The sequence below is a fragment of the Dryobates pubescens genome, chromosome 16, assembly GCF_014839835.1.
Source record: "Dryobates pubescens isolate bDryPub1 chromosome 16, bDryPub1.pri, whole genome shotgun sequence".
Classification (NCBI taxonomy): domain Eukaryota; kingdom Metazoa; phylum Chordata; class Aves; order Piciformes; family Picidae; genus Dryobates; species Dryobates pubescens.
Genome location: NC_071627.1, coordinates 4,764,407 through 4,828,655, shown reverse-complemented (window position 1 = coordinate 4,828,655; position 64,249 = coordinate 4,764,407). Strand labels below are relative to the sequence as shown.

At 51.4% G+C, this 64,249-nt stretch overlaps 8 protein-coding genes across 8 annotated transcripts; all 8 read right to left on the bottom strand.

The window, feature by feature from the left end:
• Nucleotides 1-3,809: 3,809 nt before the first annotated feature.
• LOC128897964 (protocadherin beta-15-like) lies at nt 3,810-6,332 on the bottom strand. Its single transcript, XM_054168641.1, has one exon. The coding sequence runs from the start codon at nt 6,303-6,305 to the stop codon at nt 3,810-3,812; it is 2,496 nt and encodes an 831-aa protein (XP_054024616.1). The 5' UTR covers nt 6,306-6,332.
• A 5,361-nt stretch (nt 6,333-11,693) lies between these two features.
• On the bottom strand, nt 11,694-14,150 carry LOC128897963 (protocadherin beta-15-like). The gene has a single exon (XM_054168640.1). The coding sequence runs from the start codon at nt 14,133-14,135 to the stop codon at nt 11,694-11,696; it is 2,442 nt and encodes an 813-aa protein (XP_054024615.1). The 5' UTR covers nt 14,136-14,150.
• Nucleotides 14,151-18,057: 3,907 nt separating this feature from the next.
• Nucleotides 18,058-21,599, bottom strand: LOC128897923 (protocadherin beta-15-like). Its single transcript, XM_054168415.1, has 2 exons — nt 19,137-21,599; nt 18,058-18,173 (listed from the first exon to the last, which is right to left on the bottom strand). The coding sequence occupies exons 1-2, from the start codon at nt 21,586-21,588 to the stop codon at nt 18,064-18,066; spliced, it is 2,562 nt and encodes an 853-aa protein (XP_054024390.1). The 5' UTR covers nt 21,589-21,599; the 3' UTR covers nt 18,058-18,063.
• Nucleotides 21,600-27,738: 6,139 nt separating this feature from the next.
• On the bottom strand, nt 27,739-32,045 carry LOC104306577 (protocadherin beta-15). The gene is given in 3 exon segments (XM_054168639.1): nt 27,739-27,911; nt 29,697-29,795; nt 29,798-32,045. Coding segments are annotated over 3 exon segments (2,451 nt in total). The 5' UTR covers nt 31,977-32,045.
• Nucleotides 32,046-32,152: 107 nt separating this feature from the next.
• Nucleotides 32,153-40,098, bottom strand: LOC104304275 (protocadherin beta-15-like). The gene is made up of 2 exons (XM_054168638.1): nt 37,647-40,098; nt 32,153-32,297 (listed from the first exon to the last, which is right to left on the bottom strand). Exons 1-2 carry the CDS (start codon nt 40,064-40,066, stop codon nt 32,153-32,155), a joined length of 2,565 nt encoding a protein of 854 aa, XP_054024613.1. The 5' UTR covers nt 40,067-40,098.
• A 6,109-nt stretch (nt 40,099-46,207) lies between these two features.
• Nucleotides 46,208-49,529, bottom strand: LOC104304277 (protocadherin beta-15-like). The gene is made up of 2 exons (XM_054168637.1): nt 47,133-49,529; nt 46,208-46,384 (listed from the first exon to the last, which is right to left on the bottom strand). The coding sequence occupies exons 1-2, from the start codon at nt 49,527-49,529 to the stop codon at nt 46,265-46,267; spliced, it is 2,517 nt and encodes an 838-aa protein (XP_054024612.1). The 3' UTR covers nt 46,208-46,264.
• Nucleotides 49,530-52,786: 3,257 nt separating this feature from the next.
• Nucleotides 52,787-55,398, bottom strand: LOC104306575 (protocadherin beta-15-like). Its single transcript, XM_009907549.2, has one exon. The coding sequence runs from the start codon at nt 55,388-55,390 to the stop codon at nt 52,787-52,789; it is 2,604 nt and encodes an 867-aa protein (XP_009905851.2). The 5' UTR covers nt 55,391-55,398.
• A 25-nt stretch (nt 55,399-55,423) lies between these two features.
• LOC104304278 (protocadherin beta-15) lies at nt 55,424-63,068 on the bottom strand. Its single transcript, XM_054168636.1, has 3 exons — nt 60,503-63,068; nt 59,889-60,004; nt 55,424-55,526 (listed from the first exon to the last, which is right to left on the bottom strand). Exons 1-3 carry the CDS (start codon nt 62,897-62,899, stop codon nt 55,424-55,426), a joined length of 2,616 nt encoding a protein of 871 aa, XP_054024611.1. The 5' UTR covers nt 62,900-63,068.
• Between the last annotated feature and the right edge of the window lie 1,181 nt (nt 63,069-64,249).

The following is a 64,249-nucleotide window of genomic DNA, read 5'->3' as shown; positions in this document are numbered from 1 at the left end:
GTGCACAAGAAATACATCATGCTTTGGAGAGATTATAAAAAAGACAAAAAACTCTGTTGGTGGCACAGTCTGTTTGGGTGGTCAGCAGCAGCCATGGGAATCCTTAATGCTCAATCCTGTGACAGTCTTCTTGTGCTGGATAACACTGTCACTCATAATAGATAATATATGTGAGACTGCTGGCTAGGAGTAGGAATGTTGAGACAATGAGGGGACTCCAGCTACAATGTTATCAGGTATGCTGATTAAATAAAGGGAGGACTGTTTGGGATGAAAAATTATTCACTTGTAGAACAGTAGAATGAATGGTATTTGCTTAAAATTAGGTTGAAAAGAAATTTGTTTTGCTTAGCTCAGCATGAGTGACTGTGCCTAGCTGTGAGAGTGGGGAGCTGAGGCCTCAGTTTCCAAACCTTAACTTGAATGTTGTCAAAATGGAGAAGTACTGGGAATCTTGAGCTACACTACTATAAACTGGACCAAACCTCTTATTCAAGGAAAAGACCCTGAAAGAGAGAGAGAAACTGTTCCATCTGAAGTCATCAGAAGACAGACAAGACCCAGTTGCCTCCTAGGTAAGGCTTGAGGAGGATGAAACTTCATGAGTAAAGAAAACTCAAAAGATGTTACTGTAGTCATTGAGATGAAGAATAGCTACTAAACAAGCTGGTTGTATACGAAGTCCAGGCATGTTACATGGACAGGCAGGTGAATACCTTGTGAAAGAGATTGTGAGGCCTTAAAGGCAAAGGGAAACATTCAGGGGGTCCTTCCTAGAAGGGGAAAAGGCAAAGCTGAAAGAAAATGACTCTGTGCCAGAACTTTGATTCTAAACTCTCCTTTACAATCAGGGGAGTCAACTGGATCCAGTCACATGTACACTCCCCTCTGAAAAGGGGGTTAGAAAGCACAAGACTCCAGTGTGAACCTCGCTACTTGGTGGGAGCATTTTCCCAAACACTTCTATAACAACTTTAACATTGCCATGTGGAAGGGGAACTATTGGGAGGCTTGGAAAGGTCACTCCCCTCACCTCGCTACTTTGCACAGGCCTTTGCACACCTAGGGTCCCAGTTCTTGTTGGGGCAACTTTCCCATGAGCTGAGTAGAACTGGGCGCTGTCACAGGCAAAAGCTCAGTGCTTGGAAGACCTACAGAGGCCTGCCAGGAATTCCCTGCTCCAAACAATTGTCCTCAATGCACTATAGGCCTCATCTCCAACCGGAAGGAATGGACCTGCTCACCCTTACCTCAGCCATGGAATAACAGGAGAAAAAACCTCCCAGCTTTTTGAGCATGTTCACAGAGCTTTCCCAGAAACAACATCTCTACACAGACCCCTGTCTCCACACAAGGCCTTCAGCTGTTCTCTTTATTTCACTTTCACAAACAAGAGGATCTCTCTTTCCAATGTTACACTTTGGAACTGCAGCAAAACACAGCAGGAGCATTTCCCAATATTCCATGCCACACACCTGCATTCAAACGATCCATAATTATACCTGGAGTGCCAGTCCTTCTGAAGAGGAACAGGTAAGATAAGGCTCAAACACAGTTCACAGAGCAGGAGAGAGGACAAAATGGAGAAGGCAAGTCCTCTGATACAAACCCAGAAAATTATATCAAGACAAGTTTCCACTTCCATCAAGAACCCTCTGAAGTTGGAAAAAGCATAGATGAGAACAAACTCAACGGCACCACCCCAAGTTGTTTTGATTCAGGCAAAATCCTTTGAAGGAACTTGTGGATTTCCCCTGCCACCCACCCAAAGACGATGACCATGTTTTCACACTTCTGCAGAGTTCTAGTCTATTACCAGGCAATTCCACTGTGTCAAGCAAATGGGACAGAAGCTCAGCTTGGCTGAACATGAAACAACTTGTGGAGCTCAAGAAGAAACTGTGGAATTCTGTGATCTCTGGAAACGAGGTCAGATGAAGATTTTAGGCTGTTTAGCTGAACAAGTTGTGCATAGTTATGGGTGTCCAGCATCCAGAGTGAGCTGGTCCATAAAGCACAGCACTGATCATGGGTTTCTGAAACAGACGAAGATTGTTGCTCTAATTCACAATCTCTCTGGCTGGGAGCAGTCCACTTTGTTCCAGCTTCTGAGAGTGGCCTATTTCCAGGTTGCTCTGTTTTTCCCTCAGTAAAATCCACTCCCAAGGCTTGGATTTCTTCCCAAAATCCTGCTCTTGAGAAGGCGATTTTCTCAAGCATGTCTGTGACAAGTGATATTCCAGACAGCACACTCAGCTGAGGGAGATCCAAGTAGATTTTATTGTTTTCTATCATCAGACATTTGACACTTAAAGGTGTGTAGTGACAGCAAATATCACAGGACTTTATATATCATTACCGGTTAATGAAAGCAAAACAGAAAGCCTCCTGATGCCTTATAGTCTACAGTGCCTTAAGATCATAGAAAATATTTTACACAATTTTACTGCAAAACCACAGAGGAAGCTTTTAATTCTCCACCATCATACTAAAAAACCCCAAACCACCAAAACCAAACCAAACCACCCCCAACCAACCCTCCCTTCAAAAAGCCCAAACAAAGAAAAAAACTTGAATGTACATTTCAACTTCATAGTATGAAGTTGAAGCATATATTGTTCCAAGCCCACTCTTTAGAGTAAGGAGAACGTGTGAGGACCTGCTCAAACAGGAGAAGTGTGCCAATGTCAGCTGTTTCTGGTGTAATCAGCTACTGCCTGTTATTAAGAAATCCCATTGCAAACACCACTGAGTTCTGCTGAAGATCTGTTTGCCTGGGATTGACCAGACTGCAGGTAATTAAGACATTGTTACAGAGCCCTCTCCTTAGGACTGAATACACCAAAAAGGGTAATGTTGGGAAAACTTGGGCCCAGAAGCAGCAGCACTCTCACAATCATACACAAAATATCAATGTAATCAACATGCAACACAGTCCACATCCTCCATCCCTGTCACAGTTACAAATATCTACATGAATACATAACTGCATAAAAAGAGAGGGGTTTTGCTCTCTCTCTCAGAGAAGACTTCTATCTCTCGGGTGCTTTATTGGTGGATGTTTAGCCTCTTTCCTCTCTTTTCCCTGTGAGAATCTAAGCTGATAAAGACAGACAAGCTTGTCTTTCTCCTCACTGATGGGTGAGCCAAGGGTTTTGATCAGAACTGATGTTTAGATCCACCCTACTGTTTGCAGCACACACCACTTCTGCAGGTCTGGGACCTCTGTCTTCAGAGAGAGGAGCTCCACCCTACAAAGAAGAGAAGAGTTATAATTTGGATATGGAAGGCAAGCAGACATCAACAAGAAGCTTAGGGGCATAACCAACCCCACTGCATCTGTGACACTATGCTTCTTTACCTAGAGCCAAAGAGGACATTGGAGCAGGTGCTGGCTCTCTGACCTGAAACAGAATAACTAAAGCAAGAAACTACCCTCCACTGCAGATATCATAAAAAGACTGCTGCAAACATTTGTTATGTCTGATGGTATAAGTTAAGATGGTAAGAGTACAAAAACCTGCAACAATTTATTCATAAACAGTACACCTGCTACTCAGTGCATGGATAGGATGTACAGTGGTGGCTGACATATCCAAAACACTGCTTCACCACCATCTCACGGTACAGCTGACTGATTCTATGGTAACACGAACTTGATCTTAGGCAAATAGTAATGGCATGGAGGTGGCTGCACAGACCTGCGCTAAGTCAGCAATTAGGGAGAAGATGATACACCCCTGCTTCTCATGGAAAGTCATCACAGTGGCTTTCTCTAACCTCCTCGTATATCGGTGGCTCTCTAAACATCATCTCCAAAACACCAACGCCCCTAACCCCCAGGCTTCAACCCCTTTCCCAGTGCTGCCCTGTCCCGGCTCGCCCTCATCTCGGCTGCGGTTCCTCACCTGTGCAGCACAGTCGACTCCTTCCGCGACTCTGGACACCTCTTGCGAGCACAGGGAGCTCCGCTGTGGGGCACCGCCGGGGGGCATCCCGGCAGGGAAGCAGGGCAAGAGCGGACCGAGGAAGTGAAAGTCGCTGCTCAGGGTGCCGGTGGCCAAGCACACGTCGTACACAAGGCTGCGGGGCAGGGAGCCCGCATCGCTCTCGACGACAGCTGTCGGGAAGGTGGGCAAGGGCTCGTCGTGCTTCCGCCTGTCCCGCCGCAGCTTCATGAGCAGGGCGGCCAGGCCGGTGGCCAGGCAGAGCGCCGAGACGCAGGCCAGGCAGGCGATGAGGTAGAGAGTGAGCGTGTCGTCGGGCTCGGCGGGCGGCGCGTCCTGGCTGAGGCGCACATGGGCGTCGGAGAAGTCGTGGAGCAGGGCGATGGCGAGGGTGGCGCTGGCCGAGCGCGGCGGCTGGCCGCGGTCTCGCACGAGCACGACGAGCCTGTGTCGGGGCGCGTCGCGCTCGGCCACGGCCCGCGCCGTGCGCAGCTCGCCGCTGTGCAGCCCGAGGCGGAAGAGCCCCGGCTCCGTGGCCTTGGCCAGCTCGTAGGACAGCCAGGCGTTCTGCCCCGCGTCCGCGTCCACCGCCACCACCTTGGCCACCAGGTAGCCTGCCGGCGCCCAGCGCGGCACCAGCTCGCCCGCGCCCGCGCCGCTCTCGGCACCAGGGTGCAGCACCACCGGCGCGTTGTCGTTCTCGTCGCGCACCAGCACGCGCAGCAGCGCCCGCGCGCTCAGCGCCGGCCAGCCGCCGTCGGCCGCGCTCACCCACACCTCCAAGGCGCGCACCCGCTCGTAGTCCAGCGAGCGCACCACGTACACGTCGCCGCTCTCCGAGCTCACCGACACCGCCGGCTGCTCCTCGCCCTCCTCACGCACCAGCGCGTACTGCACGCGCGCGTTGCTGCCCGCGTCCGCGTCGCTGGCCTGCACGCTGCCGATGCGCACCATGGGGCTGTTGTTCTCCGTCACCCACATGCTGTAGAGCTCCTGGCTGAAGGCGGGGGCGTTGTCGTTCACGTCCGACACCTGCACCCACAGGCTCTGCCGAGAGCTCAGGCGCCGCGGGCCCCAGTCCGTCGCTCGGATGCTGATGTTATACTCTGCCGTCGTCTCCCTGTCCAGCGCCGCGTTGGTTCTCAGCTCGTAGTAATCGTCGAAAGTGGGGGTGAGAGTGAAGGGCAAGTCCCCATCGATGGTGCACTCTGTCCTGCCGTTGTCACCGGCGTCGCGGTCCCGCACGCTGAAGAGGGTCACCAGGGTGCGTGGCGGAGCGTCCTCGGGAATGGATGCAGTGTGTGAGGTCAGCTGTATCTCCGGGGCGTTGTCGTTCACATCCACCACCTCCACCTGCACTTTACAATGCACAGAGAGACCCCCGCCATCAGTGGCTTTCACCATCATCTCGTGCTTTTTCATTTCCTCGAAGTCCAGGATGCCTGCCACCCGAATCTCCCCCGTGTCAGAGTTCAGCTCGAAAAGCTGCCGGGACCCTTCAGATGACTTAGTGAAGGCGTACTGCACTTTACCGTTGGACCCTTCATCAGGATCTGTGGCTGAGACTCTCATCACCAGCTGCCCCGGGGGGCTGTTCTCGGCCAAGCGCACCTCATATATCTCCCGGCTAAACATCGGGGTGTTGTCATTGATATCCAGGACCACGATCCGGATCTGAGCAGTGCCTGACTTGGGTGGCGAGCCCCCATCAGTGGCAGTGAGGAGTAAATTCAGTTTCGACTCCTCTTCGCGGTCCAGGTGCCGATCTAAGACGAGCTCTGCATATTTTACTCCGTCATTCATTGTATTGAGAGCAAGGGAAAAATGAGAATTGGACTCGAGGCTGTAATTCTGCAAGCCGTTGCTGCCCACGTCCTTGTCACGGGCACTTTCTAAAGGGAAACGGGACCCGGGAGATGTCGTTTCCGGAATCTCTAAAATCATCTCCTTCTCCGGGAACACTGGGGAATTGTCGTTCACATCAAGAACCTCCACCTCCCCTCGAATCAGCTGCAACGGGTTGTCAAATAACACCTTAAAGAGGAGTGTACATGTCTCACTCTGAGGACAGATCTCTTCTCTGTCCAGAGACTCCTTGGCCGTCAGCACTCCGGTGCTCGGGTTGAGGCGGAAAAGCTGCTGGTTCCCCTCGGACACAACGCGCGCCTTGCGAGCTGCCAGCTGGCTCGGGGTAAGCCCCAGGTCCTGGGCAATATTGCCCACAAAGGAGTCCCTCTCCATCTCCTCCGCCAGAGAATAGCGGAGGCTTTCGGCCCCGCTTTGCCACACGCAAACACACAGAAGGAACAAAATCACTTGCCTGAGGCTGCCTCCGCTCCTTCTGCCGTTCCACGCCATTCCTCTCCCCAAAAGCCAGACAGCGTCCTCCCGGCTTCCCGACATTTGGAATCAGCTTTCCAGGCTGAACAGTGTTTGCCAGGGATGGCGGTGAAGGTCTGCGAGCCCCCGAGCAGCCCGGCTGCGTTCCCCTCTGCCGTTTGGGAGCGGCTATGTCGGCTGGTTTTGTGTGCCGGTGCTGCCGAGGCGGGGCGGTCAGAGGAAGCTGCCGGTCCGTGGTCAACACCGCCACCCAGCGTCGGCAGCGGGAATGATTCCTCTGCTTCTGGCTGGCGCTGCTGCTTTGGGCTTTGCTGCTTTCAGGTGCTCTCTTCGTGCACCAAAGCAGGGTGTCAGGGAGAAATCTCGAAAGAGAAGTCTTCCCCATCGCTCGAGGTCTCCACCACAACACAATGGCAATGTTGTTTCTAAGATACTCTCCCTAATTTTATTTTTTCCCCACGTGCTGTTTTAACCATCTCCTAGGAGATATTTTAAACCCCTTTCTGTCCTGGTTTGGGAGGAGTGTTCTCCTCTTCCACCTGCTGACCCTGGCACGCAGATCTGCTGTGATGAGTAGTAAAGCTTAGAAACACTGCTAAGTTTCATGTCCTTAGAAATCAAACCTGAACTCCTTGATCTGTGTAATGATTCACAGTCAGCAGGTGTTTGATACCAAAGTCAAGAGAACAACCAGGTGAGCTCATAAATTCACCCTCCAGGTACTCAAACGCTAAGAAGCAGCAGCTACTGGGGACAATAGCAAAGAGCAGGTATCTAATGAGATTGATCAGTGGGCCTTTGAAGGTATCTAATGATATTGAAGAAAACATTGAAGGATGTAAACCTCAAGAAGTTGAATCAGAAACTTTTAAAAGCACATTAATAGCAAGAGGAGGTCTGGAGAAAGCAATTGACTGGTCCTTTTTGAAGGTGATCTTTTGATGTACAGGGACAAAGAAGAAGTGGAGGCATGTAATGCTTTTTTTGCCTCACTAATTGTACTGATAGGTCTTGAGCTGCCTGTTCCTCTGAGCTAGAGGACCACAAGTTTCAGAACAGTGACTTTTTGTTTGTGGACACCAAAATTGTACAGCAGCAGCTGTAGGGGCTGAATGCCTACAAGTCTATCAGGCCTAATGGGATTCATCCCAAAGTACTAAATGTGCCAGCAGGTGCTATAGCAGGACCCATCTCTATCATCTACCACAGGTTTTGGGAGATCCCCACTCACTAGAATCTACCCAGCTGCTGTTGTTCAGGCCCAGCCAGCAGGCCACCTCCATGCCACCGCTCACATAGCTGCTCCTCCCTTTCCTCCACACCTCCCCCTCAGTGGGATGGGAAGGAGAATCAGGAGTGTGGGGGGAAACCAAAGCCCACTGGGTTGAGATAAAGAGAGTTGAATAGAACAACAGAAAGAGACATCTTGAGTGGACTCATTCTGCCACAGTCATAGAAAATGAGAGAAAGGAGAAACTGCCCCAGCCAGGCCTTCCTTTATAGAGCAGAGGTGACGTCAGCATGATGTCAAATACCCATTGGCTGCTTCAGCTGGTCCCAGCTTCTTCTGAAGGAAACCAAAACCAACCTTCTTCTAGCTGAACCCAAGACAGCAATGTTCTTCCAATTTACAAGAAGGCCATGAGAGAGGACCTGGGAAAATGCAGTCCTGTTAGTCTGACCTCAGTTCCTGGAGCCATGATGGAGAAGATCATCCTGGGTACAACTGAAAGGCATTTCAAGCACTGTGCCCTCATCTGGCACAGTCCAAATGGGTTCCCCAAGGGAAAGTCCTGTTTAGCTAATTTGATATCCTTCTATGATAAGGTAACCTACCCAGAGGATGATGAGAAGGTAGTGGATGAAGTTTTTCTTCATTTTCATAAGGCTATGATACTGTCCCTCACAGCATCCTTCTGGATACATTGTTCAACTATCAGATGAATGCTTTTGATGTGATCTGGGTAAGACACTGTCTGAAGGTCAGGGCTCAGAGTGTTTAGTGAGTGGGGCTACATCTGTTTAACAACCAGTCACCAGTGGTGGTCCTCAGGGGTAAGTTCCAAGGCCAGTTCCATTCAGTAAATATCTCAGGTTTTTGGATGCACCATTAGCAGCTTCACTTATGATAACAAATCAGGAGGTGCTGCTGATGCTCTTAAAGGAAGAGAGGCCTTGCAAAGGGAGCTCCATATCTTGAAGCACTGGAGAATCATCAATTGCATGAAATGTAACAAGCCCAAATGCCAGATTCTGCACCTGGGATGGAGTGATATACAAGTCTAGATGGGGAGAGAAGTGGCTGGAGAACAGCCCTGCAGAAAGGCATCCAGGGGTGCTGGTTGACAGGAGGCCCAAGATGTGTCAGCAGTGAGCCCTGGCAGGCAAGGGGGCAAACCACATCCTGCAGTGCATCAAACACAGTGGACCAGCCAGTCAATAGAGATGTTGAGCCACTGTATTCTGATTGATGAGTCCTGTGTGCAGTTCTGGGCCCCACCATTTAAGAAGGATGGGAAAGGACTGGTGCTCAACTCCTCTTCCACATCTCCATTGATTGGATACAAAGGAATGGTTCAAAGCTGCACCAGAAGACATTCAGCCTTGAAATTAGGAAGCAGCTCTTTATAGAGAACTTGGTCCAACACTGGAACAGGCTTCCTACACAGATGGTTGCTACCCAAAGCTGGCCAGTCTTTAAGAGGCATTTGGGCAATGCCTTCAAAAGTGTGCTTTAACTTGTGGTCAGCTGTGAAGTGGCCAGGCAGATGGCCTAGATCATTGTTGCAAGTCTCTTCCAACTGAAATAGTTCTATTCTATACTATTCCATTCCATTCCTATTCTATTCCATCCCATCCCTTCCTGTCCAGTTCCATCCCAACACCATTAGTGTTGCTATAGACAGTCCTAAGCCCATTCAACTCTCACATAGTAGACAAAGGAAGATCTCACACCTTTTGCTGTTCTCATGTAGAGAAGATGAGGCTGCTGAGCTGGAATTGGTGTGCTGTGCTTGCTGAATGTTAGCTTCACTGGGAAGCCTTTGTGCAGCTTATACAGAATACAATAGCTGCATGGACAGAGTGACCAGAGAGCAAAACACACAGAGCCCACACGCCTCAGAGACGTCCAGAACTCAGAGAAGAAAGAGCCCCAAGCTAGTGCCACATTGTAACACACTATTCAAACCCTCCTTGCTTTACTGAGCTACAATGACAATATCTTTTGCCTGCCCGACCTTGTCATTGCAACACAGAACAAGACAAGGGTCTTGTCTGAGAGCAAATGAGACAAGAAATTAGCTGGAGCATCTGGAACTAACCCCACTCTTGAGGCATTTCAGAAATGGCTGTAGAAGTGCTGAAATATACTATTACCTGGGGAAATGAGCCTTTAGCTTCATTTGCTTGGTTGGAGACAAGCTTTTTCTGACCTAACAATTGAATGTAACCAGCGATGCTTCTTCCAGAAGCCAATTTCTTCTGGAAGAACCATAGCCACGTGTTGCAGCCTGGCTTCCCTCCTCTCCTAAGGCACAAAGCCACTGGCTGTGAGGATACCATGCTAGTGAGAGGAAAGAGTATTGACCTGGTCCACAGAGTGTCCCTGGGATGTCTGGTGTCACATCCTCATCCATGTGTCCATCCTCCATATTAAGCTGGTCCATGAACTGTGGCAGCAACCTCCATGTATTTGCCCATACAAATTCTTAGATGGTTTCACCTAATTCAAGACCTCTTAGGCTGGGAGCTGTTGTGAAGTGGCTGGCTGCGGCATCTCAAGGACCACAGCCTGGCTTTGAGATGCTCCAAGCTCATTCCTCTAGCTTCTGAGAAAGGCATATTTTCAGGTCACTTTGATTTTGCCTCCATAAACTCCACTGCAAACACTTGGATTGTTTCCAGAATCCTGCTCTTGGGGTGGTGATTTCCTCAGTGAAGACTGTGACAAAAGATCTTTCTCACAGCACCCTCAGACAAGGGAGTTCCAAGTAGGTTTTATTTTTTATATTGTTAGGCATTTCACTTTGAGAAAATGTGAGACACAGAAAATATCACAGGAATTTACAGATAATTGCCAGTTAAAGAAAGGAAAGCAGACAGCTTCTTGATGCCCTGTACTCTACAGTGCCCTAAAGTAATTCTAAAAGGCTATTTAATGCCAAGCAAACAATGCTTTTAATTGCCTACAATCATAGAAGAAAAAAAAATTAGCCCTGAAACGCTCATTTCTATTTTATGATATGAAAAAGAAAACACATATTGCTCAAAGCCCATGCCCTAGATTCAGGAGAACCTGTAAGCTCCTGCTCAAATAGAAGCGGTGTGCCAATGTCAGCCTTTTCTAATGCCATCAGCTTCTGACTGTTCCTAAAGAATTCCTTTGTCATAAAGGAATTCCACTGATTCTGCTGAATACCTTTTTGCCTGGGACTGAGCAGACTGCAAAACATTGCTACAGAGCTTTCTGCTTGGGACAAAATGCACAGATAAAGTAATAGAGCGAAAATATAGGTCAGGAAGCAGTAGCACTAGAATAATCATGCATCAAGTCTCAGTGCAATCAACACGGAACACAGTCCTCACCCTCCATCCATGTGACAATTACAAATACCTACATGAACAAAACTCTGCTCAACAGAAGAGGAGGTTTGCTTTCTGGCAAATAAGACTTGTACTTCTCTGGTACATTTTAGTGGATGTTTGGTTTCTTTGTTCTCTTTTCCTTGCAAGGACGTTAGCCCGTGAAGACAGAGAAGGTTGTCCTCCTCCTCAATTATTGATGGGTGAGGCAAAGGTTTTGATCAGAACTGACATTTAACTCCATCCCACCGTTTGCAGAACAAGCTGCTGTGGCAGGCTGGAGACCTCTGCATTCAGAGACGTGAGGCTGCAAAGAAGAGAGATAAGAGGTTGTCACTGCCTGTGGAAGGTAAGCAGGCAATAACAAGACGATTAGAGGGCATGTCTGACACCGGTGCCTGTGTGACACCACCCTTGTTTAATCAGAGGCAAAGAGGAGGTTGCACCACACACTGGGTCTCTGACCTGAACAGGGAAGATCTAAAACCAGAAACCACCATCCATTGCAGACATCACAAAAGCACTACTGCGAGCTTTACCAGAATCACGAGGTGGAATTCAAGAAGGGAAGCACCCAAAATAAATCACATTTCTCTTAAGCAGGAAATGCTATTTAATGATGCTGCACTCAAAAAGTAAATAGAGAGCAGCTGAGCTGAGCGAGACCCTACTAATAGGCACCTGCCAGACTCTATGACACACTCTCTGCTCTCCCCTCCTCCTGCCGCACTGGATCTCTCTGCACCACCTCGTCACCCCTCCAACTGCCCCATCATCCATAATCCTTCTGTCAAGGCGGGGAAAATACTTTCCCCACGCTACTCACTCACTTCTCGCCCCTCGCCTTGGCACGCTCCAGTCTCTCACCTGCGCAGCCCAGTCGCCATCTTCCCCGGGGTTGGACGCCGCTTGCGAACACATGGAGCTCCGATGTGGGGCCACACCGGGGGTCATCCCGGCAGGGAAGCAGGGCAAGAGTGGACCGAGGAAGTGAAAGTCGCTGCTCAGGGTGCCGGTGGCCAAGCACACGTCGTAGACAAGGCTGCGGGGAAGGGAGCCTGCGTCGCTCTCGGCGACAGCCGTCGGGAAGGTGGGCAAGGGCTCGTCGTGTTTGCGCCTGTCCCGCCGCAGCTTCATGAGCAGGGCTGTCAGACCGGTGGCCAGGCAGAGCGCGGAGACGCAGGCCAGGCAGGCGATGAGGTAGAGAGTGAGCGTGTCGTCGGGCTCGGCGGGCGGCGCGTCCTGGCTGAGGCGCACATGGGCGTCGGAGAAGTCGTGGAGCAGGGCGATGGCGAGGGTGGCGCTGGCCGAGCGCGGCGGCTGGCCGCGGTCTCGCACGAGCACGACGAGCCTGTGTCGGGGCGCGTCGCGCTCGGCCACGGCCCGCGCCGTGCGCAGCTCGCCGCTGTGCAGCCCGAGGCGGAAGAGCCCCGGCTCCGTGGCCTTGGCCAGCTCGTAGGACAGCCAGGCGTTCTGCCCCGCGTCCGCGTCCACCGCCACCACCTTGGCCACCAGGTAGCCTGCCGGCGCCCAGCGCGGCACCAGCTCGCCCGCGCCCGCGCCGCTCTCGGCACCAGGGTGCAGCACCACCGGCGCGTTGTCGTTCTCGTCGCGCACCAGCACGCGCAGCAGCGCCCGCGCGCTCAGCGCCGGCCAGCCGCCGTCGGCCGCGCTCACCCACACCTCCAAGGCGCGCACCCGCTCGTAGTCCAGCGAGCGCACCACGTACACGTCGCCGCTCTCCGAGCTCACCGACACCGCCGGCTGCTCCTCGCCCTCCTCACGCACCAGCGCGTACTGCACGCGCGCGTTGCTGCCCGCGTCCGCGTCGCTGGCCTGCACGCTGCCGATGCGCACCATGGGGCTGTTGTTCTCCGTCACCCACATGCTGTAGAGCTCCTGGCTGAAGGCGGGGGCGTTGTCGTTCACGTCCGACACCTGCACCCACAGGCTCTGCCGAGAGCTCAGGCGCCGCGGGCCCCAGTCCGTCGCTCGGATGCTGATGTTATACTCTGCCGTCGCCTCCCTGTCCAGCGCCGCGTTGGTTCTCAGCTCGTAGTAATTATCGAAGGTGGGGGTGAGAGTGAAGGGCACGTCCCCTTCTATGGTGCACTCTATCCTGCCGTTGTCACCGGCGTCGCGGTCGCGCACACTGAAGAGGGCCACCAGGGTGCGTGGCGGAGCGTCCTCAGGAATGGAAGTGGTGTGCGAGGTCAGCTGTATCTCCGGGGCATTGTCATTCACGTCTACAACCTCCACAAGCACTTTGCAATGGGCAAACAAGCCCCCGCCATCAGTGGCTTTCACTACCATGTCGTGTTTTTTAGTTTCTTCGAAGTCCAGGTTTCCTGCCACCCGAATCTCCCCCGTGTCAGGGTTTAGATCAAAGAGCAGCTGAGACCTCTCCAGCGCCTCGGTGAAGGCATACCGCACTTTACCGTTGGATCTTTCGTCAGCATCTGTGGCCACAACTCTTGCTACCAGCTGCCCCTTGGGACTGTTCTCAGCCAGATGCACTTCGTAGACCTCCCGATCACAAACTGGGATGTTGTCATTGACATCCAGCACCACAATCCGTATCTGAGCCGTTCCCGACCTGGGTGGTGAGCCTCCGTCTGTAGCAGTAAGGAGTAACGTAATTTCTTGTTTCTCTTCCCGATCGAGATGTCGAGCTAAGACAAGCTCTCCGTATTTTACTCCATTTTTCCCTGTTCCGAGAGCAAGCGAGAACTGTGAACTCGGCTCGAGGCTGTAGTTCTGTAAACCGTTACTGCCCACGTCCATGTCTTTGGCGCTTTCTAGTGGGAAACGGGACCCGGGAGATGTGGTTTCGGGGATCTCGAAAATCAACTCCCTCTGTGGGAAAACAGGGGAATTGTCGTTCACGTCAAGAACCTCCACCTCCCCTCGGATCAGCTGCAACGGGTTGTCTAAAAAGACCGTAAAGAAGACCGTACAGGTCTCGCTCTGAGGACAGATCTCCTCTCGGTCCAGAGACTCCTTGGCCGTCAGCACTCCGGTGCTCGGGTTGAGGCGGAAAAGCTGCTGGTTCCCCTCCGACACAACGCGCGCCTTGCGAGCTGCCAGCTGGCTCGGAGCAAGCCCCAGGTCCTGGGCAATATTGCCCACAAAGGAGTCCCTCTCCATCTCCTCTGCCAGAGAATAGCGGAGGCTTTCGGCCCCGCTCTGCCACACGCAAACGCATAGAACGAGCAAGATCACTTGCCTGAGGCTGCCTCTGCTCAGTCTCCTGTTCCACGCCATTCCTTTCCACAAGAGCCAGACAGCGTCCTCCCGGATTGCCGGCATTTGCAAGCAGCGTCCCAGGGAGAGCAGTATTTGCCAGGAATGGCGGTGAAAGTCTTCTACGAGCCTCCGATCAGCCCGGCTGCCTGCCGCTCCACCCCTGCCGAGCAGCTCTGTCGGCTGGTTTTGTGTGCCGGTGCTGCCGAGGCGGGGCGGGCGGAGGAGGCTGCCGATCCGTGGTCAACACCACCACCCAGCGTCGGCAGTGGGAATGGTTCCTCTGCTTCTGGCTGTCACTGCTACCTTGGGCTTTGCTGCTTCCATCTGCGTTCTCGCCAAAGCGGAGTCAGAAGACTTGTGCCAGGGAAAAATCCCAATACCAAAGTGTTCCACATCACTCGAGCTCATCATCACAAGAGAACAGCAGTGCTGTTTCTTGCATACATCACCCTAATTAATTTTTTTCCCCCACGTAGGGTGTTCTGCATTGGCCAACAGATGCCCAATGTAAACGCTTTTCTGTTCTGAATTAATAGGGGTGTTTCCTGGTGACGCCTGCTGACCCTGGCACCCAGTATAAGCTTTGTCACTGTGTAACACCTTTGTGAAACTTGTCCGGAACTACGCACAAGTATCAATGTTACCACTTCATCTTAGAGATTCTTTCAAAGTTCCTGTTCTCAGATATCACACCTGAACTCTGTACCTGTGTAATGACACGCTGCCAGTTATTTTATGGGAAAGGTAACTAGAGGAGGTCATTAATTAAAGCATCAGATACACAAACGCTAAATAGAAGGAGTTAACTTGGACAATAGCAATAAGTAGGGCTCTAACGAGCCCTGATGGATGGGGGATTAAAGGAACTATTGAAGTGTTAACTCTAAGAGGTTCAAACAGAAATTTAGTCATGGGTAAGGGAAAAACTAATTAATCTTTAATTATCAGAATATTGGAAAATGTGAAGCGATTACAAGATGTGTAACGAGGTTCTAGGAATTGATAAGGTTTATTAAGGGTCCTAACCAGAATCTCCTACTGCGAACCAGGGTCTGTGAATGGCGAGCAGAGAAAAACCCCAGTGCCAGGCACTCATCACTGGCAGTGAGAACTGATTCAGATTGAATTCGCTTCTGCCCAATCAGTGTCAACGTCCAGGAAACGCACATGCATTCAAGAAGAGAAGTGTTCAAGACCACTCTAACTCTTGGAAAACTAAATGTGGGGGATACGACTCCTTTTAAAATATTACCAGAACTTCCGGGCAATAACAGAACGAATTTTGCAATTGCTTTAATTTAGGCTGAAAATTGTTTTGATTGACTCAGCATAGGTGACTGTGCTCAGCATGTGAGACTGCAGAGAGCAGGCCCCGGGGTGCAAACTGTAACTGAACGACACTTGAATCATTGCTTGCTTGAAATTAAGAAGTAGTGGGTGTCTTGCACAATGCTACTATAAACCAGACTGAGGTTTTTCTCATGCGAAGGTCGGGCCAAGTTCAGGTTGAAATAAACCGAGTCTGTGGCATAACCTGGGGTCTGAACTGTTCTCTACAATCAGCAGGTAAGACTGGATGCAGTCACACCCAGCTTACTCTCTGAGCAGGAGTTTAGGAAACACAAGCATCCAGTCTTAAACTTGTGATTTGTTGTGAGTGTCCTATTGGACTCTCCCACAATATCCTTACTTTTCCCTGCAGCAGCTGGAACTGTCAGGAGAGTTCCAAATCTCACTTGTTTCATCTCACTGCTTTGCAGAGACCTTTTAATAGTCAAGATCCCTCTTATGGCCAGAAGGTCAGTGCTCAGAAGTCCTGCAGAGGCCTTCCAGCAATTCCCTGCTCCCAACAATTGTCCTGATTGTCCAATATAGGCCTCATCTCCAACCTGAAGGAATGAACTTGCACACCCTTACCTCAGCCAAGGGACAACAGGAGAAAAAATCTCCCACTCCTTTGAGAACCTTCACAGAGTTTTCCCAGGAGCAACAACTCTACAAAGACCTCTGTCTCCACACAAGGTCTTCAGCTCTTTTGTTTATTTCACTTTCACACAAAAAGGGATCCTGGTTTCCAATGTTACCCTTTGGAACTGCATCACAACACAGCATGAGGGTTTCCCAATATTCTGTGCCACATGCCTGCATTCAAACAATCCATTATTAGACATGGGCTGACAGTCCTTCTGAAGAGAAACAGCTAAGTCAAGGCCAAAGTTTTTCAGATTGAATAAGAAAGAGCAAAAAGGAGAATGTAAATGCTCTAGCACAAACCCAGAAAATCATATTGAGGCAACTTTCCACTGCCATCAAGAAGCCTCTGAATACAGAAACTACCAGCAGAGCAAAATCATATGCCCTTTTCCAAACTCATTTCAGATTTAACTTCAGACAAAATCCTTTGAAGTGACTTCTGGTGTTTCCTTACAATTCCAAAAGTAAGTGAGACAAGAAATTAGCAGGGTCACCTGAAAATAGCACCACTCGTGAGACACTTCAGAAGCGGCTGTAAAAGAGCTGAAATGTCTGTAAAGGAGCTGAAACACAGCATTGCCTGAGGCAGTGAGTCTTCAGTTTCACTTGGCTGGGATTTTTTTTTTTCCTCTGTGTAGACACTCACTTAAAAATTTGAGTGTAACCACTGATGCCATTTCCAAATAAAAATGTCTTCTGGAGGAACCATTGTCACGTGCTGTACCCTGGATCCTAAGGCATGGAGCCTTTCACTGTGCTGACTTCATGCTAATTAGAGGAAAGATTATTGAACTGTTCCAGAGAGAGTGTTCCTGAGCGCTCTGGTGCTGTATCCTCATCCAGAATGTCCAGCTCCAAAGCAAGATGGTCCATGAACTGTGGCAGTGACTGCCAAGTAGTTCCTCACAGACTTCTCAGGCAATTTCACCCAATTCATGACCTCTCAGGCTGGAAGCCATCACAAAGGCATTGGTTACAACATGCCGAGAACCACAGCTCAGCTTTGAGATGCTCCAAGCACATTCCTCTGATTTTCAGATCACTCTGATTTCCCCTCCATAAAAAAAAAACCCACTCTAAAGTCTTGGATTTCTTCCCAAAATCCTGCTGTTGGGGTGGTGATTTCCTCAGTGATGACTATGACAAGTGAGCTTCCACACAGCACACTCAGCCAAGGGAGTTCCAAGCAGGCTTTATTGTTTTGTATCTTTAGGTACTGGACTTCTAGAAAATGTGAAAGACAGCAAATATCACAGGACTTTATATATCATTACTGGCTGATGAAAGGAAAACAGAAAGAGCCCGACACCCTGTACACTACAGTGCCCTAAATACTTGTAAAAGCCTAGTTACGAGAAACAACAAATGATTATTTTAATTGCCAAGAATCATGGGGGGGGGGGGGGGGGTGGAAATCTCGAATGTTCATTTCAACCTTGCAGTATGAAAAACAAGCTCATCTTGCTCAAAGCACACGCTTCAGAGTCAGGACAACTTGTAAAGCTCCTGCTCAAACAGAAACATGCCAGTGTCAGTAATTTCTAATGTAACCAGCTTCTGCCTGTTATTAAACAATTCCTTTGCAAGAACCACTGAATTCTGATGAAGATCTGTTTGCCTGATCTTTACCAGACCACAGAAAATTAAACACAATTTCAGAGCTCCCTACTTAAGACAAAATGCACAGAAAAGGCAATGCAGGGAAAATTTAGGTTAGGAAACAGTAGTACTCTTACAATCATGCATCAAGTCTCAGTGTAATCAGCATGCAACAAAGTCCTCCTCCATCCATGTCACAACTGCAAAGTATCTACACTGCTCAAGAGGAAGAGGAGGTTTTGCTCTCACACAGATTTATAGCTCTGACTCTTTTTGGTGGGTTTTTTTTTTGATTGGGGGTGGTGTTTAGTCTCTCTGTTTTCTTTCCCTGTGAGGATGTTAGCTGGTGAGGACAGGTTCACTTTCTCCTCACTTACTGATGTGTGAGCCAAGGGCTTTGATCAGAACCGGCATTTAGCTCCACGCCCCTATTTGCAGCACAAGCTGCTTCAGCTGGTCTGGGACTCATGTCTTCGGAGAGGGAAGCCTGCAAAGAACACAGAGGTGAGGCTGTGATTTGGCTGTGGAAGGTAAGCAGTCATCTGCAGAAGCATAGATGGCAAGTCTGCCACCACTGCATGTGTGACACCACTCTTCTCTACCCAGAGCCAAAGACTGGTTTGGAGCAGGTGCTGGGGCTCTGACATGAACAGGGAAAATTTAAATCCAGAAAACATCCTCTGTTGTGGACATCACAAGGACGCTGGTACAAAACCTTTATGATTCTAAGGGAGTAACTTGAGATGAAAAGAGCCCCAAATAAACTTTCAGAGAAATAGTAAAATGCCATTTAATGTTGATATATCAGGATAGGTTGTGGGGAGACTTCAAACTAGTGTTACTAGGCCTTCATATATGTTAATCTTCTGGAGTCTTGTGACGTGCTACATAGATCCCTGGAAAATGAAAGCCATGAAGCCTGCTCTGAATCCAGAGAGCTCTACACAGTGTTTCTAACCAACTCACTAACAAGCTCACACAATGAAAACACCACATCAGATTTGATCTCAGGGCTCATACAACAATGCAGAGTGTCCCTGATACAGCTGGAAAGCCCTCTACACTGGCTGTCTCTAACCTCTCTACCCACTCCACCATCACGGTGGCTCTTTATACATGAGCTGGAAAAGAACTGCAATCCTGACTCCCAGGGCTCAACCCCCACTCATTTGCTGCTCACTTCCCCTCACCTCGGCCCAATCTGGTCCATTTACCTGTGCAGTAAAGTTGCCTCCTTCCCCGGGGTTGGACACCTCTTGTGAGCACACGGAGCTCCGTTGTAGGACCGTGCCGGCAGGCATCCCGGCAAATGGCTTTCGTTAAACCCCTCCCCGTTTAAAGAGCCCCACCTCCCTAAATACCAGTTTCTCGAAACCGTAATACCGAACTCCCAGGCCTGAACTCCCGCCCCGCCGTGCGCGCTCCCGCCTCACCTCAACGAGCTCCGGTTTCTCACCTGTACAGCCCGGTCATCCCCTTCCGCGATGCTGGCCACCTCTTGTGAGCACATCGAGCTCCGCTGAAGAACCGTGCCGGCAGGCATCCCGGCAGGGAAGCACGGCAAGAGCGGACCGAGGAAGTGAAAGTCGCTGCTCAGGGTGCCGGTGGCCAAGCACACGTCGTAGACAAGGCTGCGGGGAAGGGAGCCCGCATCGCTCTCGGCGACAGCCGTCGGGAAGGTGGGCAAGGGCTCGGCCTGTCTCTGCCTGTCCCTCCGCAGCTTCAAGAGCAGGGCGGCCAGGCCTGTGGCCAGGCAGAGCGCGGAGACGCAGGCCAGGCAGGCGATGAGGTAGAGAGTGAGCGTGTCGTCGGGCTCGGCGGGCGGCGCGTCCTGGCTGAGGCGCACATGGGCGTCGGAGAAGTCGTGGAGCAGGGCGATGGCGAGGGTGGCGCTGGCCGAGCGCGGCGGCTGGCCGCGGTCTCGCACGAGCACGACGAGCCTGTGTCGGGGCGCGTCGCGCTCGGCCACGGCCCGCGCCGTGCGCAGCTCGCCGCTGTGCAGCCCGAGGCGGAAGAGCCCCGGCTCCGTGGCCTTGGCCAGCTCGTAGGACAGCCAGGCGTTCTGCCCCGCGTCCGCGTCCACCGCCACCACCTTGGCCACCAGGTAGCCTGCCGGCGCCCAGCGCGGCACCAGCTCGCCCGCGCCCGCGCCGCTCTCGGCACCAGGGTGCAGCACCACCGGCGCGTTGTCGTTCTCGTCGCGCACCAGCACGCGCAGCAGCGCCCGCGCGCTCAGCGCCGGCCAGCCGCCGTCGGCCGCGCTCACCCACACCTCCAAGGCGCGCACCCGCTCGTAGTCCAGCGAGCGCACCACGTACACGTCGCCGCTCTCCGAGCTCACCGACACCGCCGGCTGCTCCTCGCCCTCCTCACGCACCAGCGCGTACTGCACGCGCGCGTTGCTGCCCGCGTCCGCGTCGCTGGCCTGCACGCTGCCGATGCGCACCATGGGGCTGTTGTTCTCCGTCACCCACATGCTGTAGAGCTCCTGGCTGAAGGCGGGGGCGTTGTCGTTCACGTCCGACACCTGCACCCACAGGCTCTGCCGAGAGCTCAGGCGCCGCGGGCCCCAGTCCGTCGCTCGGATGCTGATGTTATACTCTGCCGTCGTCTCCCTGTCCAGCGCTGCGTTGGTTCTCAGCTCGTAGAAATTGCCGAAGGTGGGGGTGAGAGTGAAGGGCAAATCCCCATCGATGGTGCACTCTGTTCTGCCGTTTTCTCCAGAATCCCGGTCCCGCACGCTGAAGAGAGCCACAACAGTGCGTGGCGGAGCGTCCTCGGGAATGGAGGCAGTGTGAGTGGTCAGAGCTATCTCTGGGGCGTTGTCGTTCATGTCCACCACCTCCACAAGCACTTTGCAATGCGTAGAGAGACCTCCACCATCGGTGGCTTTCACCATCATCTCGTGGTTTTTAATATCCTCGAAGTCCAGTTTTCCAGCCACGTGAATTTCTCCCGTCTCAGGGTTCAGCTCGAAGAGCTCCTGAGACGCGTCCGGTGCCTGGCTGAAAGCATACTGCACTTTTCCATTAGACCCTTCATCAGGATCCGTAGCCACGACTTGGACCACCAGCTGCCCCGGGGGGCTGTTCTCAGCCATATGCACTTCGTAGACCTCTCGACTGAACATCGGGGGGTTGTCATTGGCATCCAGCACCACGATCCGGATCTGAGCCATGCCTGACTTGGGTGGTGAGCCCCCGTCGAATGCAATCAGGAGGAAATTCATGTCTCGCTGCTGTTCTCTGTCGAGCTGCTGCTCCAGAATGAGCTCTGGGTATTTTGTGCCACCTTTCCTTTTTCCGAAAGCAAGGGAGAAATGCGAACTGGACTCGAGGGTATAGTTCTGCAAGCCGTTGCTACCCACGTCCTTGTCACGGGCCCTTTCTAAAGGGAAACGAGACCCGGGAGATGTCGTTTCCGGAATCTCTAGAATCATCTCCTTTTCTGGGAACACTGGGGAATTGTCGTTCACGTCAAGAACCTCCACCTCCCCTCGGATCAGCTGCAATGGTTTATCAAGAAATAGTGTAAAGAAGAGGGTGCAGGTGTCACTCTGAGGACAGATCCCCTCTCGGTCCAGAGATTCCTTGGCCGTCAGCACTCCGGTGCTCGGGTTGAGGCGGAAAAGCTGCTGGTTCCCCTCCGACACAACGCGCGCCTTGCGAGCTGCCAGCTGGCTCGGAGCAAGCCCCAGGTCCTGGGCAATATTGCCCACAAAGGAGTCCCTCTCCATTTCTTCCGCCAGAGAATAGCGGAGGCTTTCGGCCCCGCTCAGCCACACGCGAACGCACAGAAGGAATAAGATCACTTGCCTGAGGCTGCCTCTGCTCAGTCTCCCGTTCCACGCCATTCCTCTCCCCAAAAGCCAGACAGCGTCCTCCCGGCTTGCCGGCATTTGGAAGCAGCGTCCCAGGGAGAGCTGTGTTTGTCAGAAATGTAGGGCGAAAGGCTTGTGCAAGCCCCCGAGCAGTTCGGCTGCGTTCCCTCCTCCGTTCCCGAGCAGCTTTGTCGGCTGGTTTTGTGTGCCGGTGCTGCCGAGGCGGGGCGGGCAGAGGAAGCGGCCGGTTCATGGTCAACACCGCCACCCAGCGTCGGCAGCGGGAATGGTTCCTCTGCTTCTGGCCGCGCTACTACCTTGGGCTTTGCTGCTTCCAGCCTCGTTCTCCTTGCCAAAACGGAGCCAAAAGGCTGGTGCCAGGGACAAATCGCCAAAGAGAAGTCTTCCTCCTCACCCGAGCTCATCACCACCACACTGGAATGGAAATGCTGTTTCTAGGATGCATCACCCCAATTCGACTGTTTCACATTCTGTATCACCTCGCCGTAAAGATGCTAATTTAAACCCGTTTCCTCTTACGAATTGAGACGAGTGTTCTCACCTCACCCCTGCTGACGCTGGAACTCAGTTTAAGCTGTGTCTAACGCATCCGTGAAACGTTTTCCCAGCTGCAACCTATTTGCATCTTGTGGTGGTACACAAACATTTCTCCTTTGATGTTATCAGACAGCCTTTGAAATTATTTCAACCTCCCTGTCAAACCTGGATTCCTGTACCTCTGTAGGGACACACAGCCAGCAATTATTCCCTACAAACCCACCAGTAGAGATCAGAAATTACACCCCAGGTACACAAAGGTTAAAGAGCTGGAGTTAGCAGACAACAAGGAGCAGGGATCTAAAGACATTCATGAGTGGGCCATTAAAGGGAGCTTTAAAATGTAAACTCCTAGAGGTTCAACCCGAAGCTTTCTAAACTATAACGGGAAAGGGTCCGGGGGCGGGGCGCGGGGGGGGAAGGGGGAGCGAAAGCCATAAATTGCGAGATTTTTGAGGAGTGTTCTGGGAATATGCCAAGGTTGTAATGGGATGCTTAGGGGCAGGATCAAACTCGGTCCAACAGTGATCCTTAAAGGAACAACCATAGGCAAACGGAGATGGGAGGGGAGAGTGATTCTGAGTACAGCCTGGCAGTATGAACCGGGATCCGTGCCAGAGAGCACCTAAAAACACTCATGGTCAGAGACTCGCCACTGACCCTGAGGATCTTGCAGCCCAGAAAGCCAATCATATCCTGGGCTGCATCAAGAGAAGCATAGCCAATGGGGAGAGAGATGTGTTTCTCCCCCTCTACTCCACTTTGGTGAGACTCCACCTGGAGCACTGCTTCCAATTCTGAAGCCCCTATTACAGGAAGGATCTGGACGTGCTGGAGCATGTCCAAAGAAGGGCCACGAGGATGAGCAGAGGGTTGGAGCTCCTCTGATATGAGGACAGACTGATGGAGTTAGGGCTATTCAGTCTGGAGAAGAGAAGGCTTGGAGGAGACCTAATTGTGACCTTCCAGTATCTTAAGGGGGCTCCAAGAAAGCTGGGGAGGGACTTTTAAGGGTGTCAGATAATGATAGGATTAGTGGGAATGAAAAAATACTAGAAATAGGAAGATTCAGATTGGATGTTAGGAAAGAAGTTTTCACCATGAAGGTGGTGAGACACTGGCACAGGTTGCCCAGGGAGGTGGTAGAAGCTTCATCCCTGGAGGTTTTTAAGGCCAGGCTGGCTGTGGCTGTGTGTAGCCTGATGTAGTGTGAGGTGTCCCTGCCCATGGCAGGGGGTTTGGAACTGGATGATCCTTGAGGTCCCTTCCAACCCTAACAGTTCTATGATTCTATGATCTATTGACACTGCGACTGCACCTGCGGACCCAGCCGCAAGCTCCGGGAAATGCACACAACACATTGGAGATGTAAGCAGCTACCTTCACTCAGACCAGTCTAACTTACATGATAAAAATATTAATAAACCAATGAAACAAACCAAAACACTAACCAACCAGACAAAAAAAAGCAGAACAATATTTACAGCATACTCGGCTTTGCTCAATAAAACCAAGAGGGCAGTGTTGGGGATGAAACAATTTATTTGTAAAATATTTGATGTAATTGCATAATGGCTTTATGTTAGGTCGAAGTGAAACATTTTCTCCTTAGCTCAGCCTCAGTGACTGTGTGAGCACGAGAGACTGAAGAAAGGAGGCACCAATCTGCAAACTGTAACTGAACTTCTCTTGAACCTTTGCCTTATTGAAATGGAAATGAGCTGGGAGTTTTTTAAAATGAGATCCCAGGTGCCTCTCAGAGAAGACAGGAGGAGGATGAAACTGCATGAGTAGATAACGTTTGAAAGATGTGACTCCAATCATTGTAGATTCATAGAATCATAGATTCATAGATTCATAGAATCAATAAGGTTGGAAAAGACCTCAGAGATCATCAAGTCCAACCTGTCACCCAACACCTCGTGACTACTAAACCATGGGTCCAAGTGCCGCCTCCAAGCCTTTCGTGAACACCTCCAGGGACAGTGACTCCACCAGCCCCTGGGCAGCACATTCCAATGGCCAATTCCTCTTTCTGGGTGAGATTCTTTCACAGAAACCAGGTTGTGTTTCTGAAGTCTCTCTTCCTGGAGAAGTCTTCTGACAAAAATATCATCCTCTGGATGCTCTTTCAGGACTGTCTAATAACCAAAGTGTCAGGTGATAAATGAGAAGCTCAGGCTGGTGTTACAGTTGAATTTAATTCATTTAAATGCAGCTCTGTGCAGTGCTCCAACTTATTGTAGCAGAGTGAAGCTCCTGCAATTAACATTTATTTTAAAAAAGAAAAAATAATTCTAAAGAAAGAATTTCTAGAGGAAGAGTGACTCCTAAAAAGCTGATTGGACAGAAATTCCACATTGTTTCTCAAGCTGAAATAAATCAGCCATGTGGCAAAACACTGATTTCAACCTCTTCTTGACAGTGACTCAGTAGGGAAAGCAGCACAAAGAGCCCTGGGTGGAGATAAGGAGTTTAATATAAATAATACAAAGTACCCACTTCTCATGGCTGAAATATGGGACCATAAAGCTGGGGAATGGGAGATATTCTCTTTGACAAACCTTCTGGGACAATTCCTTCACAGCTGAAGCACAAATTTGTACAGAGGAAAATAAATCTTCCTCACATTGCTGGAGTATGATAGTTGTTTCATCCACAGTTTGTCCTTGGCTATCATCTTTCAAAGCCAGGGATAAAGACTGAGTGACCACTTCTGTTTCTTCCTCTTTTCCCCATTATTATCTTGATTCATCCTTATCCTTTACCAGATGAGCTGCTTCCCTGTGTTTCTTTTTTCATGGAGGGTTGACTGATAATGTCACAGATAGGTTCTCTGGTGCAGCTGCCATGCTTGCTGTTGGGGTCTGAGTAGCTGTGGTGCCTGCTTGTCTGCCTGTAGGTCCAGAGATTTCCTCTTGCCCCTGAGCTCTCTGAACAATGATAAGAGGAGATTGATAGGCATGGGCCAGGCCCTAACACTTCACTGTGATTTCAGCAGCTCATCAGGATTTTGCACATATTCAGAAGTGAAATTCCCAAACACCAGAGGTGACCACTGGCTTAGGCCCTTGTCCATACTCTTCCACACTCCCTGCCACTCATAATTATCCAGCCCTCAGGCAGATCTCAAGGTGGTGTTCTTGGGAAAGACCTCCATCACTCTGCACTAAACCTCGCATGTCAATATCCATCACAGCAGCAGCACAGCTCTAAGCCATTTACCAGAGGTTACACACAGCACCAGAGAAAGCACATATAAGACACCAGCACACTGGCCCCAGACACCCTCAGAAAGCAAATGCATCAAAATAGCAAACACACCACAGGAAACAAGAAAAAACCACATATGAAAATCTCTTAACAAGCTTCAAGTCATAATTGAGTCTTCTGGTTACCTCATTTGTCATTATTTCAACCCTTTCATCTCCTGCCAAAATATGCTGTCTTTGTTAAGACACCTGGTTTTTGAACCCCATGTTGGGAGGCCAAGAAATGGACAGCCCACTCTCGCTCTTCCCCAACACAAATGGGAGGGAAAGCAACACAGAAAACCCCCTCAGAGCTGAGATAAGGGATTTAATGAGATAATACAATGCACAATTACCTTAGCCTGTTTGCAGAACAGTGCAGCAAAATGCAGAAGCAGCAGCAGAAGCCAGTGACACCCTTCCCCTCAATCCTCAGCCCACCCAGTGGAAAAGACCAACACCCCAAAAAAGGAAACCAGGAGCAGCAACCAGAACAGGAAGCCTCTCATATTACAATCTGAATTTCAAGCCCCATGACAGTTTGCTCCAGACAGCATTTCCATTTTGAAGCTGGCATGACGACAGCGAGGTATTGAACACAGCGGCAGAGTGAACTCAGATCCTGACACACAGCACGACCAGCCAGTTAGAAGGGAATATTATCCTGCTGTGTTTATCATTGTTGTGCCTCACCTTGAGGACTGTGTGCAGTTCTGGGTCCCACACTTTAACAAGAATGTGAAGGTACTGCAATGCATCCAGAGAAGGACAACAAATCTGGAGACAGGGTGGAAATGAATGTCCCTTGAGGAGTCACTAAGGATTTGGGTTTGTCTAGTTTGGAGAAAAGGAGGCTGAGGGGTGACCTTATTATTCCCTAGACCTTCTTGATGAGAGGAAGTAGAGGGGAAGGTGTTGATCTCTTCTCCCTTATATTCTACTCCATAACATTCTATATGGCAATACCAAGCACAGAGCCCACCTTATCCCCTTCTCAGGTCAAAGGAAGATCTCAAGAGTTTTGCTGCTCTCCCCTGCAGAACATGACACTGCTGTACCTAAAGGTGTGAAATCTCTTTCTTGACTGATGAGATAGAATTGCCAACACCAGAATGGATGAATGTGAGCAGTTCTGAACTCACTAGAAAGCCTTTGTGCAGCATCTAAAGACACACAACCACTCTCTGGAGAGACACAGGGACCAGAAGGCAAAACACACAAATCTTTCTCAGAGACATCCAAAACCCAGGGGAGAAAAAGCCTCACACTTGCACCATTGTAACACAGTACTCACAGCCTCCTGGTTTTTTGACCCGAGACAAGTGCCACGTGCAGCCCACTGGGCAAGTGATTTGTCTGCCCAACCTTGTCATTGCATCACAGCATGGAATAAGAGGTCTACAGCCTTGACTGGGCAGCAAGTGACAGATGAACTCAGCTGGACCCTCAGATCTAACCTCATTCTTGAAGCATTGCAGAAATGGCTGTAGCAAAGCTGAAGCATAATATAGCTTGAGAAAGGGCAACATTGGTGTCCCCAGCCATGGCACAGTGCTGTGTTGGCAGACTGGGCAGATGGGCTTCAGGAACTTGAACTCTCTGCTATTTGGGCCTGTTCTGAGGCTGATTTTGAGTGAGTGACATGGAGAGGAATGCAGAGAGCCAAAGCACTGGCCTTGCTATTGCCATGCCATGGTAGCAGACCATCCATCTGAGGATTGCCCATGGAAAGCAACTCTAAACAGCAGCAAAAGGATCTCCCGCCACTGTGATCTGTACTGGACTGCCAGGCAAACCTCAGACCAAAACACAGATCTCTTTGTGCGCATGAAGCTTTTAGACTGTTTAGCTGAACAAACTGTGTGTGGTTACGGGTGTCCAGCATCAGGAGTCAGATGGTCCATGAAACACATCAGGAATCATGGGTTTCTGGAACAGACCAAGATTGTTGCCCTAATTCACAGTATCTCTGTTTGGGAGCCCTCCACTTTGCTCTGACTTCTGAGATTGGCCTATTTCCAGGTTGCTCTGTTTTCCCCTCCTTAAAATCCACTCCAAATGCTTGGATTTCTTCCCCAAATCCTGCTCCTGGGAGATGATTTCCTCAATAATGACTGTGAGAAGTTGTGTTCCAAAGAGCACACTCAGCCACGGGAGTTCTAAGAAGGTTTTATTGTTTTCTGTTTTCAGGCATTTGACATTTAAGAGGAAATATTCCATGGCTTTAGAAATCATCAGTGGTTAATGACAGGTAAACAGAAAGCTTGTTCATACTCTCTATGCCTTAAGATCACTGCAAGCATTTCAGCCAATTTTGTTGCTAAACCACAAATAGTGCTTTGAGTTTTCCAAGTCCTTCTGCTGAGAAATTGGAAATGTTTATTTCAACTTCACCTTATGAAAAAAGAGCACACATTGCTCAAAGCCTACTCTTCAGAGTCTCAGGGTCAGCAGACCCTGTAAGCTCATACTCAAAGAGAAGTGTGCCTGTCTCAGCCATTTCTGGTGCAATCAGCTTGTGCCTACTATTAAGTAATTCTTTTGCCATCACCACTGAATTCTGCTGAACGTGTTTGCCTGGGGTTGACCAGACTGCAGACAATTAAGACATTTTAACAGAGCCATACAAAAAAAACCACCTCAAAACACCAAAACACAGAAAATGTGATGTAGGAGGCAGTTACCTAAAAGATCTGCTTCCAGTTTTCAGTATTTCCCTTAAGATGCAGGAGCAGTATCACAAACATACATCAAAGTCTTGGTGTAATCAGCATGCAACAACAGTCCTCATCCTCCATCCATGTCACAATTACAAAATACCTACATGAATAAAGTAGTGCTCAAGAGGGGTTTGCTTTCTGGCAAAGAGCACTTGTACCTTCTGGTACTTTTGGATGGATGTTTGGTCTATTTATTCTGTTTTCCATGTGAGGATGTTAGTCAGTGAGGACAGACAAGTTGGTCTTTCTCCTCACTTACTGATGGGTGATCCAAGGGTTTTGATCAGAACTGGCATGTTGCTCCACCCCTCTGTTTGCAGCACAAGCTTCTTCAACAGGTCTGGCACCCATGTCTTCAGAGAGGGGAGCTCTGCCCTGCAAAGGAGAGACAGAGAGGCTGTCATTGGGTATGGAAGGTAAGCAGGCATCAGCAAGAAGTTCAGAGGGCATGTCTGACACCACTGCATGTATGCTCTACCCAGAGCCAAAGAGGAGGCTGGATCTTATACCTGAAATGGGGAAATCTAAACCCAGCAACCCTCCTCCACTGTGGACATCACAAAGGCATTGCTCTGAACCATTTATGAGTCACAGAGGGTAATTTAATATACCAAGAGCCCAAAAAGAAACCTCAGTTGGACTTGATGATCTTTGAGGTCTCTTCCAACCTTGGTGTGATACTGTGATTATGGATCATGACAGATTGTGGGGTGACCATAAGAAAGTGTTTTGGGGCATTTATCCTCACATTTGGTACTTGTGAAGTGCCAAAAGGATCCCTGGAAAGTACTAAAATCAAGAGAAGAGAGGAACTGATTTAAAGACCATCTCTTTTCTCCCTAAAGCTCTTTGTGCAGCTGGAGTACAAGGAGGGTCTCAGACATGACTTTTTGTATGATACTGGCAATACTGGATAGAGAAGTGTTAGCACAGTGCAGGATCAACTGCCTGGGTCAGGGAGGGCTGGGATTATGTCAGTGTCACCAAACTGCTTATAGAAGACAGAAAATTCTAAAGCTATTTAATGGGGGACAAAATTACTTCAGTGGCTTCCAGAACCTTGTCAGACAGATTGAGTTCAGCACTGCCACAATCCCTGTGGCTGACAGCCCAACACACAATATCCTTACAGCAATGTAGGTATACCATCAGCACTGTGACACCACTTCATGTGATTGTCCACCAGGTCTTGGTTGACACTAGACAGGACAACCACATTCCCAGTGCTGTTGCCTTAAGGACGATGTATCCCATGGAGTGCTGTCATTACTGCTCGGGATAACTACAATCTCTGCTCCATGTGTTCACAGAGCCTGCTGTGCTGCCTCACAAATCCATAACCCTGTTTGTAATCTCCACATGTTAGCACCACCTCCCATTCTAGTGGAAGCAAAGAATTAAACCAAGGTGGACACTGAGGGGGATGAAGAGGGGTGTGGTTAAAACCATTTTGAGAGCAGGTGAGCACTACCTGACCCACCTGGGAGGTGCCCAACAACTGCTTTCAGACCTTCTCTACCCTCACTGCCTCCTGCCCCACAGGATCCCACCGCACCAACGTTGCACCATCCAGACTCCTTGAGCCAGGGAAGAAACACAGCCCCCTCACTGACGACTCCCTGCTCCCCAACCACCCCGGCCCTCAAGAATCCCTCACCTGTGCAGCCGAGTCGACTCCTTCCGCGATTCTGGACGACCCTTGAGAGCACAACGAGCTCCGCTGTGGGGCAGCGCCAGGGGGCATCCCGGCAGGGAAGCAAGGCAAGAGCGGACCGAGGAAGTGAAAGTCGCTGCTCAGGGTGCCGGTGGCCAAGCACACGTCGTAGACAAGGCTGCGGGGCAGGGAGCCCGCGTCGCTCTCAGCGACAGCCGTCGGGAAGGTGGGCAAGGGCTCGGCCTGTCTCTGCCTGTCCCGCCGCAGCTTCATGAGCAGGGCGGCCAGGCCGGTGGCCAGGCAGAGCGCGGAGACGCAGGCCAGGCAGGCGATGAGGTAGAGAGTGAGCGTGTCGTCGGGCTCGGCGGGCGGCGCGTCCTGGCTGAGGCGCACATGGGCGTCGGAGAAGTCGTGGAGCAGGGCGACGGCGAGGGTGGCGCTGGCCGAGCGCGGCGGCTGGCCGCGGTCTCGCACGAGCACGACGAGCCTGTGTCGGGGCGCGTCGCGCTCGGCCACGGCCCGCGCCGTGCGCAGCTCGCCGCTGTGCAGCCCGAGGCGGAAGAGCCCCGGCTCCGTGGCCTTGGCCAGCTCGTAGGACAGCCAGGCGTTCTGCCCCGCGTCCGCGTCCACCGCCACCACCTTGGCCACCAGGTAGCCTGCCGGCGCCCAGCGCGGCACCAGCTCGCCCGCGCCCGCGCCGCTCTCGGCACCAGGGTGCAGCACCACCGGCGCGTTGTCGTTCTCGTCGCGCACCAGCACGCGCAGCAGCGCCCGCGCGCTCAGCGCCGGCCAGCCGCCGTCGGCCGCGCTCACCCACACCTCCAAGGCGCGCACCCGCTCGTAGTCCAGCGAGCGCACCACGTACACGTCGCCGCTCTCCGAGCTCACCGACACCGCCGGCTGCTCCTCGCCCTCCTCACGCACCAGCGCGTACTGCACGCGCGCGTTGCTGCCCGCGTCCGCGTCGCTGGCCTGCACGCTGCCGATGCGCACCATGGGGCTGTTGTTCTCCGTCACCCACATGCTGTAGAGCTCCTGGCTGAAGGCGGGGGCGTTGTCGTTCACGTCCGACACCTGCACCCACAGGCTCTGCCGAGAGCTCAGGCGCCGCGGGCCCCAGTCCGTCGCTCGGATGCTGATGTTATACTCTGCCGTCGTCTCCCTGTCCAGCGCCGCGTTGGTTCTCAGCTCGTAGAAATTGCCGAAGGTGGGTGTGAGAGTGAAGGGCAAATCCCCATCGATGGTGCACTCTGTCTTGCCATTGTCTCCGGCGTCCCGGTCCCGCACGCTGAAGAGGGCCACCAGGGTGCGTGGCGGGGCGTCCTCGGGAACGGAGGCAGTGTGGGAGGTCAGCTGTATCTCCGGGGCGTTGTCATTCACATCCACGATCTCCACCTTCACTTTGCAATGAGCAAATAGTCCTCCACCGTCGCTGCCTTTCACCACCATCTCGTGTTTTTTCGTTTCCTCAAAGTCTAGTTTTCCCGCCACCCGAATCTCTCCTGTGTCAGGGTTCAGATCAAAGACCTGCTGCGTCCCGTCTGATGTTTGACTAAATATATACCGCACCTTCCCGTTGGACCCTTCATCAGTATCTGTGGCCGCGACTCTCACTACCACCTGCCCCGGGGGGCTGTTCTCTGCCAGGCGCACCTCGTAGACTTCCCGACTGAAAACTGGCAAGTTGTCATTGGCATCCAATACCACGATACGAATCTGAGCCGTTCCCGTCCTTGGTGGAGAGCCCCCGTCGGAGGCCATCAGAAGTAAATTCAGCTCCTGCTGCTCTTCACGGTCAAGCTGCCGTTCTAAGACAAGCTCGGCATATTTTGCTCCATCATTCTTCGTTTCTACAGCAAGGGAGAAATACGAGTTGGACTGGAGACTATAGTTCTTCAAACCATTACTGCCCACGTCCTTGTCCCGGGCACTTTCTAAAGGGAAACGAGACCTTGGAGGTGTAGTTTCCAGAATCTCTAATACCATGTCCTTCTTGGTGAACACTGGGGAATTGTCGTTCACGTCAAGAACCTCCACCTCCCCTCGGATCAGCTGCAAGGGATTATCCAAGAAAAGCGTAAAAAAGAGCATGCAGGTCTCGCTCTGAGGACAGATCTCCTCTCGGTCCAGGGACTCCTTGGCTGTCAGCTCTCCGGTGCTCGGGTTGAGGCGGAAAAGCTGCTCGTTCCCCTCCGACACAACGCGCGCCTTGCGAGCTGCCAGCTGGCTCGGAGCAAGCCCCAGGTCCTGGGCAATATTGCCCACAAAGGAGTCCCTCTCCATCTCCTCCGCCAGAGAATAGCGGAGGCTTTCGGCCCCGCTCTGCCACACGCAAACGCATAGAAGGAACAAGATCACTTGCCTAGAGCTGCCTCCGCTCCGTCTCCCGTTCCACTCCATTCCTCTCCCCAAAAGCCAGACAGAGTCCTCCCGGATTGCCGGCATTTGCAAGCAGCGTCCTAATCGGAGTAGTATTTGCCAGAGATGTCTGGGAAGGTCTTCTGCGAGCCCCTGGGCAGCCCGGTTGCCCCTCTGCCGTTGCCGAGCAGCTCTGTCAGCTGGTTTTGTGTGCCGGTGCTGCCGAGGCGGGGCGGGCAGAGGAAGCTGCCAGTCCGTGGTCAACACCGCCACCCAGCGTCAGCAGCGGGAATCGTTCTTCTGTTTCTGGTCGGTGCTGCTTTCCTTGGACTTTGTTGCTTCCAGCTGCCTTCCTTGTGTCAAAGTGGAGCTAAAAGTTCAGTGCGAGGGAAAAATCCCGATACCGAAGTGTTCTCCATCACCCGAGCTAATTTCCAGAGGAAAATGATAATGCTGTTTGTAGGACACTTCACCTTAATTGCATTTTTTTTTCGCATTCTGGATCACAGGTCCCTGAAAGGAAGCGTGATATAAATTCTCTTCTGTCCTGTTTCCAGAGGAGTGTCCTCCTCCTCTGACTGCTTACTCTGGCACCAAATTTAAACTTTGTCACTTTCTCACACATTCATGAAATGTGTCCTCAGCTGCATACAAACATTAAAACGCTGCAACCTTTTAGCACGTTCCGGAGGCACACAGACCTTTTTCCTCTTTATTAGCACCCGAGGTTGGAAACGCTTTCATGGTTCATCTACTTAGAAGTCAAACCTCAGCTCCTGTACCTGTGGAAGGACTCAGGGTCAGCAGCCGTTTGATACCAAAGGAAGAGAACAACTAGGTGAGCTCAGAAATTAACCCCCCATGCGCACAGGCGCTAATTAGTAGGACTTAACGGTGCTAATAGCAAAGAGCAGGGATTCAAGGATTCCGATGGATGGACCATTGAAGGAACAATTCAAATGTAAACTGCAAGAGGTTGAATCTGAAACTTTCTAAACAATAAGGGAAAACAGACAATCAAAATAAATTAGCAGAAACCACCTGATAGGAAGGAGCAAACTGAATTCGAGAGTTTTGAGGGAGGGTTTGGGAATATGCAGTGCCTATGATTAGATGATTAGAGGTAGGATCGAATTTGGCAGCATTGAATCGAAGAGGAGCAACCATGGGGAAGGGGAAATGGGAGGGGTGAGCAATTCTGAATAGAACCTCGCAGTGAGTCACAATCTGTGTCGAGAATCAACCTCCATGATCAGATATTAATCTCTGATCCTGAGGATCGACTGACACCATTACTGGACCATTACTGGACCATTTACTGAATAAAAGCAAGAAGGGAGTACTGGAGAGGAAAAAAAAATATTTGTAGAAAGTTCAATGGAATTGCTTAATATTAGGCTGACCTAAATTTTGTTTTGCTTAGCTCAATGGGATTGACTGTGCTGAGCACAGGAGTTGGAAATGTTCTTCCCACCTCGCTTCTTTGCAAAGGCCTTTGCATACCCATGACCCCTTTAGGGTAGGGCCCAGGTTCTACTGAACAGGATCAAACTGGGCCTGGTCACAATCTGAAGTTCAGCGTTCAGAAGACCCACTGAGGCTTGCTAGCAAGTCCCTGCTCCCCACAGTTGTCCTCAATGCACTATAAGCTTCACCTCCAACCTGAAGGAACGTGCCTGCTCACCCTTACCTCAGCCAAGGCACAAAGGGAGAAAAAGACTTCCACTCCTCTGAGAACATTCACAGAGCTTTCCCAGAAACAACATCTCTACACATACCACTGTCTCCACACAAGGCCTTCAGGTGTTCTCTTTATTTCACTTTCACACACAAAGGGATCCTGGTTTCCGATATTATACTTTGGAACTGCAGCCAAACACAGCCTGAAGGTTACCCAATATTCTGTGCCACAAGCCTGCATTCAAACAATCCATTGTTAGACACAGGCCGACAGTCCTTCTGAAGAGGAACAGGTAAGAAAAGGCTCAAGCACAGTTCAGAGAGCAGAAGGAGAAAGGGCAAAAAAGAGAATGCAAATTCTCTAGCACAAACCCAGCAAATGATATTGAGACAACTTTCCACTGTCATGAAGAAACCTCTGAATTTGGGAGTAGCATAGGTGAGTCTGAAATAAATGGACCTTTGCCATGTTCATCTTGAATCTTGCTTCTGACAACATCCTTCGAAGCAACTATTGCTTTCCCTACAGTCCTCCCAAAGACAACAAACTGTACAGTTTCAGTCTATTTTCAGGCAATTTCAATGTGTCAAGCAAATGTGGCAGAAGTTCTCTTTGCCTGAACAAGAAACAACTCATGGAGCTCAAGAGGAAAAGAAATTGTATAATCTCTGGAAGCAAGGTCAGGCTTTGCAGGAAGATGACAGAAGGTTCATATAAGGAGGGAGAAAATGGGAAAAGACAAAACCCAAACTGTAAAGAGGCCAAGTGTTGTGTTAGGCAACAGGAAAGTTTTTCTGAAGTATTTTAATAGCAAGAAGAGGTCTACTGAAAACTTTGGACTTGATGAAGACAATTACCTGACTAACCTGGATGAAGAAGTGAAGGTATTCAATGCTTTTTTTGGCCTCCTTCTTTAATAAGACTGAGCCAGAGGACTGTGAGTGTGGGAACAGTGACTTTCCATTTGTGGATACTGAAATTGTCCAGGACCAGCTCTATTGGCTCAATGTTCACAAGTCCATGGGATTTAATGGGATGAATGTGCTGTTTGATATATCATGGGCATGACCTAAAGGCTCTGCCTTAAACATGATGTTTGGCAAGGCCAGTCAGTAGTGAAAGGCACCAAGGCCTGTGCAGGTGGCATGGTGCTCCTCCTGTGGTAGCTGCCCTGTGCTGGATCAGGAAAATGGGCACAATCATGTGCCCAAGGGTCCTGCCAGTCACTGCAGCAGGGAGATTATTATGACCCCTGAGATCCACTACATCCTGAGACCCTCTTGACTCCCAGACCCATTTTGGGAACTTTCCAGAGCATGACAGCACTCATGTCTGGGAAATACCCCAAGGAGGAGGAGCCCAAGGGACGGGAAACTATAAAAGGGGCAAAATTAGCCAAGCCAAGTGGGTGCCCCCACCACCTTGGAACCCCAGAATGAAGACCACACTGCACGATGCTGGAACCTGGGGTAATGATAACTCTCTCCCCTTTTGGTTATTTTTGTCCTCCATTTTCCTTCTTTCCTCTCTTCTAATCTCCTCTAATTCCTTGACAAGTTGAAGAACTCCTCCTTTTCTGCATTGTTGTTTGCATTCAATAAAGAGTTCAACTGGCTTCAACTGTCTCTTGGTGCTGGCTTCACCTTTGTCTGAGATGAATGTCAGAACCCAGCCTGCTTCTAAGTTCAGGGTTTGAGGCTTGGGTCACATCAGGGTATTACAGCAGGACCCCTGTCCATCATCTGCTAAATGTCTTGGAAATCTGCAGAGATCCCTTCTGCCTGGAAACTAGCCAGTGTTCCTCCAGTTTGCAAGAAGGTGTCTTGGTCCAGAGAGGGAGAGAGACTTGCACTGGCCTTGCTATTGCCATGCCATGGTAGCAGATCATCCATCTGAGGATTGCCCATGGAAAGCAATTCCAAGCAGCAGCAGCAAAAGGATCTCCTGCCACTGTGATCTGTACAGGACTGCCAGTACATCCTGAGACCAAAACATAGATCTCTTTGTGCACATGAAGCTTTTAGGTTGTTTAGCTGAACAAGTTGTGCATGGTTACAGGTGTCCAGGGATTCAGCAGTGATCATGGGTTTGTGAAACAGACCAAGATTATTGTCCTAATTCACACTCTCAGACTGAGAGCCTTTCAGTTTGCTCTGCATTCTGAGAACAGCCTGTTTCCAGGTTGCTCTGTTTTCCCCTCCATAAATTCCGCTCCAAAGACTTGGGTTTGTTCCCAAAACCCTGCTCTTGGGAATGCAATATGCTTGCTGGTGACTATGATAAGTGATCTCACAGACAGCACACTCAGCCAGGGGAGTTCTAAGTAAGTTTTATTGTGTTTCAGTTTTGGGTTTTTTTCCATTATCAGGTATTTGAGACTTGAAAAGACATCTCACATGACTTTATAGATCATTGCAGGGTAAGGGCAGGAAAACAGAAAGCTTCTTGATGCCTTAAGCTTTACAGAACCTTAAGCTCACTACAAGCGTTTCAGCCGATTTTACTGCTAAACCCAGAACAGTGCTTTTAATTCTCTACCATATTATACTCCAATATCTAAAATGTTCATTTCAAATTAATGTTGTGGAAAAAAAAGAGGGGAAAAAAAATCACACATTGCTCAAAGCCCACTCTTCAGAGTCAGGCCAACCTATAGACTCCTGCTCAGACAGAAGTGTGCCAATGTCAGCCGTTTCTAATCAGCTTCTGTCTGTTATTAAGCAATTTCCGTGCAAGCACCACTGCATTCTGCTGATCATCTGTCTTCCTGGGATTGATCAGACTGCAGAAAATTAGGGAATTGTTACAGAGTCGTACAGAACCCATAACAAAACACAGAAAATGTGATGTAGGAGAATGTTACCTTAAGCATCTGCTTCCAGGTTTTCCCCTTAAAATTCAGAAGTAGGAGCAGTCTCACAAACATGCATCAAGTCTCAGTGCAATCAACATGCAACATAGTGCTCATCCTCCATCCATGTCACAATTACAAAATACCTACATGAATAAAGCACTGCTCAAGAGGAGAGGAGATTTGCATTCTGGCAAAGAAGCCTTGTACCTCTCTGTTGCTTTTTGGTGGATGTTTGTTCTCTTTTTCCCCTTTTCCGTGTCAGGGCGTTAGCTGGTGAGAACAGACAAGCTTGACTTTCTCCTCACTTACTGATGGGTGAGCCAAGGGTTTTGATCAGAACTAACGTTTAGCTCCACACCCCTGCTTGTAGCACAGGCTGCTTCGGCAGGTGTGGGATCTGTGTCTTCACAGAGGGGAGCTCTGCCCTGTGAAGGAAAGACGAAAGAGGATGCCATTAAGAATGGAAGGTAAGCATGCATCAGCAAGAAGTTTAGAGGGCATGTGTGACACCACTGCATGTGTGACACCACTGCATGTGTGACACCAGTCTGCTCTACCCAGGCATAAAGAGCAGGTTGGACCAGTTGGTAGGTTTCTGACCTGAGCAGGAAAAATTTAAATCGAGAAAACACCCTGCACTATGGATATCACAAAGGCACTGATGCAAATTTTTCATAAGTCCGAGGGTGTAAGTTAAGAGCCCTAAGATTCCTTTCTCATAAAGAGTACATGCTCTACTCAGTGCATGGATACAACCCACTGTGGTGACACACACATCCAAACCCATGCTTTGCAGCCATCTCAGGCTCCAGCTGCTCGATTTTATGGTAACACATAAAACATGATCTTAGGCAAATAGTCATGGCATAGAGGTGGCTACGGTAGCTCAGCATTCACAAAAAGATGACAATCCTCTGGTTCTCCTGGGAAGCCGTCGCAAATGGCTTTCGCTAAACCCCTCACCGTTTGAAGAGTCCTCCCTAAATACCAGTTTCTCAAAACCGTAATACCTAACTCCCAGGCCTGAACACCCGCCCCGCCGTGCGCGCTCCCGCCTCACCTCAACGAGCTCCGGTTCCTCACCTGTACAGCCCGGTCATCCCCTTCCGCGATGCTGGCCACCTCTTGTGAGCACATCGAGCTCCGCTGAAGAACCGTGCCGGCAGGCATCCCGGCAGGGAAGCAGGGCAAGAGCGGACCGAGGAAGTGAAAGTCGCTGCTCAGGGTGCCGGTGGCCAAGCACACGTCGTACACAAGGCTGCGGGGCAGGGAGCCTGCGTCGCTCTCGGCGACAGCCGTCGGGAAGGTGGGCAAGGGCTCGCCCTGTCTCTGCCTGTCCCGCCGCAGCTTCATGAGCAGGGCGGCCAGGCCGGTGGCCAGGCAGAGCGCGGAGACGCAGGCCAGGCAGGCGATGAGGTAGAGAGTGAGCGTGTCGTCGGGCTCGGCGGGCGGCGCGTCCTGGCTGAGGCGCACATGGGCGTCGGAGAAGTCGTGGAGCAGGGCGATGGCGAGGGTGGCGCTGGCCGAGCGCGGCGGCTGGCCGCGGTCTCGCACGAGCACGACGAGCCTGTGTCGGGGCGCGTCGCGCTCGGCCACGGCCCGCGCCGTGCGCAGCTCGCCGCTGTGCAGCCCGAGGCGGAAGAGCCCCGGCTCCGTGGCCTTGGCCAGCTCGTAGGACAGCCAGGCGTTCTGCCCCGCGTCCGCGTCCACCGCCACCACCTTGGCCACCAGGTAGCCTGCCGGCGCCCAGCGCGGCACCAGCTCGCCCGCGCCCGCGCCGCTCTCGGCACCAGGGTGCAGCACCACCGGCGCGTTGTCGTTCTCGTCGCGCACCAGCACGCGCAGCAGCGCCCGCGCGCTCAGCGCCGGCCAGCCGCCGTCGGCCGCGCTCACCCACACCTCCAAGGCGCGCACCCGCTCGTAGTCCAGCGAGCGCACCACGTACACGTCGCCGCTCTCCGAGCTCACCGACACCGCCGGCTGCTCCTCGCCCTCCTCACGCACCAGCGCGTACTGCACGCGCGCGTTGCTGCCCGCGTCCGCGTCGCTGGCCTGCACGCTGCCGATGCGCACCATGGGGCTGTTGTTCTCCGTCACCCACATGCTGTAGAGCTCCTGGCTGAAGGCGGGGGCGTTGTCGTTCACGTCCGACACCTGCACCCACAGGCTCTGCCGAGAGCTCAGGCGCCGCGGGCCCCAGTCCGTCGCTCGGATGCTGATGTTGTACTCTGCCGTCGCCTCCCTGTCCAGCTCCGCGTTGGTTCTCAGCTCGTAGAAATTGCCGAAGGTGGGTGTGAGAGTGAAAGGTAAGTCCTCATCGATGGTGCACTCCGTTCTGCCGTTGTCACCAGTGTCCCGGTCCCTCACACTGAATAGTGCCACCAGGGTGCGTGGCGGAGCGTCCTCAGGAATGGATGCGGTGTGTGAAGTAAGAGCTATCTCCGGGACATTGTCGTTCACGTCCACCAGCTCAATCTGCACTTTGCAATGTGCAGACAAACCCCCGCCGTCTGTGGCTCTTATCACCATCTTATGGTTTTTCGTTTCCTCATAGTCCAGGTTTCCCGCCACCCGAACCTCACCTGTGTCAGGGTTCAGGTCAAAGAGCTCTCCGGAACCCTTTGAAATCTGTGTGAAGGCGTACTGCACTTTCCCGTTGGACCCTTCGTCAGGGTCCGTGGCCGCCACTTTGACCACCAGCTGCCCCAGGGGGCTGTTCTCGGCCAGGCGCACCTCATACACTTCCCGACTGAAAACTGGCGTGTTGTCATTGGCATCCAACACCACGATCCGGACTTGAGCCGTTCCTGATCTGGGTGGTGAACCGCCGTCCGTGGCGGTGAGGAGTAATTTCAGCTCCGACTGCTCTTCACGGTCCAGTTGCCCGTATAGGAGGAGCTCTGCGTATTTTGCTCCATCATTCTCCGCTCCGACTGCGAGAGAGAAATGCAAATTGGAACCGAGGCTGTAATTTTGCAAGCCGTTGCTGCCTACGTCAGCATCCTGGGCAGTGTCCAGAGGGAAACGTGACCCTGGAGATGTTGTTTCAAGAATCTCTAAAACCATCTCCTTCTTAGGGAACACGGGAGAGTTGTCGTTCACGTCAAGAACCTCCACCTCCCCTCGGAACAGCTGCAAAGGATTGTCTAAGAAGAGCGTAAAGAAGAGCGTGCAGGTCTCGCTCTGAGGACAGATCTCCTCTCGGTCCAGAGACTCCTTGGCCGTCAGCACTCCGGTGCTCGGGTTGAGGCGGAAAAGCTGCTGGTTCCCCTCCGACACAACGCGCGCCTTGCGAGCTGCCAGCTGGCTCGGAGTAAGCCCCAGGTCCTGGGCAATATTGCCCACAAAGGCGTCCCTCTCCATCTCCTCCGCCAGAGAATAGCGGAGGCTTTCGGCCCCGCTCTGCCACACGCAAATGCACAGAAGGAATAAGATCACTTGCCTGAGGCTGCATCCGCTCCGTCTGCCGTTCCACGCCATTCCTCTCCCCAAAAGCCAGACAGCGTCCTCCCGGCTTGTCGGCGTTTGTAAGCAGAGTCCCAGGAGGAGCAGTATTTGCCAGGGATAGCTGGGAAGGTCTTCTGCAAGCCCCCAAGCAGCCCGGCTCCGTTTCCCTCTGCCGTTCCCGAGCAGCTTTCTCGGCTGTTTTTGTGCGCTGGTGCTGCCGAGGCGGGGCGGGCAGAGGAAGCTGCCAGTCCGTGGTCAACACCGCCACCTAGCGTCGGCAGCGGGAATGGTTCCTCTGTTTCTGGTCGGCGCTGCTGTCTTGGGCTTTGCTTCTTCCAGTTGAACTCTCCATGCCGAAACTGAGCCAAAAGGCTGGTGCCAGGGCGAAATCCCCAAAGTCGAGTCTTCCCCATCACCTGAGCTCACCATCACACAAGAATGACAATGCTGTTTCCAGAACGCATCACCCAAATTCGATTTTTTTTCACTTTTTGTTTCACGCATCGGCAAAAAGACGGCCAATTTACCCCCTCTTCTGTCCTGAATTGAGAGCAGACAGTGTGTCACTTTCTAGCCTATTTGTAAAAATATCCCCAGCTGCACACAATGGTCAAAATGCTGCATCCTGTGTTCATGTTCTGGAGATACACAGACATTTCTCCTGTAATGTTACTCCACAGGCTTATAAATCTTTTCCAGGTCCCTGTTCTCAGAGGTAAATCCCAAACTCCTGTATTGTGTAAGGGCACACGGCCACAACAAGAAATCAAAAGAGGAGGTCATAAATTAAAGCCCTAGACTCACAAACTTTAAAGAGGAGGAGCTAACGAACACAATAGAAATGGGCAGGGATCTAACGACACCGCTGTGTGGGGTATTAAACTACCCATTCAAGAGTAAACTCCAAGAGGTACAAACAGAAACTTTGTAAAGGATAAGGGGGAAAAACATTTAATCTTGGATTGTGATTGTAAAGTGCAAAGCTATTAGATGTTTAGAGGGGTTTAAGGAATAGATAAAGCTTATTATGGGAGTTTTAGAATCAATATTAGAGTCAGCCAGGAGTGGACTTAAGAGGAAGAATCAAGGGGAAACTGAGCTGGGAGGGAAGAGTCAAGTATCTAAATCTCCTTGTGTGAACCAGGCTCTGTCAATGGTGACCAGAAAAAGGGAAAACAAAACAAAACAAAACAAAACCCCAAAACAAACAAACAAACAAAAAAACCCAAAACCCAAACCAGTGCCAGGCACTCATCACTGGCTTTGAGAACTGACTTAGATTGCAACTGCTTCTGCAGAGCCAGCATCATCCTCCTGGGAAAGCACATGGAAAGTACTGGAGAAGCAATCAAGACCAGTTCAATTCTTAGGGAGAAAAAAAGTGGAGGACACAACTCCACTTAAAATATTAGGTCTGCTGCATGGAGCAAAGATGGGACTGCTGGGAATAAAATTAAGTTTTACAGTATTAGAATGAATGTCACGATCTTCACAAATTAGGTTAAGTTGAATCTTGATTTGCATAACAATGTGAGTGACTGTTCTTAGAGTGAGAGATTGAAGAGATGAAGCCTTAGGCTACGAACTAAAGCTCAGCTTCACTTGAATCCTTGCTTAGTTAAAAGGAGGTACTGGGAGTCTTGCACAATGCTACTATTAACTGGACTAAACCAGTTGATTCAGGAAAAACCTTCAAGAAAGAAAGAAACCAGTCCACAGAAGACAGGTGAGTCCCTGGTACCTCCCACATAAGGAGGGAGGATGAGGAATTTACATGAGTTCATAAAACTCCAAAGACGTTTCTCCAGGCATTGTAGATGAGGAGCAGCTACTAAAGGGTGATTGCACACAGACATGTACACCTTGTGCAAGAGATTATGAGACCTTAAACGCACAGGAGAACAAGTGAGAGGGTTTTGTCAAGGAAGGGGTGGTCCCAGTTCAGGCTGGAATAAACCACCTCTGTCAGATAACTTGGATTCTGATCTCTTCTTTACAGTCTGCAGCTAAGACTGGATCCAGTCACACCCAGAATTTGAGAAGGAGTTTAGGAAGTAAAAGGATCCAGTGTGAACCTTGTAATTGGTCAGAGGCATCTTCTTGGACTCTCCCATAACATCCTTACCTTTGCCATCTGCAGCTGGATGTGTTGGAAGAGTTGCAAAGCTCCCCCTTGCCATCTCACCACTTTGCAGAGATCTTGCACGCTCAAGGCCTCTCTTAGAGGGGCCAGAAGCTCAGTGCTCAGAAGACCCACAGAGGCCTGCTAGCAACTCCTTGCTAACAACAAGGGGATCCTGGTTCCAATGTTGGTCTTTGGAACTGCAGCACAACACGGTGTGAGGGTTTCCCAATGGTCTGTGCCATGCATGTGCATTCAAACAATTATTACTATTACACCTGGGGTGCCAGTCCTTCTGAAGAGGAACAGGTAAGACAAGACTCAAATACAGTTCACAGAGCTCAAGGAGAAAGGGCAAATGTTCTCCATCATCAACCAAAGGTCTTGGAAGAATGTATAGATCCCTGCTGACTGGAAATTAGCTGCTGTTATCCAATCTAGAAGAAGACCATAAGGGAAGACTCTGAAATCCACATATCTCTTAGTCTGACCATACTGGAGACAGTATTGTGATCATCCTGATGCCTGAAGGGCATATCAAGAGCAATGCAACCATCAGGTGTGGTCATCATGGGTTCACCAAAGGAATGTCTTGTTTAACTCATTTCATATCCTTCTATGACAAGGTCACCCGCCCAGTGGATTAAGGGAAGGCAGCGGATGTATTTTTTTTTCTGGATCTTTATAAGGCTTTTGGTACTGTCCCTCACAGCATCTTTCTGGACACATCCAACAGTGACGTGAGTAGGTTTGTGGTGTGCTTGATGAAGAAATGGCTGAAGGTCAGGAACCTCAAAGGGTTGTAGTGAATGGGCAGCAACCTCTGGCTGGCAGCCAGTCATGAGTGGTCATCCTCAGAGTTCAGTTTCTGCTCATCTCTCCTATGAAAAAAGACTGAGCGAATCAGAGCTGTTAACTCTTGAGAAGAGAAGGCTGGAAGGGGATCTTATTAATGGCTATAAATATCTGAGGGGTGGGGGTGAAGAAGAAGATGCCAGTCTCTTTTTGGTGGTGCCCAGCAACAGGACAAAAAGACATCAGGCATAAGCTAGAACTCAGGAAATTCCACCTCAATAGGAGAAGAAAATTCTTTACTGTGGGGGTGACGGAGCCCAGGAACAGACTGCCCAGAGAGGTTGCAGAGTCTCCTTCTCTGGAGACTTTCAAAACCCACCAGGATGCATTCTAGTGCAGCCTGCCTTAGGTTTAAGCCTTGAAATTAGGAAGCATGTCTTTATAGAGAAGCTGATCAAACTGGAATGGGCTTCCTGGAGAGGTGTTTGATGCCCCAAGCTGACCAGTGTTTAGGAGACATTTGGGCAACGCCTTTAAAAATATGCTTTAACTTGTGGTCAGCTCTGAAGTGGGTGGACAGATGTTGCAAGCCTCTTCCAACTGAAATAGTTCTATTCTATTCCATTCTATTCTATTCCATCCCACCCCACCCCACCCCAATACCATTAGTGCTTCTCTATTTCCAAGACAGTTCCAGGACTACCCAGCCCTCACGTTCAAGCCAAAGGAAGATTTCACTGCTCTCATGAGGCTGCTGTACTGAAAAGGCCAAAATACCTTTCTTGCCTGCTGAGATGGAATTGGGAGCACAGCACTGGCTGGATGTGAGCAATTCCCTGCTTCACTGGGAATCCTTTGTGTGGCTTATACAGAAACACAAAGGCTGCACAGAGTGACCAGAAGACAAAATACACATGTCTCAGAGACATCCAGAACCCACAGAAGAAAGGGTCCCATGCTTGCACCATGCTGTAACGGAGTAATCACAATTCCTTCCTTTCCTGAGCTACAATGAGGGTTGCATGCAGCTCAGAGTATGTGGTTTGTCTGTCAGACCTTGTCATTGCAATACAGCACAAGACAAAATGTCCGGAATCTTGTCTGAGAGCAAGTGAGATGAAAAATTAGCAGGACCATTTGGAACAAGCCCCACTCCTGAGGCATTTCAGAAATGGCTGTAGAAGAGCTGAAACATACTGTTGTCTGAGGCAGTGAGACTTGAGCTTCATTTGTTTGGTTGGCTTATTTTTGCTTGGAGATAACTTTTCTTTTGACTTAAAATGTGACTGTAACCAGTGATGTCATTTCCAGATGCAAATTTCCTCTCAAGAAACCATTGTCATGTGTTGTAGCCTGGATCTTTTCCCATTGTGCCTTCCTTAAGGCACGAAGCCTCTGGCTGTGATGACTCCATGCTACTGAGTGGAATGACTATTGAACGGTCCCACAGAAAGTGTCCCTGTGCTGTCTGGTGCCATGTCCTCATAAATGTGTGGAGTGAGCTGTCCCATGAACCGTGGAACTTCCCCATGTACTTCCTCACAGGAATTCTTGATTGGTTTGGCCTAATTCACGATGTCTAAGACTGGAAGCTGTCGGCGATGGAGACTGAAGTCAATACAGATGGCCACTATGATCGAGTATTGTTCCTTTATTGTTCCAGTATTGTACAAGTACAGTGCGAGTATAGCATTGCATAGTGCTAATTCAGAGCTAATATGGAGAGCTAATAGTAGAGAGAGAGTGCGTATTAAGGGAACCTTTACAGCTTATATAAACTTGGAGAGCATCGTTGGCATAGCTTCATTGGTTCCACACAGGTGACCACACATTGTACTGTTATAAATTATTGGTCAAACTACTAATAACACATGAGGTTGTTGATGCAGGTGCACGTCCTGTTATTCCAAGATAACTCTCTCTGTTTATAGCTACCAGTGTCCTGCTTTAGTTACATGCTGCAGGCACAGCACTGTTTTGCCACACTGCTAGCCACTTCTGCATTTATGCTGAGCATGGCCTACCACCATGTCAGGCTCTAAGCCTACACTGCCAGGTTGCTCACACTGCTCATGGCTGGCATTGCCACAGGAAGCCACCAAGAAAAGGTTGGAGGCAGCATCCCTACGATGCCAGCTTGGCTTCGAGAAGCTCTAAGAACATTCAAGAAGCTCTAAGAACATTCCACTAGTTTCTGAGAACTGCCTCTTTCTAGGCATCTCTGACTTTCCCTCCACAAAGTCCACTCTAAAGGCACGAACCTCTTCACCAAACCCTCACTTGTCACCCTTCACTGTGACAAGTGACCTTGCAGAGAGCACACTGAGACCGGACCTTGCAAGCAGTTTTTATTGTTTCTTCTTAACAGGCATTTGACTCTTAAAGGTGTGTGAGCCACAGCAACTATCACAGAACTTTATAGATCATTACCGGTTAAGGAAAGGAAAGCAGAAAGCTTATTGACACCCTATAGTTTACAGAGCCCTAAAATCTCAGTGAAAGCCTATTTTAATGCAAATCTACAAAGAATGTTTTTAAATCCCTGTAATCTTACACCGAAAAAAAAAAAAAGAAGAAGAAAAAATAAACAAACCCTTGAAATGTTAGTTTCAACTTTACGATATGAAAAACAAGCACACGTTGCTCAAATCCCACTCAACAGAGTCAGGAGAACCTGTAAACTGCTGTTCAACAGGAGAAGTGTGGCAATGTTAGCAGTTTCTAATGGGTTCAGCTTCTGCCTGATATTAAACAACTCCTTTGCAAGCACCACTGAATTCTGCTGAAGATCTGTTTGTCGGCTTCGACCAGACCACGGAAAATTCAGACACTGTTACAGACTCCTCTGCTTAGGACAAAATACAAAAAGCGAACCAGAAAAAAATCCTCAGCAAACCCTATATCCAAAACCAAAACCGCAACCAACCACACACACAGAGAGAAATGCACAGAAAACAAACAACAACCAAAAAACCTCCAACATAAACAAACAAAATCCCCAAACCAAAGAAACAAACTACAAAAAAAACCAAACACCCCAGCACCACACACACACAAACTTCGTTTCAGCAGCGGTAACACTGCCAAAGTCACACACGAAGTCTCAATGTAATCAGCATGCAACAAAGTCTTCCTCCAGCCATATAACAGCTACAAAACATCTACGTGACTAAAGCGCTGCTCAAGAGGAGAGGGAGTGTTGCTCTCTCTCAGAGGAGACTTGCACCTCTCTGGGCTTGGTGATTGGTGTTTGGTCCCTTTCCCGTGTGAGGACTTTAGCCGGTGAGGACAGGCAAGCTTGTTATACTCTTCACTCACTGACGGGTGAGCCAAGGGTTTTGATCAGAACTGACATTTGGCTCCATCCCCCTGTTTGCAACACACACTGCTCCGGCAGGTCTGGGACCACTGTCTTCAGAGAGCGGAGCTCTGCCCTGCAAAGAAGAGACGAGACGTTGTCCTTTGGCCGTTAAAGGTAAGCAGACATCAGCGAGAAGCTTAAAGGCCATGTCTGACAACACTGCATCTGTGACACCACCTTTCTCTCCCCAGAGCCAAAGGGCAGTCTGGACCAGCTGACAGGAATCTGACCTGACCACGGAAAACCTAAAGCCTGAAAGCCACTCTCCACATTACAGAAGTGTTGGTGCAAACTTTTCGTGAAACTGAGGCAGTTAATTTGGGATGGTAAGAGCCCAAACCAGATCCTCCTTCTCAGGGGATTTCTACTTCCTGATGGCGAGGTTAAAAACCACTTAGAAATCAGCTGAGTTTTCCCCCACCCTCCTGGAAGGCACCTGTCATCTGCTCTGAGATACTGTCTACCCTCCTATCCTTTTCCCCAGCTGGATATCTCTGCACCAACTCTGCACCATTCATCCAAAGTCATTGTGGCAGGGAAGAAACACCAGACCATCTCTGCCCTGCCTCGCTTCCCCTCCCCCTGACCTGCTCACGTCCCGCTGCTGTGGAGGAGCTAGCTGCAGACACCGGCTCTGCATTTGGGGAGAAAATTACACTCCTCTGATTCTCCGAGAAAGCACTTGCCAGTGGCTTTCTCTAACCTCCTCCTTTATCGGTGAGCATTTTCAAAACAGCTGCATCCCTGACTCCCAGGCCTCAATACCAACCTCACCACTGTTCCCTCCCTGCTTTCCCCATGCCTTGACACCGGTTTCTCACCTGTACAGCACAGTCGCCTCTTTCCCCGAGGTTGGACGCCTCTTGCGAGCACACGGAGCTCCGCTGTGGGGCAGTGCCGGGAGGAATTCCGGCAGGGAAGCAGGGCAAGAGTGGACCGAGGAAGTGAAAGTCGCTGCTCAGGGTGCCGGTGGCCAAGCACACGTCGTAGACAAGGCTGCGGGGCAAGGAACCCGCATCGCTCTCGGCGACAGCCGTCGGGAAGGTGGGCAAGGGCTCGGCCTGTCTCTGCCTGTCCCGCCGCAGCTTCATGAGCAGGGCGGCCAGGCCGGTGGCCAGGCAGAGCGCGGAGACGCAGGCCAGGCAGGCGATGAGGTAGAGAGTGAGCGTGTCGTCGGTCTCGGCGGGCGGCGCGTCCTGGTTGAGGCGCACATGGGCGTCGGAGAAGTCGTGGAGCAGGGCGATGGCGAGGGTGGCGCTGGCCGAGCGCGGCGGCTGGCCGCGGTCTCGCACGAGCACGACGAGCCTGTGTCGGGGCGCGTCGCGCTCGGCCACGGCCCGCGCCGTGCGCAGCTCGCCGCTGTGCAGCCCGAGGCGGAAGAGCCCCGGCTCCGTGGCCTTGGCCAGCTCGTAGGACAGCCAGGCGTTCTGCCCCGCGTCCGCGTCCACCGCCACCACCTTGGCCACCAGGTAGCCTGCCGGCGCCCAGCGCGGCACCAGCTCGCCCGCGCCCGCGCCGCTCTCGGCACCAGGGTGCAGCACCACCGGCGCGTTGTCGTTCTCGTCGCGCACCAGCACGCGCAGCAGCGCCCGCGCGCTCAGCGCCGGCCAGCCGCCGTCGGCCGCGCTCACCCACACCTCCAAGGCGCGCACCCGCTCGTAGTCCAGCGAGCGCACCACGTACACGTCGCCGCTCTCCGAGCTCACCGACACCGCCGGCTGCTCCTCGCCCTCCTCACGCACCAGCGCGTACTGCACGCGCGCGTTGCTGCCCGCGTCCGCGTCGCTGGCCTGCACGCTGCCGATGCGCACCATGGGGCTGTTGTTCTCCGTCACCCACATGCTGTAGAGCTCCTGGCTGAAGGCGGGGGCGTTGTCGTTCACGTCCGACACCTGCACCCACAGGCTCTGCCGAGAGCTCAGGCGCCGCGGGCCCCAGTCCGTCGCTCGAATGCTGATGTTGTACTCTGCCGTCGTCTCCCTGTCCAGCGCCGCGTTGGTTCTCAGCTCGTAGAAATTGCCGAAGGTGGGGGTGAGAGTGAAGGGCAAGTCCCCATCGATGGTGCACTCTGTCCTGCCATTGTCGCCGGAATCCTGGTCCCGCACACTGAAAAGGGCCACCAGGGTGCGTGGCGGAGCGTCTTCGGGAACGGAGACAGTGTGTGAGGTCAGCTGTATCTCTGGGGCATTGTCGTTCACGTCCACGATCTCCACCCGCACTTTGCAATGAGCAAATAGTCCTCCACCGTCGCTGGCTTTCACCACCATCTCATGTTTTTTCATTTCCTCAAAGTCCAGGTTTCCCGACACCTGAATCTCTCCTGTGTTAGGGTTCAGATCAAAGAGCTCCCCTGAACCCCTTGAAACCTGTGTGAAGGCATACTGCACTTTCCCGTAGGACCCATCGTCAGTATCTGTGGCCACAACTCTGACCACCACCTGCCCCGGTGGACTGTTCTCTGGCAGGGGCACCTCATAGACCTCCCGAGTGAACATCGGTGTATTGTCATTGGCATCCAGCACCAGAATGCGAATCTGAACTGTACCTGACTTGGGTGGCGAACCCCCATCTATGGCGGTGAGGAGTAAATTCATCTCTGGTTTCTCTTCTCTGTCCAGCTGCCGGTCTAGAACGAGCTCGGCGCATATTGCTCCACCTTTCTCCGTGGCAAGAGATAGGGAGAAATGCGAATTGGACCCGAGGCTGTAATTCCGTAAACCATTGCTACCCACATCAGCGTCCTGGGCACTTTCCAGAGGAAAACGGAAACTGGGAGCTGTCGTTTCCAGAATCTCGAAAACCATCTCCTTCTTAGGGAACACAGGGGAGTTGTCGTTCACGTCAAGAATCTCCACCTCCCCTCGGATCAGCTGCAATGGGTTGTCCAAAAAGACCGTAAAAAAGAGCACACAGGTCTCGCTTTGAGGACAGATCGCCTCTCGGTCTAGAGACTCCTTGGCCATCAGCACTCCGGTGCTCGGGTTGAAGAGGAAAAGCTGCTGGTTCCCCTCGGACACAACGCGCGCCTTGCGAGCTGCCAGCTGGCTCGGAGTAAGCCCCAGGTCCTGGGCAATATTGCCCACAAAGGCGTCCCTCTCCATCTCCTCTGCCAGAGAATAGCGGAGGCTTTCGGCCCCGCTTTGCCACACGCAAACACACAGAAGAAACAAGATCACTTGCCTGGAGCTGCCTCCGCTCTGTCTCCCGTTCCACGCCATTGTTATCCCCAAAAGCAAGACAGCGTCCTCCCGGTTTGTCGGTATTTGCAAGAAGCTTCCCAGGCAAAGCAGTGTTTGTCTGCGGGGAAAGGCTTCCGCAAGCCGCCGAGCAGCCCGGCTGCGCTCCCCTCTGCCGTTCCCGAGCAGCTCTGTCAGCTGTTTTTGTGCGCCGGTGCTGCAGCGCCGGTGCGGGCAGTGGAAGCTGCCGGTCCGTGGTCAACACCGCCACCCAGCGTCGGCAGCGGGAATGGTTCCTCTGCTGCTGTCAAACACCCACTGACCGGTTCAGCTGCTCGCAGCTTCTTCTGAAGGAAGCCAAAACTTAACCCTATCCTAGCTAACCGAGGACACCGATGTTTTTCCAATTTACAAGAAGGGCATGAGAGAGGACCCAGGAAACGACGGTCCTGTTAGTCTGACCTCACTTCCTGGAGACATTATGGAAATCACACTGGGTAGTTTGGATCCTTTTCTCTCCTAAGGCACATAATCTCTGGATGTGCTGACTCCATGCTAGTGAGAGGAAAGGCTATTGAACTGCTCAACAGTGTCCCTGAGCTGTCCAGAGCCAGAGTGTGTTCAGCGTCCAGCATGAACTGGCCCATAAACTGTTGAAGTGACCACCACGTAGTTTCCTGTAGCCATTCTTGGGCAGTTTCACCTGACTTACCACCTCTTAGTCTGTGAGTCATCAAGAAGAGGTTGGGGGCAGGATCCCTAGGACAGCAGCTTGGCTTGGAGAAGCACCAATCATATTTCACTATCTTCCAAGAAAGGCATATTTCAAGGTCTCACTGATTTTTCCCTCCACAAACCCCACTCTACGGTAATGGACTTCTTCCCGAAATCCTGCTCCTGAGGTGGTGATTTCCTCGGTGATGACTGTCATAAGTGCACTTCCATACAGCACACTCAGCCTAGGGAGTTCCAAGTAGGTTTTATTGTTTTCTCTTATGAGGCTTTCGACTCTTAAAGGTGTATGAGTGACAGCAAATAACACACAATTTCATTACCAGTTAATATCATTACCAGTTAATGAAAGGAAAACAGGAAGCTTCTTGATGCACTATACTCTACAGCAGCCTACAATCATTGTAAAAACCTATTTGAATTGGAAACTACTAAGAATGGCATGAATTCTCTACAATCTTACATGAATAAATCTTGAAATGTTTATTTCGACTACATGACACTAAAAACAAGCATATACTGCTCCAACCTACCTATTTAGAATCAGGAGAACCTGAAAACTTATGCTCAAACAGAAGTGTGCCAGTGTCAGCTGTTGGTAATGTTATCGGCTTCTGCCTGTCATTAAGCAATTCCTTTGCAAGCTCCACTGAATTCTGCTGAAGATCTGTTTGCCTGGTACTGACCAGACTGCTGAAAATTAAGACATTCCTACAGAGCACTCTGCTTAGGACGAAATCCACAGAAAAGGTGATGTATGGGAAACCTGGGTTCAGAAGCAGTAGCACTCTCACGATTATACACGCAGGCTTCAAAGTAACCAGCATGCAACAAAGTCATCCTCCATTTGTCTCACAATTACAAAATACCTACATGAATAAAGCACTGCTCAAGAGGAGAGGGAGTTTTGTTCTCTCTCAAACAAGACTTGAACCTCTCAGGTGCTTTTTTGGGGTTGGTGTTTCTCTTTGTTCTCTTTTCCACGTGAGGATGTTAGCCGGTGAGGACAGGCAAGCTTGTCCTTCTCACTCACTGCTGGGTGAGCCAAGGGTCGTGATCAGAACTGACGTTTAGCTCCACCCCCCTGTTTGCGGCACAAGCTGCTTCAGCAGGTCTGGGATCCATGTCTCCAGTGAGGGGAACTCTGCCCTGCAAAGAAGAGAGGAGAAGTTGTCATTTGGGTATGGAAGGTAAGCGGACATCAGCAAGAAGCATACAGGGCATGTCTGCCGCCACTGTGTGTGTGACACCACCTTTCTCTAACCAGAGCCAAGGAGGAATTTCAACAAGGCACTGGGTCTCTGACCTGAATGGGGAAAATCTAAAGTCAGAAAAGATCCTGCACTGTAGATATAACAAAGGCTACAAAACCTTTATGAGTCTGAGGCAGTAACTTAAGATAGTAAGGGCCCCAAATGAAATACTTAATCACAAACAATAAAAGAAGTTCAATGCTGATGTACCAAGACAGGTTGTGGGATGACCTGTAGATGTTCAGCTTTGTATGTTTGTCTTTAGGACCCTCCCGAAGTGCTGGGTGGATCCCTGGAAATAACTATACTGAAGGAGGGGAGAAGGCAGGTTTTGAGTGTCTCCAGATCTTCCTCTTTGAGCAGCTGGAGTATAACAGCATGTTAGACATGAATCACTTCAAGATCACAGCATCTAGTCCTGCCTAGGATCACCCAAACAAGTCAGGGACTGTCGGGGTCCTTTGAAACCCCTGATTGCCAGTTTCTCTCCAGTATCGTTCATAGAAGCCACAAAATAATAAGGGAATTTAGTGACCAAGGACCCCACTTGAGTGGACTTCTGCAGCTTGTGAGACAGTTTTAGTTCAGTACTGACACCATGCTTGTGGATAACATTTGGCAGCATGGAGCACAACTTCCTAGCAGCAGTGCAGTTGATAGTGTCAGTGATATGATAACCCCCAGCTTATGCTGGACAGGACTGAACACTACAGTCTCAGGACTGCCGTATGCAGGAGGAGATATCCCTAGGAATAGAGGTCCCTACAACTAATACTCAGTGTGAGGACCGGACCCACTATAGTGGCTTACACATCCATACATCCATACAAGTACTGTGCAGCATCTCATGATCCAGCTGTCCCATTTTGTGGTGACACACACAAAAAAATTATACGAGGCAAATACTCAGGGCAGAGAGATGGCTTCAGAGTGTTGTAAGTAGGTCAGATTTTGGGGAGAAGATGACATGTCCCTGATTCTCTGGGAAATCCTCATCAGTGACTTTCTCTAACCTCCTCCCATCATGCCCCATCACTTCAACACCAGCTTCACAATGCCAGTATCCCAATCTCCCAGGTCTGATCCCCCATTCCTGCTCTAGATCCCTATGATCTCTTCTTGATGTGTGGACAAGACTCACTATGGTGGCTCTCACATCCACAACCCTATTGATCATGTCCTCAAGTTTCAGCTACGTCCCTTTATGGTGAGGGGAAAGAAATGATCTAAGGTGAATAATGAGAATGCACAGCAGGATGCAGAGGTAAAGGGTCAGAAACCACTTAGAGAATATCTGAACTGTTCCTGACCTTCTTAGAAGCAGCCTACCAGCTGTTCTGAGACCTTCTCTACTCTTTCATCCTCCCGCCCCACTGTATCCCTCTGCACCATCAACAGTCCTTGCACCGGGGAGACAATACGGCCCCAGTGATGTCCCATCCCTACTCCCCACTCGCCTTGACTCCAGTTCCTCACCTGTGCAGTGCAGTCACCTCCTTCCCCGAAACTGGATGCCTCTTGCGAGCACATCGAGCTCCGCTGTGGAGCAGGGCCAGGAGATATCCCGGCAGGGAAGCAGGGCAAGAGTGGACCGAGGAAGTGAAAGTCGCTGCTCAGGGTGCCGGTGGCCAAGCACACGTCGTAGACAAGGCTGCGGGGCAAGGAACCCGCATCGCTCTCGGCGACAGCTGTCGGGAAGGTGGGCAAGGGCTCGGCCTGTCTCTGCCTGTCCCGCCGCAGCTTCATGAGCAGGGCAGCCAGGCCGGTGGCCAGGCAGAGCGCGGAGACGCAGGCCAGGCAGGCGATGAGGTAGAGAGTGAGCGTGTCGTCGGGCTCGGCGGGCGGCGCGTCCTGGCTGAGGCGCACATGGGCGTCGGAGAAGTCGTGGAGCAGGGCGATGGCGAGGGTGGCGCTGGCCGAGCGCGGCGGCTGGCCGCGGTCTCGCACGAGCACGACGAGCCTGTGTCGGGGCGCGTCGCGCTCGGCCACGGCCCGCGCCGTGCGCAGCTCGCCGCTGTGCAGCCCGAGGCGGAAGAGCCCCGGCTCCGTGGCCTTGGCCAGCTCGTAGGACAGCCAGGCGTTCTGCCCCGCGTCCGCGTCCACCGCCACCACCTTGGCCACCAGGTAGCCTGCCGGCGCCCAGCGCGGCACCAGCTCGCCCGCGCCCGCGCCGCTCTCGGCACCAGGGTGCAGCACCACCGGCGCGTTGTCGTTCTCGTCGCGCACCAGCACGCGCAGCAGCGCCCGCGCGCTCAGCGCCGGCCAGCCGCCGTCGGCCGCGCTCACCCACACCTCCAAGGCGCGCACCCGCTCGTAGTCCAGCGAGCGCACCACGTACACGTCGCCGCTCTCCGAGCTCACCGACACCGCCGGCTGCTCCTCGCCCTCCTCACGCACCAGCGCGTACTGCACGCGCGCGTTGCTGCCCGCGTCCGCGTCGCTGGCCTGCACGCTGCCGATGCGCACCATGGGGCTGTTGTTCTCCGTCACCCACATGCTGTAGAGCTCCTGGCTGAAGGCGGGGGCGTTGTCGTTCACGTCCGACACCTGCACCCACAGGCTCTGCCGAGAGCTCAGGCGCTGCGGGCCCCAGTCCGTCGCTCGGATGCTGATGTTATACTCTGCCGTCGTCTCCCTGTCCAGCGCCGCGTTGGTTCTCAGCTCGTAGTAATTGTCGAAAGTTGGGGTGAGAGTGAAGGGCAAGTCCCCATCGATGGTGCACTCTGTCCTGCCATTGTCGCCGGAATCCTGGTCCCGCACACTGAAAAGGGCCACCAGGGTGCGTGGCGGAGCGTCCTCGGGAACGGAGGCAGTGTGGGAGGTCAGCTGTATCTCCGGGGCGTTGTCATTCACGTCCACGACCTCCACCTGCACTTTGCAATGCGCAGACAGACCCCCGCCGTCTGTAGCTCTCACCATCATCTCATGTTTTTTCATTTCTTCAAAATCCACATTACCTGCTACACGAATCTCCCCCGTGTCAGGGTTCAGATCGAAAAGCGGACGGGACCCATCCGATATCTGTGTGAAGGCGTACTGCACTTTCCCATAGGACCCTTCGTCGGGATCTGTTGCCCAGATTCTGATCACCACCTGCCCCGGGGAGCTGTTTTCTGCCAGGCGCACCTCGTAGACCTCACGGCTAAATATGGGAGTGTTGTCATTGGCATCCAGCACTACGATCCGGACCTGAGCCGTGCCCGATCTGGGTGGAGAGCCTCCGTCTGTAGCAATAAGTAGTAAATGCAACTCCTGTTGCTCTTCGCGGTCCAGCTGCTGATCTAAAACCAGCTCTGCGTATTTTACTCCGTCATTCCTTGTTTTGACAGCGAGGGAGAAACGCGAATTGGACTCCAGGCTGTAATTCTGTAAGCCATTGCTACCCACGTCCTTGTCACGGGCGCTTTCTAGAGGGAAACGGGACCCTGTAGATGTCGTTTCAAGAATGTTTAAAACCATTTCCTTCTCCGGGAAGACGGGAGAATTGTCATTCACGTCAACAACCTCCACCTCCCCTCGGATCAGCTGCAACGGATTGTCCAAGAAGAGTGTAAAGAAGAGCGTGCAGGTCTCGCTCTGAGGACAGATCTCCTCTCGGTCCAGAGAATCCTTGGCCGTCAGCACTCCGGTGCTCGGGTTGAGGCGGAAAAGCTGCTGGTTCCCCTCCGACACAACGCGCGCCTTGCGAGCTGCCAGCTGGCTCGGAGCAAGCCCCAGGTCCTGGGCAATATTGCCCACAAAGGAGTCCCTCTCCATCTCCTCCGCCAGAGAATAGCGGAGGCTTTCGGCCCCGCTCTGCCACACGCAAACGCACAGAAGGAACAAGATCACTTGCCTGGGGCTGCCTCCGCTCCGTCTCTCGTTCCACGCCATTCCTCTCCCCAAAAGCCAGACAGCGTCCTCCCGGATTCCCGGCATTTGGAAGCAGCGTCCCAGGGAGAGCAGTGTTTGTCAGGAATGGTGAGGAAAGGCTTCTGCAAGCCTCCGAGCAGTCCGGCTGCGTTCCCGTCTGCCGTTCCCGAGCAGCTCTGTCAGCTGGTTTTGTGTGCCGGTACTGCCGAGGCGGGGCGGGCAGAGGAAGCTGCCAGTCCGTGGTCAACACCGCCACCCAGCGTCGGCAGCGGGAATGGTTCCTCTGCTTCATGCCGGCGCCGCTGCTTTGGGCTTTGCTGCTTTCACCTGCTTTCTCCTTTTTCAAAGCAGAGCCAAAGGGTAGTGTCAGAGAAAAACTCCAAAAGCAAAGTCTTCCCCTTCACGCGAGCTCATCACCACACGACGGTAGCAATGCTCTTTCTAGGATAAATCACTCTAATTCTATTTTTCCCTTTATGTTTTCACGTGTCGCCCCAAACCGGCCCAATTTAAACCTGTTTGTCGTGAATTGAGAGGAGTATTCTTCCCAGCCTCCTCCTGAGAGTGCTACTGAGATGTGTCAGTTTCTAAGGCATTTGTGAAACATGTCCTCAGCTGCACACAATCATTGAAATGCTGCAAATTGTTTACATGTTCTCGAGGCACACAGAACTTTGTTCTTTGATGTTGCAGCAGAGGCTTAGAAATTATTTTCAGGTCCCTATACTCAGAGGTCAAACCTGAGGTGCTGTACCTGTGTATGGACACAGGGACAATTATTTCATACAAACAGCAGCTAGAAGAGCTCGCTAATTAAAGCCTCATATATTACAAACGCTAAAGAAGAGGAGCTAAGGTGAGAAACAGCGGAGAGCTATCTAAGGGTACCGATGGATGTGCCATTAAAGGAACTATTCAAATGCAGAATCCTAGAGGTTCAAACAGAAACTTTGTAAAGGATAAGGGGGAAACTACGTTAAAAGCAAAGGGATGTCTAACAGAAAACTTTCAGCTGATGAAGGTAGTACCTGACTTATAGGGATGGAGAAGTGAAGGTATTTGATTATTTTTTTGCCTCCCTCTAATAATACTGAGAGACTTTGGGCTGCCCAATGGCCTGACCTAGAGGACTACAAATATGGGAACAGTGACTTTCCATTTGTAGACACTGAAATTGCATGGGACCAGCTCTACTGGCTGAATGTTCACGATTCCATGGATCTTGATGGGATTCATCCCAGAGCAGTGAATGCACTGTTGGATGTGTCATGGCTGTGACCTGAAGGATCTGCCCTAAATGCTCGGTTTTTGCAAGGGCGGTGAGTAGCAAGAGCCAGCAAGGCCTGGGAAAGTGGGGTGGTTCCTCTCCTGAGGTGGTTACCTTGCTCCAGCTCAGGTCAAAGGGTGCATGTGTGTACCCAAAGGTACAGCAGCAGGGAGATTACATCAGTCCCTGAAACTCTCTTCTCCCCACAGACCCATTTAATGAACATTGCAAAGCCCTCTGACCCATTCTGGGGACCTTCCAGTGCATGGTAGTGTGCATGCCCAGTAAACTCCACCCAAGGGAAAGGACCCCAAGGGACAGCAGACTATAAAAGGGGCAGAGTTAGCCAAGACAAGTGGGTGCCCGACCACCTTGGAACCCAGAATGAAGACCATGCTGCATGATGCTGGATCCTGGGGTGGTAATCTCTTTGTCCCCTTTGGGTTATTTCTGTGCTCTCTTTTCCTTCTTTCCTCTCTTCCAATCCTCTGATTTCTTGACAAGATGAAGAACAGCTCCTTTAGTGCATTGCTGTTCACATTCAATAAAGAATTGCTTGGTGCTGGATTCACCTTTGTCTGTGGTGAATCTCAGAACCCAGCACAGCTCTGCCTCTAAGCTCAGGGTTGAGGCTCGGGTCACATCAGGATGTTACAGCCCAACCTCTCTCCATCACCTGCTAAAGGTCTTGTCAAAAATACGCTGATCTCTGCTGACTGAAAACTAGCCAGTGTTCTTCCAGTTTACAAGGAGGTCATAAGGGAAGATCCAGTGTGACCTCAGTTCCTGGAGACAATATGAAGATTACTCCAGGTACTACTGAAAGGCATTTCAAGAGCAAAGTAAATCTTTAGGTCCGATCAACGTTTACCAAGGGAAAGTCCTGCTTAACTGATTGCATCCCCTGCCCAGAGGATAAAGGGAAGGTGGTGGATGTAGTTTTTCTGCATCTTCAGAAGGCTTTTGGTCCCTCGTAGCATCCTTCTGAGCAGGTTCATTGTGTGCTTGCTGAAGAAATGGATGAAGGTCAAAATCAGTGGGAAATCAGTGACACGATCTGCAAATACATATTTAATCTGGAGGAACCACTGACTCATGCTGTAGCCTGGATGCCTTTCCTGTCATGAGGTATGAAGGCTCTGGTTGTGTTGTCTCCATGTTATGGAAAGGAAAGACCTGTTCTGGAGAGAGCATCCCTGGATTTGTCTGGTGCTACATCTTCCATGATGTAAGCTAAGAGGGCCAATAGCATCCTGGCCTGCATCAGGAACAGTGTGGCCAGCAGAAGCAGGGAGGTCATTCTGCCCCTGTACACTGCACTGGTTAGGCCGCACCTCGAGTACTGTGTCCAGTTCTGGGCCCCTCAGTTTAGGAAGGATGTTGACTTGGTGGAACGAGTCCAGAGAAGAGCAACAAAGTTGGTGAGGGGTTTGGAACACAAGCCCTATGAGGAGAGGCTGAGGGAGCTGGGGTTGCTTAGCCTGGAGAAGAGGAGACTCAGGGGTGACCTTATTACTCTCTACAACTACCTGAAGGGAGGCTGTAGACAGACGGATGTTAGTCTCTTCTCCCAGGAGGCCAGTACCAGGACAAGAGGACACAGTCTCAGGCTGCGCCAGGGGAGGTTCAGGCTGGATGTTAGGAAAAAGTTCTATACAGAAAGAGTGATTGCACATTGGAATGGGCTGCCTGGGGAGGTGGTGGAGTCACCATCACTGGAGGTTTTCAGGAGAAGACTTGATGGGGTGCTTGGTGCCGTGGGTTAGTTGTTTGGGTGGTGTTGGATTGGTTGATGGGTTGGACGCGATGATCTTGAAGGTCTCTTCCAACCTGGTTTATTCTATGTATTCTATGATAGGGCCACAGTGGAAATTGTGTTCATTGTTGGTGCCCCCAACCATGACACAGTGCTGTGGTGGCAGGCTGGGTAGATGGGCATCAGGAACTTGAACTTGCTGCTACCTGAGCCCCTTATGAAGCTGATCTTGGGTGAGTGCCAAAGAAAGGAAAGCAGAGAGACAAAGCACTGGCCTTGGAATTACCATGCCATGGTGGCAGAAAGGATTCATCTGGGGATCATCAGAAGTAGCTCTGGGCAGCAGGAAAGGGATTTCTTGCCTCTGTGAGCTGTATGGAGCTGCCAGTCCAGCCTGAGACCAAAATAGAGATCTCTTTCTGCACATGAAATTTTTAGGCTGTTTAGCTGAATAAGCTGTGCATGGTTACAGGTGTTCAGCATCCACAGTGAACTGGTCCATGAAGCACAGTAGTGATCATCGGTTTCTGGAACAGACCAAGATTCTTGCCCTGTTTCACAATCACCCTGGCTGGGAGCCCTCCACTTCGCTCCGACTTCTGAGACTGGCCTCTTTCCAGGTTGCTCTGATTTCCCCTCCATACATTCCACTCCAAAGGCTTGCATTTGATCCTGAAATCCTGCTCTTAGGGAGGGAATTCACTCGATGATGATTGTGACAAGTGATGTTCCAGAGAGCACACAGAGCCCAGGTAAGTAGAAGTAGGTTTTATTGTTTTCCCTTACCAGGTATTTGTCATTTAAATGGAAATATCAGATAACTTAGTAGATCATTACCAGTTAATGAAAGGAAAACAGAAAGTTTCTTGATGCCCTATATTCTACAGTGCCTTAAGCTCACTATAGAAGTTTTATGCCATTTTACTGCAAGAACACAAACCAGTGCTTTTATTATGTACAGCATTATACTCAATAACCTGAAATCTTAATCTCAACTTCATATTACAAGTTAAAAATACAATCAAACCCAATACATATTGTTCAAAACTCACTCTTCAGAGCCAGGAGAACCTGTAAATTCCTGCTCAAACAGGAGAAGCTTGCCAGTGTCAGCCGTTTCTAATGTCATCAGCTTCTGCCTGTAATTAAGCCATTTCTTTGCAAGCACCACTGAACTCCGCCGTCTGTTTGCCTGGGATTGGCCAGACTGCAGACAGTCAAGATATTGTAACAGAGCACTGTTTGTCAGACAAAATACATAGAAAATGTGTTGTAGGGAAAGCTTAGCTTGAGAAGCAGTAGCACTCTCACAACCACACACCAAGTTTCAGTGAAATCAACATGCAACAGAGTCCTCCTTGGTCCGTGTCACAATTTCAAAACACCTACATGAATAAGACACTGCTCAAGACGAGAAAGGTTTTGCTCTCTCACACAATAGATTTGTACTTCCCTGGTACATTTTGGTGGATGTTTCGTATCTTTTTTGTCCTTCCCCTGTGAGGAGGGGAACAGACAAGCTTGTATTTCACCTCACTTACTGACGTGTGAGCCAAGGGTTCTGATCAGAAGTGACGTTTAGCTCCACCCCAATGTTTGCAGCACAAGCGGCTTCAGCAGGTCTGGGACCAGCGTTTTCAGAACGGGGAGCTCTGCCCTGCAAAGAAGAGACAAGAGAGGCTGTCATTGAGTGTGGAAGATAAGCAGGCATCAGGAAGAAGCTCAGAGGGCATGGCTGACACCACTGTGTGTGTTGCACCAGTATATCCAGAGTTAAAGAGGAGTTTGGACCAGGTAACAGGTCTCTGACCTGAACAAGGAAAATCTAAGTCCACTTTACAAATTTTGAACATAACAAAGACAATGCTGCAAATGTTTTGTGAGTCTGGACTCAAAAAGGGAGAGAGAGGGCACAACTTGATGTTTAAACGACAGCCTTCTGTCACCTCCATATTCTTTGAAGAGTCATAGCTCAAAGGCTCACTTTAAGTTCACAGCAACCTCTATCAGAATCTCTCTACCCTTCCCTCCTCCTGCCCCACCGAATCCCTCTGCACCAAATTGGCACAACTCAGAGTCCTTGTACCATCGGGGAAACACCACACCCGCTCTGCCCCCTCCTCACTCTCCCCTCGCCTCACCTCCAGTTCCTCACCTGTGCAGCACAGTCGACTCCTTCCCCGAAATTGGATGCCTCTTGTGAGCACATCGAGTGCCGCTGTGGAGCAGGGCCAGGGGACATCCCGGCAGGGAAGCAGGGCAAGAGCGGACCGAGGAAGTGAAAGTCACTGCTCAGGGTGCCGGTGGCCAAGCACACGTCGTAGACAAGGCTGCGGGGCAGGGAGCCTGCGTCGCTCTCAGCGACAGCCGTCGGGAAGGTGGGCAAGGGCTCGTCGTGCTTCCGCCTGTCCCGCCGCAGCTTCATGAGCAGGGCGGCCAGGCCGGTGGCCAGGCAGAGCGCGGAGACGCAGGCCAGGCAGGCGATGAGGTAGAGAGTGAGCGTGTCGTGGGGCTCGGCGGGCGGCGCGTCCTGGCTGAGGCGCACATGGGCGTCGGAGAAGTCGTGGAGCAGGGCGACGGCGAGGGTGGCGCTGGCCGAGCGCGGCGGCTGGCCGCGGTCTCGCACGAGCACGACGAGCCTGTGTCGGGGCGCGTCGCGCTCGGCCACGGCCCGCGCCGTGCGCAGCTCGCCGCTGTGCAGCCCGAGGCGGAAGAGCCCCGGCTCCGTGGCCTTGGCCAGCTCGTAGGACAGCCAGGCGTTCTGCCCCGCGTCCGCGTCCACCGCCACCACCTTGGCCACCAGGTAGCCTGCCGGCGCCCAGCGCGGCACCAGCTCGCCCGCGCCCGCGCCGCTCTCGGCACCAGGGTGCAGCACCACCGGCGCGTTGTCGTTCTCGTCGCGCACCAGCACGCGCAGCAGCGCCCGCGCGCTCAGCGCCGGCCAGCCGCCGTCGGCCGCGCTCACCCACACCTCCAAGGCGCGCACCCGCTCGTAGTCCAGCGAGCGCACCACGTACACGTCGCCGCTCTCCGAGCTCACCGACACCGCCGGCTGCTCCTCGCCCTCCTCACGCACCAGCGCGTACTGCACGCGCGCGTTGCTGCCCGCGTCCGCGTCGCTGGCCTGCACGCTGCCGATGCGCACCATGGGGCTGTTGTTCTCCGTCACCCACATGCTGTAGAGCTCCTGGCTGAAGGCGGGGGCGTTGTCGTTCACGTCCGACACCTGCACCCACAGGCTCTGCCGAGAGCTCAGGCGCCGCGGGCCCCAGTCCGTCGCTCGGATGCTGATGTTATACTCTGCCGTCGTCTCCCTGTCCAGCGCCGCGTTGGTTCTCAGCTCGTAGAAATTGCCGAAGGTGGGGGTAAGAGTGAAGGGCAAGTCCCCTTCGATGGTGCACTCTGTCCTGCCGTTGTCGCCGGCGTCTCTGTCCCGCACGCTGAAGAGGGCCACCAGTGTGCGTGGTGGTGCGTCCTCGGGAACGGAGGCAGTGTGTGAGGTCAGCTGTATCTCCGGGATGTTGTCATTTACGTCCACGACCTCCACCTGCACTTTGCAATGTGCAGACAGTCCCCCGCCGTCAGTGGCTCTCACCATCATCTCATGTTTTTTCATTTCCTCAAAGTCCACATTACCTGCCACACGAATCTCCCCCGTGTCAGGGTTCAGATCGAAGAGCTGCTCATATCCTTCCAATGTCTCAGTCAAGGTGTACTGCACTTTTCCATTGGACCCTTCGTCGGCATCTGTAGCATGAACTCTGACCACCAGCTGGCCCAGGGGACTGTTTTCGGCAAGGTGCAAATTATAGACCTTCTGGTTGAACATTGGGGTGTTGTCATTGGCATCCAGCACCACGATCCGAATCAGAGCCGTACCCGACCTGGGTGGCGAGCCTCCGTCGGTGGCTGTCAGGAGTAAATTCATCTCCATATTCTCTTCTCGGTCCAGCTGCTGGTCTAGGACGAGCTCTGCATATTTTGCACCATCATTCCTTGTTGTGACAGCAAGGGAGAAATGCGAATTGGACTCAAGGCTATAGTTCTGCAAGCCGGTGCTGCCAACGTCCTTGTCCCGAGCATTCTTCAAGGGGAAACTAGACCCAGGAAGTGTCGTTTCGGGAATCTCGAAAACCATTTCCTTCTCCGGGAAGACGGGAGAATTGTCATTCACGTCAACAACCTCCACCTCCCCTCGGATCAGCTGCAACGGGTTGTCTAAAAAGACCGTAAAGAAGACCGTACAGGTCTCGCTCTGAGGACAGATCTCCTCTCGGTCCAGAGACTCCTTGGCCGTCAGCACTCCGGTGCTCGGGTTGAGGCGGAAAAGCTGCTGGTTCCCCTCGGACACAACGCGCGCCTTGCGAGCTGCCAGCTGGCTCGGAGTAAGCCCCAGGTCCTGGGCAATATTGCCCACAAAGGAGTCCCTCTCCATCTCCTCCGCCAGAGAATAGCGGAGGCTTTCGGCCCCGCTCTGCCACACGGAAAAGCACAGAAGGAACAAGATCACTTGCCTGAGGCTGCCTCCGCTCCATCTCCCGTTCCACGCCATTCCTCTCCCCAAAAGCCAGACAGCGTCCTCCCGGCTTGCCGGTATTTGCAAGCAGCGTCCCAAGCTGTGCCGTGTTCGTCAGGAATGGTGAGGAAAGGCTTCTGCGAGCCCCGAGAAGCCCGGGTGCCTGCCGCTCCACCTCTCCCGAGCAGCTCTGTCGGCTGCTTTTGTGTGCTGGTGCTGCAGAGCCGGGGCTGGCCGAGGAAGATGCCGGTCCGTGGTCAACACCGCCACCCAGCGTCGGCAGCGGGAATGGGTCCTCTGCTTCTGGCCGGCGCTGCTGCTTTGGGCTTCGCTGCCCCCACAGGGTAGGACGCAGTGCGGGGTTTTACTTGTCTTGTTCTTTTGTGGATGAACATAGGATAATCAACATATGGGGCGCGTCAGAGTAGCACTGCTACTGAACATGGGACCTGGACTGTCCTTCCTTGAGAGGATTCTCCTGAATTGAGAGGAGTGTCCTCCCCTGTTGCCTCCTGACCCTGGCACCCAGCACAAGCTGTGTAACTGCCTTTGACTTTCATGAAACATGTCCCCAGCCGCACAGAAACGCTGCAGCCTGTTTGCACGTTCTGGAGGTACACAGACCTTTTCCTTCTGATGGTGTCACACAGGCTTTGAAATACTTTCAAAGTCTCTATACTCAGAGGTCAAAACTGAACTCCTGTGCCTTTATAAGGCCTCCTGGCCAACCACTGTTTCGTACATCAGGCAAGGAAACAGCCATGAGGGCTCAGAAATTAACCCCCCAAGTACACAAACATTAAAGAGGAGGAGTTAATGGAGACAACAGCAAAGATCAGGGATCTAACGACACCGGTGAATGGGTCATTAAAAGAACCATTCCAGGGTAAACTACAAGGGGATCAAGCAAAAACGTAGTAATTGATGAGGAGACTAAAAGCCCAAAGCTATATATGTATATTCAGAAGTATAAACAGATTAGTTTATTATGTATATTTACTTTCTGTAGTAAGTATCCTCATGCCCATGGATTCGACGCCTGTTCTTTTATTTCCTAGATGGTTTCCTCTTATTTTTCTTTGCTAAAAGAACCGACAATGTCAAACAATACTCACCAGATGAAGTCCCAGAAATGAATCTATCCCTTCATTTGATGTAAATTAAAATCATTGTGGCTGTAGGAGAACGGAACAACCAGAGGTGCTTTAGGATTCCCCAGAATTTAAACTACCAGAGGATTTTGCACAGATGCAGCCATTTAAAATTGATTTTCTTCTGACTTGGCAGCGTGATAGAATCTAAAACGTTGATTTATCTCCAAGGATGTGTCCATGTCTAGAGCTTCTATCATCATCACCCACACCGAAGCTTGATGTAAACCTAAGT

What these genes read in the sequence shown, in the direction of transcription:
- LOC128897964 (XM_054168641.1), bottom strand. Translation starts at nt 6,305, where the DNA reads ATGGCGTGGAACGGCAGAAGGAGCGGAGGCAGCCTCAGGCAAGTGATT.
- LOC128897963 (XM_054168640.1), bottom strand. Translation starts at nt 14,135, where the DNA reads ATGGCGTGGAACAGGAGACTGAGCAGAGGCAGCCTCAGGCAAGTGATC.
- LOC128897923 (XM_054168415.1), bottom strand. Translation starts at nt 21,588, where the DNA reads ATGCCGGCAAGCCGGGAGGACGCTGTCTGGCTTTTGGGGAGAGGAATG. An exon ending in GGCTGTACAGGTGAGAAACC is followed by an intron (nt 18,174 to 19,136) that starts GGAGCTCGTTGA and finishes CTTTGCAGGCTT; the next exon opens with CCCTCTCCGAAGACATGAGT.
- LOC104304275 (XM_054168638.1), bottom strand. Translation starts at nt 40,066, where the DNA reads ATGGCGTGGAACGGCAGACGGAGCGGATGCAGCCTCAGGCAAGTGATC. An exon ending in AGGAACCGGAGCTCGTTGAG is followed by an intron (nt 32,298 to 37,646) that starts GTGAGGCGGGAG and finishes ACGGACTGGCAG; the next exon opens with CTTCCTCTGCCCGCCCCGCC.
- LOC104304277 (XM_054168637.1), bottom strand. Translation starts at nt 49,529, where the DNA reads ATGGCGTGGAACGGGAGACAGAGCGGAGGCAGCTCCAGGCAAGTGATC. An exon ending in GAGGCGACTGTGCTGTACAG is followed by an intron (nt 46,385 to 47,132) that starts GTGAGAAACCGG and finishes TCTTCTTTGCAG; the next exon opens with GGCAGAGCTCCGCTCTCTGA.
- LOC104306575 (XM_009907549.2), bottom strand. Translation starts at nt 55,390, where the DNA reads ATGCCGGGAATCCGGGAGGACGCTGTCTGGCTTTTGGGGAGAGGAATG.
- LOC104304278 (XM_054168636.1), bottom strand. Translation starts at nt 62,899, where the DNA reads ATGGCGTGGAACGGGAGATGGAGCGGAGGCAGCCTCAGGCAAGTGATC. An exon ending in GAGTCGACTGTGCTGCACAG is followed by an intron (nt 60,005 to 60,502) that starts GTGAGGAACTGG and finishes TCTTCTTTGCAG; the next exon opens with GGCAGAGCTCCCCGTTCTGA. An exon ending in AACCCTTGGCTCACACGTCA is followed by an intron (nt 55,527 to 59,888) that starts GTAAGTGAGGTG and finishes CCGCCTCGGCAG; the next exon opens with TACCGGCACACAAAACCAGC.